This window comes from Anomaloglossus baeobatrachus, chromosome 2 (genome assembly GCF_048569485.1).
Source record: "Anomaloglossus baeobatrachus isolate aAnoBae1 chromosome 2, aAnoBae1.hap1, whole genome shotgun sequence".
In the NCBI taxonomy this organism is placed as follows: domain Eukaryota; kingdom Metazoa; phylum Chordata; class Amphibia; order Anura; family Aromobatidae; genus Anomaloglossus; species Anomaloglossus baeobatrachus.
The window spans coordinates 650,621,590-650,693,678 of NC_134354.1; the positions used below are offsets into that span (position 1 = coordinate 650,621,590).

The 72,089-nt window shown below is 45.4% G+C and overlaps 1 protein-coding gene across 1 annotated transcript; it reads left to right on the plus strand.

Annotated features, from left to right (window-relative positions):
• The first annotated feature begins 9,207 nt into the window (after positions 1 to 9,207).
• LOC142290478 (transmembrane protein 198) lies at positions 9,208 to 53,475 on the plus strand. The gene is made up of 5 exons (XM_075334435.1): positions 9,208 to 9,475; positions 44,014 to 44,253; positions 46,907 to 47,482; positions 50,802 to 50,950; positions 51,711 to 53,475. Exons 2-5 carry the CDS (start codon positions 44,064 to 44,066, stop codon positions 51,858 to 51,860), a joined length of 1,065 nt encoding a protein of 354 aa, XP_075190550.1. The 5' UTR covers positions 9,208 to 9,475; positions 44,014 to 44,063; the 3' UTR covers positions 51,861 to 53,475.
• The last annotated feature ends 18,614 nt before the right edge of the window (positions 53,476 to 72,089 follow it).

A 72,089-nucleotide genomic window follows, 5' to 3' on the forward strand; every position in this document is an offset into this window, starting at 1 on the left:
TGGGCTGATTCAGACATTGACCATGGCCCAGATGATGATTTAACAATTGTGGCCAGTAATGGTCAGCCCTTACCTCAAATTGGGTATAAAGAAGTAACCATTAAAGTGGGGCGGGTGGAATTGCCATGTCAGGGGATGATAATTGTAGATATTGATCGCAAAGAATCTGACCCGCTGGTAACCATTGGTACAAATGTGATAGAAAATTGTATTGCCGAAGTGATAATTTTGTTGCAGCAGGCGTCTGAAACTGCCAGCTCCGGGCAGCAGCGTGCCCTACAGAGGGAGATCAGAGCCCTGATGAGGAGGCAGCAGGTGGAGCTGGCCGGAGGAGAAATTGGCAGTGTGAGGGTAAGTGACCCCCTACCCATTGCAATACCCCCAAGAAGTGAAATGTTGATATGGTGTCGGGCAGCAATAGGCCTCAAGGGTCAGGATTACCATGCCTTGGTAGAACCGGTGTATTCAGACAGTAGGCCTGGAGTCCTGATAGCCAGAGGGGTAGCAGACGTCCGCAAGGGGAGAGTGCCCATCCGTGTCCTGAATTGTGGGGAGGAGGAAGCCAAATTGCCCCGGTACGCCACTGTAGCAAAACTGTACACTGTCAGCAACAACACCATCAAAGCAGTGGAACCCTTGATCCCGTCCGACCAGGCGGAAGACAAGGGCTCCAAGGGGCAGCTGGAAGACTGGTGCCAAAACTTACATGTGGGCACCGACTCCACCCCCTCACACCAAAAGAATGGGGTTTACCGGGTGGTACAGGAGTACGAGCGGGTCTTCAGCAAACACCCCCTAGATTTTGGGCAGGTGAAAGGGGTTAAACATCAAATCCCCACGGGTGATCATCCTCCCGTTAAAGAGAGATACCGCCCTGTACCCCCCGCACAGTATCAGCGTGCCAAAGAAATGTTACGGGAAATGAAGGAGGCTGGGGTTATCAGAGATAGTTGTAGCCCCTGGGCAGCTCCACTAGTGCTCGTAAAGAAAAAGGATGGTACAATGAGAATGTGTGTAGATTACAGGCAAATTAACCGCATTACACATAAAGATGCTTATCCCCTACCCAGAATAGAGGAGTCACTAACAGCCTTAAAGTCAGCTAACTATTTCTCCACCTTGGATCTCACCAGTGGGTATTGGCAGGTTCCCGTGGCAGAGGCGGACAAGGAGAAGACTGCATTCACGACGCCGATGGGCCTCTGCGAGTTCAACTGCATGCCATTCGGGCTCTGCAACGCCCCAGGGACATTCCAACGGTTGATGGAGTGCTGCTTGGGCCACCACAACTTCGAAACCGTGCTGTTGTACCTGGATGACGTCATAGTCTACTCCAAGACTTATGAAGACCACCTGAAGCACTTAGCAGAAGTGTTCGAGTCTTTGTCAAAATATGGCCTGAAGATCAAGCCGTCCAAATGTCACCTCTTGAAGCCAAAGGTACAGTACCTGGGTCATGTGGTCAGCGCAGAAGGTGTGGCACCTGATCCGGAGAAAGTCACCGTAATCAAGGACTGGCCAAGACCCACCACGGTAAAGGAGGTGCGGCAGTTCCTTGGGCTGGTGGGCTACTACCGAAGGTTCATTGATGGTTTCACCAAGATAGCAGCGCCCCTTCAAGATCTCCTGGTGGGCCAGCCAAAGCAGGCTAAGAAGCAGAGCCCTCCATTTGAATGGAGCAGCCAACTAGAAACCTCCTTTGTCCAGCTGAAAGGGGCTCTCACGGGAGAAGAAATTCTGGCCTACCCTGACTACAGCCAGCCGTTTGTACTGTATACAGACGCCAGCAACGTGGGCCTGGGAGCCGTTTTGTCCCAGGTGCAGGGAGGCAGGGAGAAGGTGATAGCGTACGCCAGTAGGAAGCTTCGGCCCACAGAAAGGAATCCAGAAAATTACAGTTCCTTCAAGCTGGAGTTCCTCGCTATTGTTTGGGCAGTGACTGAACGCTTCAAACACTATCTGGCGTCGGCCAAGTTCACCATCTTCACGGACAACAATCCGTTGACACACCTGGCAACAGCCAAGTTAGGGGCGTTGGAACAGCGATGGATGGCCCGGCTGTCTAACTTTGACTTTACCATTAAGTACCGGGCTGGCAAGAAGAATAACAATGCTGATGCGCTGTCCAGAATGCCTCACTTACCCGAATATGGAGAAGACCTGGATGAACTCGAAGAGATAGAGTTACCGGCTTTCCATCATCAGGGCGTTTCCCAGTGTGAGCATGCTGTGGGAGTGAAGCGCTCGAGCCAACACGAGGTCCCGGTTAACCCATTACTCCACCATAATTGGGAAGAGACACAGAACGGTGACCCGGCGGTGCGATTGGTCAAAGAAAAGCTAGCACAAGCTGAGACTCATCTTGGTCCAGATGCTCCAGAAGAAGCCCAGCAGTTGTGGAAAGAGAGGGGACGACTGTTCACCTACCAAGGCAAGCTCTGCAAGAGACACGTCAACTGGCGAACAAATGAACTTGTCTGGCAGATCGTGGTTCCGCAGAGGGATGCTCCAATGGTCCTAGCAGCTTATCATGATAACGCAGGCCACTTTGGGTGGAAGAAGTTGGAGGCCCTACTCCGTGATCGGTTCTATTGGGTGCACATGAGAAAGGTGATCGAGAAGTGGTGCCGAGACTGTGGCCCGTGTAACCTGTGGCGGAAGGATGATGCCAGCCAAAGGTCTCCCCTACAGCCAATTGTTACGAAGCAGCCCCTGGAGTTGGTGGCCCTGGACCACGTGAAGTTAACACCAAGCCGGTCAGGCTATGTGTACGCCCTCACAATTGTGGACCATTACTCTCGTTTCCTGGTAGTAGTGCCTGTGAAGGACCAGACAGCCAGAACAGCAGCTAAAGCGTTCCAGGCATCCTTTTGCCGGCCTCACGGTTATCCGGAAAGGGTACTGACCGATCAAGGCCCTGCGTTCGAGGCGGAGGTGTTCCAAGAGTTTTGTAACATGTACGGTTGTAAGAAAATCAGAACAACACCGTACCACCCCCAAACCAATGGACTGTGCGAGAAAATGAACCATGTGGTTATTGATATGCTGAAGACTCTACCTCTGGAAGAAAGGAACCAATGGCCAGAGAAGCTGCCAGATCTGGTCGACCTGTACAACCATATCCCAGTAAATTCGACCAACTGCAGCCCCGCTTACCTGATGCGAGCCAGACCTGGCAGGTTGCCTGTAGACTTTGAGATGGGGACTGTGTCGCCTGAGGCGGTTCAAGAAATAGAGGATTGGGATACAGAACGGCAGCAGCAGTACCGTAAGGTCCAGGAATGCGTAGAGAGGAGCCTGTCTCAAGCCAGAACAAGACAAGAGCAGCAGTACAATCAAACGGCCCCAGCAACTCCCTTAGCACCTGGAGAACAAGTCCTCAAGAAGAAGCGGAGGACGCATAAATTGGATGATCAGTGGGAGAACGAGCCCTACACCATTATCCCCTCCAACTTTGACAACAGTAAGGTGTGCCTCATAAGCAAGGACGAAGGCAAGACTTGTCAAGCAATATCCAGAGACCGCCTGAAGACGTGCCCTGAGCGGTGCAAAGTTCAAAGGGAAGTGGAGGAAGTTTGAGAAGAAGGGGAAGAGATGATACAAACGATCCTCGGCAAATTCCCCAAGACTTGGACCCGCATAAATGGTGCCGTAGTGGTACCGGTCCTGACGTTCCCACAGTTGGTCGAGCCAGAAACAGAACAGGTTCCGGATCCACCCAAAGAACCGTCCGCCCCGACACGCGGTGACACGCCAGCAGTGGAACAGGAGGATCAACCCCCTGTCAGTGGTGAACCTGTCATACCCTTGGCGACTCCTAGACCACATAGGCAATCATCATGCATACCTATTGGGGTTAGGCCTACCGGTAGTGCTGAGATAGGAGACACACTAAGTAGTCAGGGACAAACACCAGAGCTACGCAGGTCTCAACGCAGCACTCGGGGACAACCCCCTCTAAGGTATAGGGAATCAACTATATAAAGAAAGAGTATTTATTAGAATGTAAATAGTTATGTGAAAAGTCTGTAATGTCGTGTACAAAATGTTTTTTTTTGTGATTGCGAAAATGGACAATTGGGCCACTGGACTATGGGTGGCCAACACCTAAATTGTTTATAGTTAGCACCAGTGTGCTCAACACCCCTGAAGAAAAACCCGTCCGGCGTGCATAGAGTGGGGTCATCAATGCTCTGACGCACGCCCAGAGCCTACGTTGGGGGTTTGATCGCGGCGGGTCCCCCATGGAGCAGTGTAATGGACACCCGGCAGGGAGCCACACTGGACTCTTATAGTACTGTCTGAAGTTGTAACGTTAAAAATAATGTGCCTCCCATATTGGGATGAAAAGTATGACATGTTATGTTTTGTTTCCACAGTCCGGGAGTACTGAATTTAACTAAGGGGGAGTGTGGCGCCCTAGGACCTGGTCGCCACAGCAGCATTGCCCTCCCAAAGGGTTAATGCTGAGCCTGGAGGTAATTGGGAGATCCATTGGCCAGCAGGTTTAACACCCAACACAGTTCTCCCTCCGGCCAGCAGGGGGAGCTCTGAACCTGGAATTCCAGGGAGCCTTCCTCTACCTGACCAGAGGGAGGAAGTGCAGCCAGTCTGTAGGGAGTAGTGGAAGTGAACAGACGCAGAGTGAGCTGTCCTGTGAATCTGGGGCCTAGAGCTGGAGCAGCTTGGCCCAGAGAAGCAGGAATAGCTGAGAGGCAGCAGAGAGACTCAGACATCGGAGTCTGTGGTTGCCAGGGTATAAAATCCGCCCCTGGTAGCCGAGTCCGAAGGGCAGGAGAGCTGCAAGCCCCTGGCCCAGAAACATCCAAGGTACAGCTGCAGCATCAGGGCCCGGTGTGGACTCCAGCGGAGAAGCACCAGAGAGAGGGTCTGCGCAGCCACCTACAGAAAGAAGGGACGTGCCATCGGTCCCAGCAGCAAAGAGGGCCATTGCTGGATTCAGAGAAGCAGGGTCCTATCATCACAAAGCAAAGTACAGGAGTAGGCCTCATACTCAGCTGGCCAGAAAGATCATCCCAAGTACTTCCAGGCCGACCGGATCCCCATCACCACCTGTAACGGTCTCCCAGGACTGGACTGTTCCCAGAGTAAAAGAGAAGGTAAAGAGACTGTTGTTTGTGCCTGGTTCTTTCCTCGCCTGTCGGCCCTGCACCGTGTTAGCCACACAACACCATAGACTTTCACGGGCACCAACTGTATCCCGGGGCATCGCTCCACCTGTGGGGAGCAGTAACATCATAGCTGCCATAACATCACCCCGGAGTTCTCCCATAGCAGCGGTGGCTTAATAGCCGCATACCACAGGTGGCGTCACGAACATTAACTTCAACTCATCAGCCACATATTCAACTGACACCCACCAGGGCCACGGAGCCGGGCCCAGCCACCACTGACTACCACCGGACTAGTCCGGCCCGGCACCGGGTGTCCCCTAGCCCTGGGGTGGGCGAGTCAGATGGCTCTGTGTGTGTATGGATGGCTCTGTGTGTGTACCGGCAAGCTCCCTGTGCCAACGGCTCTGCCTGTCAGCCAGTGGCTCTGTATGCGTGCCTACGACTCCATCTGTACACGGACGGCTCTGTCTGTGGACCAGCGGGTTTATATATGTGTCAGTGATTCTGTCTGTTTGCCAGCAGTCCTGGCTGTGTGCCAGCGGTTCTGGCTGTGGACCAGTGGTTCTGTCTATTTGCTAGTTGCTCTGCCTGTGTGCCGGTTATTCTGGTTGTGTGGCTCCGTCTGTGGACTGGCGGTTCTGGCTGTGTGCCAGCGGCTCTGCCTATACACATGCGGTTCTGGATGTGTGCAGGCGGATCTGGCTATGTGGCTCTGTTTTTGGACTAGCGGTTCTGGCTGTGTGCTGGTGTTTCTGTCTGTGCACCATCGGTTCTGATTGTGTGGTTCTGTCTGTGGACTGGCAATTCTGGCTGGGCTGTGTAACGGCAGCTCTATCTGTGAACCGTCAGTTCTGGCGGCTCTGCTTGTGGATGGGCAGTTCTGGCTGTGTGTCGGCGGCTATGTCTGAGTACAGGTGGTTTGGGCTGTGTGGCTCTGTCTGTGGTTGGGCGGTTCTGGCTGTGTGGCTGTCTGTGGACAAGCGGTTCTGTCTGTGGGGCTCTGCCTTTAGACCGGCGGCTCTGTCTGTGTGGCTCTGTGGAAGGGTGGTTCTGTGTGCCGGCGGCTGTCTGTGGGACTCTGTTTGTGGACGGGCGGCTCAGGCTGTGTGGCTCTGACTGTGGACAAGCGGTTCTGTGTGCCAGCAGCTCTGTCTGTGGAGCTCTGCCTATGGACCGTTAGCTCTGTCTGTGGTCGGGCGGTTCTGGCTGTGTGGCTGTCTGTGGACCGGTCACTTTGGCTGTGGACTGCAGGTTCTGGCGGCTGTCTGTGGACCGGTGATTCTGGCTGTGGGAGGGCGGCTCTGTCTGTGGACCGCCGGTAATGGCTGTGTGCTGGTGGTTCTGTCTGTGGACCATCGGTTCTGATTGTGTGGTTCTGTCTTTGGACTGGCAATTCTGGCTGGGCTGTGTAACGGCAGCTCTATCTGTGGACCGTCAGTTCTGGCTGTGTGCTGGCGGCTCTGCTTGTGCATGGGCAGTTCTGGCTGTGTGTCGGCGGCTCTGTCTGAGTACAGGCGGTTTGGGCTGTGTGGTTCTATCTGTGGACTGTCGGTTCGGACTGTGTGGTTCTATCTGTGGACTGTCGGTTCGGACTGTGTGGTTCTATCTGTGGACTGTCGGTTCGGGCTGTGTGGCTCTGTCTGTGGTTGGGCGGTTCTGGCTGTGTGGCTGTCTGTGGATGAGCGGGTCTGGCTCTGTGCCAGCGGCTTTGTCTGTGGACAAGCGGTTCTGTCTGTGGGGCTCTGCCTTTAGACCGGCGGCTCTGTCTGTGTGGCTCTGTGGAAGGGTGGTTCTGTGTGCCGGCGGCTGTCTGTGGGACTATGTCTGTGTTCGGGCGGCTCAGGCTGTGTGGCTCTGACTGTGGACAGGCGGTTCTGTGTGCCAGCAGCTCTGTCTGTGGAGCTCTGCCTACGGACCGTTAGCTCTGTCTGTGGTCGGGCGGTTCTGGCTGTGTGGCTTTGGCTGTGGATTGCAGGTTCTGGCGGCTGTCTGTGGACCGGTGATTCTGGCTGTGGGAGGTCGGCTCTGTCTGTGGACCGCCGGTAATGGCTGTGTGCTGGTGGTTCTGTCTGTGCACAGGTGGTTCTGGTTGTGTGGCTCAGGCTGTGTCCCGGCGGTTTTGTCTGTGTGCCGGCGGTTCTGTCTGTGTGGTTCTGTCTGTGTGCCGGCGGTTCTGTCTGTGTGGTTCTGTCTGTGTGCCGGCGGTTCTGTCTGTGTGGTTCTGTCTGTGTGCCGGCGGTTCTGTCTGTGTGGTTCTGTCTGTGTGCCGGCGGTTCTGTCTGTGTGGTTCTGTCTGTGTGCCGGCGGCTCTGTCTGTGTGGTTCTGTCTGTGTGCCGGCGGTTCTGTCTGTGTGCCGGCGGCTCTGTCTGTGTGCCGGCGGTTCTGTCTGTGTGCCGGCGGTTCTGTCTGTGTGGTTCTGTCTGTGTGCCGGCGCTTCTGTCTGTGTGCCGGCGGTTCTGTCTGTGTGCCGGCGGCTCTGTCTGTGTGCCGGCGGCTCTGTCTGTGTGCCGGCGGCTCTGTCTGTGTGCCGGCGGCTCTGTCTGTGTGGTTCTGTCTGTGTGCCGGCGGTTCTGTCTGTGTGCCGGCGGCTCTGTCTGTGTGCCGGCGCTTCTGTCTGTGTGCCGGCGGTTCTGTCTGTGTGGTTCTGTCTGTGTGCCGGCGCTTCTGTCTGTGTGCCGGCGGTTCTGTCTGTGTGGTTCTGTCTGTGTGCCGGCGCTTCTGTCTGTGTGCCGGCGGCTCTGTCTGTGTGGTTCTGTCTGTGTGCCGGCGCTTCTGTCTGTGTGCCGGCGGTTCTGTCTGTGTGCCGGCGGCTCTGTCTGTGTGGTTCTGTCTGTGTGCCGGCGCTTCTGTCTGTGTGCCGGCGGTTCTGTCTGTGTGGTTCTGTCTGTGTGCCGGCGGCTCTGTCTGTGTGCCGGCGCTTCTGTCTGTGTGCCGGCGGCTCTGTCTGTGTGGTTCTGTCTGTGTGCCGGCGCTTCTGTCTGTGTGCCGGCGGTTCTGTCTGTGTGCCGGCGGCTCTGTCTGTGTGCCGGCGGCTCTGTCTGTGTGCCGGCGGCTCTGTCTGTGTGCCGGCGGCTCTGTCTGTGTGCCGCCGGTAATGGCTGTGTGCTGGTGGTTCTGTCTGTGTGCCGCCGGTAATGGCTGTGTGCTGGTGGCTCTGTCTGTGTGCCGGCGGCTCTGTCTGTGTGGTTCTGTCTGTGTGCCGGCGCTTCTGTCTGTGTGCCGGCGGCTCTGTCTGTGTGGTTCTGTCTGTGTGCCGGCGCTTCTGTCTGTGTGCCGGCGGTTCTGTCTGTGTGCCGGCGGCTCTGTCTGTGTGCCGGCGCTTCTGTCTGTGTGCCGGCGGCTCTGTCTGTGTGGTTCTGTCTGTGTGGTTCTGTCTGTGTGCCGGCGCTTCTGTCTGTGTGCCGGCGGCTCTGTCTGTGTGGTTCTGTCTGTGTGCCGGCGCTTCTGTCTGTGTGCCGGCGGTTCTGTCTGTGTGCCGGCGGCTCTGTCTGTGTGCCGGCGGCTCTGTCTGTGTGCCGGCGGCTCTGTCTGTGTGCCGCCGGTAATGGCTGTGTGCTGGTGGTTCTGTCTGTGTGCCGCCGGTAATGGCTGTGTGCTGGTGGCTCTGTCTGTGTGCCGGCGGCTCTGTCTGTGTGGTTCTGTCTGTGTGCCGCCGGTAATGGCTGTGTGCTGGTGGCTCTGTCTGTGTGCCGCCGGTAATGGCTGTGTGCTGGTGGCTCTGTCTGTGTGCCGGCGGCTCTGTCTGTGTGCCGGCGGCTCTGTAGCTCCCGGATTGTCCGGCCACCCCCGCGCTCAGCGCCGCTCACATCCTCTGATCATGTCGCCTCATTCTCCCACCACGTTACATTCAACTAGAGACCCGTCCATTTAAATATTGGGGGGGGGTAATTTCACTACAAGAACTATATCTACAGACGACTCTAATCTGTTACCGTCATTCTTCTCTGTAATGGACTCACAGCTGGCATTTTCTACGTATTAAAAAGTCAGGCATTTGCTAATGTCCCTTCTTTCCCCCTCCGCACAGCAGTGGAATGGTGCGGTCCAGGTCGGTGACGTCACCTTTCAGCTGTTCTGAGGAGAAAGGCTTGCGGAGTTTGAATGTGGTCACAGAGTGGACATGGCTGCTGTGCGGGCGGCCGGGCTGGCGGGACACCGGACACCGGGCGCTGAGTGCTGAGCGCAGCGGACACATCCGGTAATGAAGGACCCGCAACAGTGAAAACTTGTGAGAAGTCTCCGCAGCATCTCCTCCCTCCATCCTGGACCGCCGGCTGCAACGGAGGAAGTGACAACTTCGTGCCTGCGGTGACCGGCACAGGGATCTCCCGTCTGTGCAGTGAGTGCTCGGGATTACGGCTCTCTGCCCGGGGGCAGCACTAGAGGGGTTAATGAGCTTGTTACCCTTAGTAACCAATTAAATTCCAGCTTTTAAATTGCTAAAGCATTTGTATACATAAAAGCTGCAACCTGATTGGTTGTTGCATTTGCTCCACTTTTCCTTAGTTTGGTTCCATCCTAAGCCTCCTGTTCTGCGTCCTTTGGCTGTGACTGGTGGGTGAGTGCGGAGTCCAGGATCTGAGGGGTTAATATGGGGTGACCTGCGGGGGTTATTGTACATGGAAGTGTCCTGATGTGTGAGCAATAGGGTCCCATCTGCATCAGAGGCTGCGGTCTATCTGCTGGGAATAGTAGTGCACCGCACCGTGCGGACCGTCCAGAGGGCAGAACCCAGTGGGCATCATTGGCATGGATCTGGCGTCTGTTACTTGGTATCTTTACAATGATGATTGCAGAAGCGCAGGTGTGAACTCGGCCTGAGTCTTGTGTACTTTAAAGTGAGTGGGAATTATACATTATTATTAATGGGGGTCTCCATGTGTCATATATTCCATATCGGTATGGTGGCACCTGACCCAAGACCGGGAGTGCTGGTCAGTACATTGCGGACCCTCTAGTGCTCTGCTCACAGGATTTCTGATGGCCGGTTACTTTTGGAAGAGGCCATCGTAAGTGATCTGAAGCATCAGTTATGACCATGGAAGCCGAAGCGCCCCCAATGATTATCATGGGGTCCTCTGGTGTCTGTTCAAACTTTAGAATGGTAAAAGTTCTGCATGTAATAGAAGTCAATGGGGACATTTTCCAAAAGATTTCCCAGAAAAAATGCACAAGTTCCCCATTGACTTCCATTATACTTTCAGTTCTCAAACAAACAAAAAACTGTATCCTTTAATCGATGATATTCTACTTCCATATCTAATGCAGTTTGATCAGTTATTACATTTTCTCTCCCGAAAATGGAACAAATAAGCTTTGTACACACATCTGTGCAGATATTCTTAGTGTATGGAAAATGGGGTACAGCAGGGAGTCCCTGTTTGGGGAACTCACAGTATGGAGTAACGCACCCACATGCACAATTCCATACAGTCTATAAAGTAGAACTCCAGACAAGTGAGTCATTGGTAGAATTTAACATGCTCAATGGCACGCTAACTGGCGTAAAAGGATTTTCCACTGCTAGACGGTGGTGTTAAGGGAAATCTGTCAGCAGGTTTTTGCTATGTAGTCTGACATCAGCCTGAGATGGGGACAGCGACTCCAATTCCAGTGATGTATCAGTGCACTGTGAGAAGCAGTTATGGTCACAGTTTTCTCTGCTGCAGATCTAGCAGAGCTCTGTTGCGGAGCTGTGCATAACCCATCCACACCACAGTTCCTGTGTACATTGTATAGCGACAGAGAGCTTCTCATGAGTGCTGGGGGCGAGGTTGGCCTAGGAGGCTTGTCCTGTAATGATGATCTCCTGTTGATGAACATTGTATTAAAACCTCAACCTAGCCTCGTAAGTGACACATCTCTGGAATTGTGGTCTCTGCTCCCATATTATACTATGTGCATAGCAAAAACCTGCTGACAAATTGTTTTTAATGGACCCATTGTGGCGAGTGTGAGTGTATTTGTGTATGTATATGTGTGATATATATATATATATATATATATATATATATATATATATATATATATATATATATATATATATATATATATATATATATATATATATATATATCTAATTTATTTATACACAAATGTAGATTCTGGCGCTCCTCTCCACGATTGTGTGCCATGTCATGGACTTTCCCGTGATTTTATTATTTTTTTTTTTTTCATTTGAACACTCCGGATTTGCATTGTCTGCCCAGTGAACTCATATCCAGAAGTGGAGCGCTGTCTTCATGGCCGGCCTGCTCTATGCAGATTTGCAAATGTTGATCCTCTTCTGAATATACTTTGCATGGACTGTCGCAGAGCAGTACTGACGTTTGTCTGTGATAGTAGAAGGGATACTTCGTGGGACTCATGTTTATTTGGCAGAAAAAGCTCCTCTTTCCTCTCTCCTCTCCTCTCCTCTCCTCTCCTCTCCTCTCCTCTAACTCTATACCTCCTTCTGCCGGTCTAGTGCTGCTATACACAGATCACAGGAGTTAGGCTACTTTCACACTTGCGATCCGTAGCATTGCGTTGTGCCACTATATGCAACGCATCCGTTGCATGCGTCACACAACGCAATGCTACGGATCCCGTCCAACGCAAGTGTGAAACAAGCCTTACAAGAACAGAGACATGTACCAAGAAGCTGTTTCACCTCTTGTACCCCTGTGGAATATCCCTATCATTATATTAATCTGCTCTAGTAGCAAGAGTCTTGAACTAATCGTACCCCGGCTTCACAAGTTAGAGCATACTGGGAGTTGTAGTCTTTACGACTGCATTAGGTTGTCCACTACTAAGACAAACCCTTCTCATTCCAGGTTGTTCCAGCTCAGAACTAAAGTCTGCAGTCTCTGTTGCTGCATACTGTCGGATCTTGAGTGTGCGGGTGGTAACGTGACCACATGTGTAAGGTTTTGCATATTTGCGGTCATGTGCGGCTAGTCTTATCCAGATTCTCTTGCATTGAGAGAAACAAATTGTGTTGTCAACATGTGACTACAAGTATCACATACATATGTGATATGTGATACCCATGCTCCCCTCATAGCTTCTCATAAGCCAGATCCGTTACCCACACTTTGCAGTGACGAGGGGCAATCACCCCGAAACACCGTGTCTGCAAATTGGGATTCTGATCTGGCATATATCCTAGGTCATATGAAAAGGCTTGTTAAAAGGCCAATTTTGACTTTTAGGATTGCTTCTTCCAATAGGTGGCGCTAGAGTTTGTCTCCTTTCCTGGAGAGACAATTCACATACATATGGTCACTAGAGCTGAGCGAGCACTACCATGCTCGGGTGCTCAGTACTCGTAACCAGCAGGTAATGCTCAGATGGGCGTGACTCAAGTACAGAGTATGATAGAAGTCAATGGGGGACTTGAGCATTTTTCCAGATTTTCTAGAAAAATGCTCTAGTTCCCCATTTGACTTCCATTTTACTCGGGAGTTTACTTGAGTCGCGCACATCCAACTGCTTGATACGAGTACTGAGCACCCGAGTATGGTAGTGGCCATTCATCAGTGATAGTCATGGGACAGACAATCCACTCACACCAAGAATTCATGGGAATCCTGACAGTATGTGAGCTACACGCTGTCATGATTGGGCTGTATGCAGTCATATAGAGTGACGGAAGACATGTTTGCTCAGAGCACGGACAACCCTTTAAAGGAAATCTGTCACCAGGTTTTTGCTCCCCTATCTGAGAGCAGCATAATGTAGAGACAGAGACCCTGGTTCCAGTGATGTCACTTACTGAGTTGTTTGTCATTTTGATATTTTCTCTGCTGCAGATCTAGCAGTTATACAGGCTTTTTAGGCTCAGTGTGCATGATCAGGAGTCCTGGCACTTCCAGCCATGCGCACTATGTAGCTGGGTGTATATATCCTGGCTTCAGAGGGGTCTAGTGCATGTGACCGAAAGGCTGGGACTTCTGATCATGCGCGGTGACAATGGACAGGTACTCGCGATATTTTGGGCTGCCAATCTGAGCCCTGGCTTTACTTCCTTATGGCTTTGTTTTGTACACTGCGGTTTAGCCATGATTTGGAAGAAAAAAAAAAAATGAATAAATGAAAAAAATAGTGCAACATGAACTTGGCACATAGAACGCTTGGGATTTCATCTGTCAGCTTTCTGCAAGTCCAGCACTGATGGTCTGGTGGATCCCACTGGTGTTGGCTTCCATATAGCTATGATGGGCTGCGGCTACAGAGGACCTTCGTGACCGGGGACATGGATGTGCGTGATGTTATCTCTGCAGGGAACTAAGCCAAGACTGCGGACCCCCGAAGTGTCAGCTCTGTGTACGTTTATGCATTTGTTTATATTTTTCTTTCATATATCACTTAGGTAAAGTTTACAGGTTACGAATTTGCAATGCCCTCTAATTTTTTCGACATGACTTTTTTATTTTTTTTATTTTTACTACTGTATCCCTTTACAAGGATTGTGTAGAATTGTGCAGTGTCTCTACTTGCAGCTTTTTTCTGGATTGGCTGCAAACAGCATCTTATAAGGGTGTAATGTACATTAGTGATTCCTTGTGGCGACAGTTTTGTCTGTACCTCCGTCACGATTACATAATTAATGGACATTTATAAAATGGACCAACAATGTCCATCAATGCATGGCTTGAACCATTTGAACATCCATATGATCCAACTGCTTAATATGAGATTTATGCAGTGATTTTTGTAAAGCAGTGAGAACTTCTTCCTTGGTTATGATGTGATGGTTTTTTTTTTTTTTTTTTTTTTTAATTTTATGTTGAAAGGCTACCAATGCCACTAAATCCGAAAATAAAGATGACAAATTCTGTATTACCAAGCAGATCCGCTTTATAGCAGCAAATTCACAGGATAATCGCACAAAACATTGGTGGTACCCTGTGTAAAAAAAACAAAGTGAGATCCACAACAGTCATTTAAAACAGAATATGTACAGAGCTCGCCAAAGTGTCTTCAGACATTAAAATCCATTTATTGAAGTATAAACTGCATGATGAGATATATCTTCCAAGAGACAAATGAGCAACAATGATTGTTTCACGTCCTATGATGTTTCTTCAAGGCATAATTCCGCTAAGTGTCCATCTTAGGCCTAAAACACACTTCCGCAAAAAAAACGTACGTGTCTTATGGTACGTTTTTTGGGTCCGTGTTCCGTTTTTTAGGGGCGTTTCTCCGGTACGTATGGCATCTGTGTGATGGCGTATGCGAGCAGTGTGTGTGTGTGTGTCATGTCCGTATTGACATAAAATACATATGTGTGCAGTCCGTGTGCCGTCCGTTTTTAAAGGCCCGCATTCTTGCCCAATAAACGATTTTAATCATTCATCATGAGATCCTGGTGTTGTTGTTTGCTTTCAATTGACCTGATAGATTGGAAACAAGTGTTGCAGATTTGGTGATGAAAAACTGACACGGACGATACGTGCTGAACACGGACATACTCCGTGTGCGGTCCGTGCCTGCGTGCTGCCGGCCAAAAACGGAAATGTCGTCCTTGTAGAAAAGCGCACACACGTACTTAGAACACGGACACACGTTCCGTGTGATTTTACGTGTGTGTGCCATCTATCAAAAAACGGATGTGTGTTGCGGGTCTTAGAAACGGATCTGTCCCCAGATTGAAAGTCAAGTGTTTCAAATTTTTGCCCTTATTCTTGCAGGTTCTTCGGAGTATTCATTTGTGTGTTAAATTCCACTATATGGGCTCTTTTTATTATTAAAGTGAACCTGTCATGTCCAATATGCACCCAGAACCTTGAGCAGTTCTGGCTGCATATTGCTAATCCCTGCCTAAGGCTATGTGCGCACGTTGCGTACAGTTACTGCAGAAATTTCTGCAGCGATCTGAAGATCACATGTGCGCTTTAAATCGCTGCAGAAATGTCCGTAGTGAGAAAAAAAAAAAGCCGATTCCATGCGCTCTGCCTACAGCTCTTGCCATAGACAGAGCAGGAGCTGCCGGCAAAGCGCACGGAAGAAGTGACATGTCACTTCTTTTTACGCAGCGCTTCGGCAGTAGCCGAAGCGCTGCGCTCTAAAACGCTACGTGCGCACGGCCCCTGCACAATCTCCATAGACTGTGCAGGGGACACAGGACGCATGCAGTTACGCTGCGCTACAAAGCGCAGCGTAACTGCATGTATTTACGCAACGTGCGCACATAGCCTAACTGTTACAGCATCTGGTAGCATAGATAAAGAGATCTTTAGAAAAAGTATTTCTAAAGATCTTTTATCGTATGCTAATGAGCGCGAGGACTAGTCCGAAGGGCGTTGCTTCTCTTGCTAGTCGGCCCCATTAGTACGGTATGTTAGTATGCCCCTGTGGGCCTGCATCATGCTAATGAATGCGCAGCGTCAGAGGATGATCTCACTCACGTCTCTGCTGCCATTGCCACCTGATGCTGGATTTCGGCTCTGTGTGCATGACCCCAGAGTTTGGGTCATGCGCACTATGCAGCCAGGTGAACGTGTCCTGGCTTCAAACTGAATTAGTATGCATAACCGACACTCCGGGATCAAGCGCTCTGAGCCAAAATCCAGCGTCGGGTGCCGATGGCAGTGGAGAGGTGAGATCATCCTCGGATGCTGCGCATTCATTAGCTTGATAGCATGCCCACAGGGGAGTACTAACATGCTAATAGGGCCGAGTAGCAAGGGAAGCAACGCCCACGGGACTCGTCCCCTTGCTTATTAGCATATGATAAAAGATCTTTAGAAATACTTTTTCTAAAGTTCCCTTTATCTATGCTAGTGTATACAGGGACGGTTAGGCAGGGATTGGCAGTATGTACCCAGAACTGCTCGTCATTCTGGGTGCATGTTGCATCTGACAGGTTCCCTTTAAGTTTGCCTAATGTACTAAATGTAACTCCTTACTAAGGCCGGTGCTTACAGGATAATAGAGTAGCCTAAAAACACGCCACCAGAAAATACTGTGAGCCACGCCCCTTTAGTAAAGAGAGAAAAAAAAGTACTTATCAGCCAATCCACCAAATAGTCCAAGTCCTAGTTGGAGGTATGGGATGCATGGAATGACGTCCAGCTGGTCACCGGAGAAAGCACAATCCATATAGAAAAAGGGAGTATCCTGCAATCTCATTACGATAAAACGTAGATGCTCTTATTTAACATTGTTTAAAAAATTATGATGGACAAACCATATTTAAAAAATGTAGAACTGATGACGCGTTTTGAATTACAGGATCCTTATAGATGAGTAAGGATCCTATTTGATCCGAAACGCGTCATCTGTGCTACGTTTTTCATATAATTTGTCCATAATTTTTTAAACAATGTGAAATAAAGCAGCAATGTCTTATCTTCCTGGGATTGCTGGACACTTCCTCTTTCCTTTGGTAAATACCATAGACTTAGCACTCAATAAAAAACATCCATAGCAGAGCGGAAAGTAAACAGTCTCTGCTTCACTATGGGATACTTGGTGTTGTGCCCCTGTAATACTATGCATTAACCTTTTAGAACTTCACTGGAGCATTAAATATGGACCGCCGGATGTTTATAGACTGTGGGTAGTCCAGAAGTAGTTATGATCGCCAATTTGTGTTCTGTGTGGGCACCAGGACATTTATTCTTCCTCTGATAAATAAAGACAGGGAAGGAGCGAGCAGTTATAATTTTAACACCATATTTTTTTGTTTTCAGGGGAAATACCCCACTGATGGAGCTTTCTGGAAGCTGCTTTCTCCTTTTTTCATGTTAAAGACACATGAATGCTCAGTCGAGGGCTCACGCATATGTGGGAGTCAGGAGGGATAGTGGTTTGCCTGATGATATGATGGCACTGTGTAACTGAGTAAAGTAAAGGTGTTTCATGGGGTCTTACAGTGGATCTGCCACAAGTACTGGTGAACCATATGACTTTAAAGGGAACCAATCACCAGGCTTTTCGTATATAACCTAAAGCCAGTGCTATACTGACACTATCAGGCTGATTCTATTTACTGGTCAGCTCGGATGTTTAGGTTTTGAAATCCAAAAAAGTAAAGTTTATAAAATTAGCTGCTTGTTGAGTGACAGCAGCAAAGGAGCAGATAATATAGTCATAGTTAGCCCCTCCTTCTGTTAGAATTAGCATAAGTATGATACAAATGACTCACTTTGTCTCTTGCAGGACCTGTGTGAGGTCATAGCCATGTGACCTGGTATCCAGCTTTGGTGGCTGACACAGGTCCTGCAACAAAGTGAACTGTTTGTATAATGCCTATGCTAATTCTAACAGGGGGAGGGGAGAACTATGAATATATTATCTGTTCCTCAGCTGCTGTCACTCAACAAGCAGCTAATTTTATAAACTTTACTTTTTTGGATTTCAAAACCTAAACATCCGAAGTGACCAGTAAATGTATGTATAGAATCAGCCTGATAGTACTAGTATAGCACCGGCTTTAGGTTATATAGGAAAATCCTGGTGATAGGTTCCCTTTTACGTGTTTCACTAGAACTTGCTGCAAAACAGTGGCATATCGCATGTATTTTTGTTGGCACTCCAGCACTGAAAATAAAAAAAAATGTTTTGCTGGTGTAGTGTTTTAACTGGAATCTGTCAGTAAGGCCCCCATCACATGTCTGTGTTTTCGGTACGTGTGGTATCCATTTTTACATGTATCGGAGACACGTTCACACGCGTGCTAATGAAAATCTCTGGGTACATTCACAACTGTGTTTTCACACTGTCCGTGTGAACCAAATGTGTGTCCTTGCCAACCACATGGAGACATATCTGTTTTTAATCGGCAGCATGGACACATGAACAAGTCAATGGGTTCGTGCTTGCAGCACATGTATGACATCCGTATGACATCCATGTGCCATCCATATGTTGGTACGTATTTAACATAACAAAATATAGTAGAAGCTTTGTAATTTCATTCTTCCTTTAACTATAACAGAATAACATGGATGACACACATGAGCACATGGATGGACAAAACGGACCATGCAACACTTGCATTTTTTAAATGAACTTGTGAAATGGGCCTCAGATCAACCCTCCTAAAATAATACCTTGTTATCTGTGATTAGATGTCTTATGTCAGAGAAATCCTCGTTTTTGTGAATATCTACATAAACTAGTAAGCTGTATGGGCCGGACACGAATCTTCCTGAGACTCTGCCTCCAGTGCATATTATAGGGTTACTCTCACACTAGCATATAAAACGGACGAGTGCAATGTGAGAAAAAAATCGCATTGCACTCAGACCAATGTGAGGCTGAGCTTCTCTGCAAAATAATCTCAAATGGGACTGATTAACAAATTGCAGCACGCTGTGATTGCACTCGTCTATCGGACACGATTTGTCAATGGGTGCGAGAAAGACTGACGTCACACAGGCAATCAGTAAGCCATCTGTGTTATACAGATCATTACCATTCTGTAGCATAGAATACTGTAAATGGTCCTGTTGAAGGGAACCTGTCATCAGAAATGTTGCACTAAACCTAAAAGATTCCCCCTCTGCAGCTCCTGGGCTGCATTCCAGCAATGTTCCTGTTGTTTATGTGCCCCCTTTCTGACCAAAATAAAGACTTTGTAAAGTGGTACCTTTTTGTATTCAGATCTTGATAGTGGTACATGGGGGCGGGCTCTCTGGTTGCCGTTAGTCTGCCTCCTGACGCTTTAGGCTGTCCCCCATCGCGCAATTTCAAAGAGGTGACGTGAGGTAAGCTGGCCAGCGCTTGCACAGAACGGTGGAGGCGGCGGTGGAAGCGCGACCACGAGATTATGGGCGGGTACTTGCTGATGAAAGTCACAGCGCCGCCCATAATCTCGCGCATGCGCAACACGTCACCAGCGGTCACACTGTGCACATTGCACAGTCCCGTGAGAGTGGCACGGAGCATATGCGAGATTATGGGCGGCGCTGTGAGTGTCATCAAGTGCCGCCCATAACCTCGTGACCGCACTTTCCCCTCTTCCTCCAGCGTTCTGCGCAAGCGCTTGCTGGCCAGATGACCTGACGTCACCTCTTTCTCATCTTGCCCTGCTGCAGGGTAAGATGGGAAGGAGGCGACGTTGGGTCATTTGGCCGGCGAGCGCTTGCGCAGAATGCTGGAGGCAGTGGGGGAAAGCGCGTCCACGAGATTATGGGCGGCGCTGTGATTGCATCGCAAGTACTCGCCCATAATCACAGCGCCGCCCATAATGTCATGTTTGTGACACGCCACCAGCTATCCTGGCGTGGGCGGCACCTCGGGCGCAGTGGGCGGCGTCCTGATGGATGAAATGAAGTGTGGGGGGACGGCGTCAATCTGCAGGAGGGACAGCAACGGTCACCAGAGAGCCCGCCCCCATGGACGATTTACAAAATTTACATAGCAAAAGGTACAAGTTTATAAAGTATTTAATTTGGTTTAAAAGGGGCCACAAAAAGTACAGGAACCTTACTAGAATGCAGCCCAGGAGCTGCAGAGGGGGAAACTTTTAGGTTTCAAGTTAAATTTCTGATGACAGGTTCCCTTTAAGCTTCCTGTGACCTGCAAGTTTATATAGACAGCCTAGGAAGGTTAATCCTACTGACAAATTCCATTTTAACCTTTTTGTTTGCTTAGAATTTCAAATCTTTGTAAAACATTGTGGAATAAGTACCATTCCTATCAAAGCGCTTCCAGTGAAATACACTGCTCACAAAACGTTAGGAATATTTGGCATTCTGGTGAAATTTATAGAAAAATATATAGTTCACAGTTCAGTTATATTTTATCATGAAGGTAGAGCATTTAAGTAGAAGCATGCAATGGGGATTTCCTTATCTCAATTTATTGAAATAAAAGCCAACAGTGGTCGGTATACCCCCTAAAAAATGTCAGCGTCTCAATAACTTATGTGGTCTTGAGCATCAATTACAGCGTGACAACAACGTCTCATGCTGTTCACAAGTGGCGTTATTGTCTGCTTAGACATGGCATCCCACTGTTCTTGAAGGATGGCCCTCATGACATTTAGTACAGAGTTACCAGTCTCTACACGGTGACTTAGGCCGGTTTCACACATCCGGCGTTTTGCCGGATCCGGCGCTCTCCCGTACAGTAAATACAGTACAATGACAGAGCAACAAGCGCCGGTCACATGCTGTCATGTGACCGGCGCATGTGACCCGGAAGTTACAGCGCTGTCATTGTACTGTATTATCTGTACGGGAGAGCGCCGGATCCGGTAAAACGGCAAAAAGCCGGATGTGTGAAACCGGCCTTAGCTGATCCCATAGGTTTTCAATGGGATTCTGGTCTGGAAAAAATGCAGGCCACTCCATTTGAGATATCCCAGTCTCCAACAGCCGTTCCCTAATGATGCGACCTCGATGAGCTGGAGCATTGTCGTCCATGAAGATGACCTTAGGCCTCTGTTGTTTCTGCAGAGGCACAAAGACTGGATTAATGATGTTATTCAAGTAGTAGAGTCTCGTCACTGTACCATTCACAAAGTGTACGGCAGTTCTGTATTGACAAGACACACCTGCCCACAATGTAACGCCACCACCACCAAAGGCTCGTCTGGTGACAATTGTAGCTGATAAATAGTGCTCTCCTTGACATCTCCAACATCGTTGGCGGCCATTATTTGTGCTCAACGTGAATAGACTTTCATCATTGAATAGCACTGAGGTCCACAGGTCCCTCATCCAGCCTAGATGATGCCTATTCCTGGTGATGTGGTCAGGTGCCTTTTACAGATTGTCTAGCAAGCAGACTGTGCTGACGTAAACTATTTCTAATGGTGTGACGTGAGACTTGGGTGCCTCTCCCTTACATGTGCCTGGAGTTGTGTGGCATTCATCATCCGATTCTGAAGAGCATTGTACGTAATAAAGTGGTAATCGGTGTGGGATGTGGCCAATGGATTCTACTTCTGTGAGTTCCTGTGACTCTTCCAGTCTCTCTGTATCTCCGTTGCAACCTGCTAATGACACTCTGTGACAAATTCAGCTCAGTGGCCACTTCCGTCTGAGAATATCCTGCTTAATGTAATGGCAAAGTACTGTTGATCATTTAGGTGTTGTTTTGGTCTCATGATGTCAGAATGTGGACACCATCATGGGGAGGACTGTTTAAATACCTATTCTAATTGAAACCTGAAATTTATTGGGCGATTTGTTGATCAAACGCCTGTTGTGAATTTTGCCATTCAGCTCCTTGTTAGAGAACAGCAAAAAGTACAGAAACATTGACCAGTTAGACATGTGCAGTCAAAAGTTTAGAGAAGGCCACACATAAGGTTCACCTGAAAAGGTTAGAGTGCATTTTAGGATCATCCTGAAATTTCACTTGAAAGCCAAATATCCCTAAGATTTTCTGAGTAGTGTATATGTAAGAGAGCATTCATTTGTGATGTGACTGTCTAAACCAGGGGTCTCAAACACGCGGGCCGCATGCGGCCCCTCAGGCTGCTTCGTGCGGCCCCCAGGCTTGGGCCCCTGCCACTATCGCGGCAGGGGCCGCAGCCACTGTCTGCACTTTGTTAGATGAATGTTTTGCCGGCGTTGATCTCTGAGTCAAGGACTCTGCGCTCTCGCGCTGGCAATACAATCATCTAACAGAAATCACTGACAGTGGCTGCGGCGCCTGCACCTGCCGCGATAGTAACAGGGGCCCGAGCCTGGGGGCCGCACGAAGCAGAGATGAGGCAGCCGAGGGAGCGCGGGACAGGTGAGAAGAATGGTGTGTGTGTGTGTGTGTGTGTGTGTGTGTATGAAGGACGGCACATTAACCCCTTAGCGATCTATGACGTACTGGGTATGTCATGGCTCCCTGGTACTTAAGGACCCATGACGTACGTACCCAGTACGTCATGGCGAGGTCGCAGCCCCGGTGGCTACGATCGCTTTGCAATGCAAATACCTTAGATTCGGGAGGAGGGGACCTCAGGAGGGGTGGTGTCTCCTCCCCGGACCTACGGAGGCTGTGATTGGCTGAGCGTCGTTCGTCAGCCAATCACAGCCACTAATGTTTCAGCCATTGAAAACGGCTGAAACAGTGAAATCCAGCCAAGATCAGTGCAGCTGTAGCCCTGATCATTGGCTGGCGCTGGGTGACCTGTGTTTCACCCGCCCCCAGCTCTGATTGAAGAGACCGGCCCTGTGACCGATCTCTCCAATCACTGTGGATCTGGGGCCAGAGACCGCCCCCTCAGCTTCACTCCAGCGTCTGTGAATTGTGGAAGCTGAGAGTGATCGGTAAGTTATAGCGCCCCTGCCCCCTTTCAGTCACCGCCGCTGCCATCGCTGCCCCCCTCCATTACTACAGGATGGGCACATGACTATAGGATGGGGACAAGGTGGGCACATGATTACAGGATGGGGACAAGGTGGGCACATGACTACAGGATGGGGACAAGGTGGGCACAGTACTAAAGGATGGGGACATTACAAGGATGGGCATAATACTATTGGATGGGGCACAGTACCACAGGATAGGGACATTACTACAAGGGAACAAGGATGGGAAACATTACTATAGGATAGGAATAAGGCTGGGGTATTACTATAGGATAGGGACATTACTGTAGGATGGGCACATTACTATAGATTGGGACAACTATATGATGAGGACAGTACTACAGGATAAGGAGATTGCTACAAGGGGACAAAGATCGGGAACATTACTATAAGATGGGGACGAGGCTGGACACATTACTACAGGATGGGCACATTACGATAAGATGGGGACAAGGATGAGCACATTACTGTAGAATGGGGACTAGGATGGGGCACAATACTACAAGGGGGCAAGCATGGGCACATTACAAGATGGGGAACATTACCAAAAGATGTTGGCCAAAATTTCTATATAGTGCTAATTGTAACACTATTAGTTACAAGAAAGGGATAACGTAAAAAAAAAAAAAAAAAAGGGCATGACATTTTTTTTTACCATCACATTTTTATTATATATATATATATATATATATATATATATATATATATATATATATATATATATATATATATATATATATATATATATATATATATATATATGTGCACATTTGTTATAATAAACAAGTCAAAAATGTTCAAAATCAGTGATCCGAAGGTGTGTAAAAAAAATATATATGGTACCAATAAAAATGTCACTTTGTCCTGCAAAGAATGCGGCCCCCCAAATTATTTTTTTCCTCTGTGCGGCCCATACACCCAGCCGAGTTTGAGACCCCTGGTCTAAACCGTCAGAGTTAATACTTTTAAGAATCCTTGCATTTATTGGAATTATGTAATCCCTGCAGCTCTGTAGTTATCATCGGGGTTAAGGCCTCTGGCATTCTTGTACCCGGGGATCCTGTCCCACCTGGCACACAAACGCCTTTCCCATGTCAGGCTGGTAATTTTTTGGCCATAGAATTGTTAAGTTGTGCCAGGCTTGGTTTTGGCTTGCTCTGCGCCCCATGTCGGCGTGGGAATGGCAGCAGCTGGTGAGGAGGCTCGGCTTGTCGTAGAGAAGACTCGCATTACTCTGTCCTATGTCAGTCCATTCTGTCCTGTCTGGACTCCACATTACTGTCAGGGTGACGCCGCTTCTGCATTGCTTTCATACTTGTTACTTATGTCTCCTAATCTACTATCACTTCTACACTTGAGCCGTCTGTCCGTGCGCTCGGCTAGGATGTGATTATATATCCTTGCTTGTCCTCATTGTCATGTCGGCTATGCCATTCATCCTCCCTGTTACCATTCTGTCAGTTTGCTGCACCCACTGTCCTATTTCTTTCCATCATATCAGTTTCCCTCAGAAATCTTATGGTACTGTATCGTATTTTGACCTCCCACACACAGTATTTTCCTTCTGAGCCCCTTGAAGCCTACGCTATAAGGAATTGAGGGAATAGATATCCGAACTATGGCTTCCAAGAATCCCAGCAATACATTGGTTGGCTATAGAAGGTGACCTCAAATGCTTTCTGCATACTCAATGATTGCCTTCAATGAAGCATTTGTTACTTTTGTGCTTGTTTACGATCAGGGTACATGAACATATACAAATTCTCCTCCGCTGATTTTTGCCAAGAATGCGCATCAAATCTGCAACAGTCCACATTTTACTTGCAGATTTGATGTAGATGTTGATGCATATTATGTGGCTTTGACTGAATAGAGGGAACTGCTGCAGATTAAAAAAAAAAAATTAAATAACATTCCCTTCCAATATTGGGGTGGAGTAAACCATGCGGAGTATAGATTCCAGTAATATCCAAATATGTAAAGCACTCGAAAACAGCACAATAAGGAAATGAGGACAGATGAGTCTGCTGCGCAGAGAGCGCGAATACGGCAAGGATCTGACATATCTGCTCAAGAAAATGGCTGTTTCCCATGAAGGAACGATTCTGGAGCTCCCTGTCTTACAATTCTATGTTGTCTTTTCTTTGTAATTTCTCCTGGAAATGTGTTTAATAAATTGACACCTGGGTGTTAAAGGGAACCTGTCACCAGATTTTTCCTTATGAAACTAAAAGAATCCCCTTCTACAGCTCCTGGGCTGCATTCTATGAAGGTGCACCTTGGCCCTGACTCCCCTTTTAGACCCCAAAAATAACTTTATAAAACATGGCCCTTAGGTATGCTAATTACCTTTTGTGGGCCACAGGGGCTGGCTCATTTTCTGCTCCGTTTCCCCCCCTCCTGCGTCTGATCACCGGCCTCCTTCCTTAATTGACGGGATAACTCCCTCTGTCATCCCCCTCGTCGCATTTTCAAATCTTGCACCTTAGGTCTGCTCATGCAGGTGCAGTTCACTCTGCCATATCTCGGGCAGAGCGCCGGTGAGCTAAATGTGCAGGCGCGAGATTATGGGCGGGTACTAGGATGACGCTGGTGAGGTGTTTGCTGTGCATGACCTCACCAGCGTCATCCTAGTACCCATCCATAATCGCACGCCTGCACATTTAGCTCACCGGCAGTCTGCCCGAGATATGGCAGAGTGAACTGCGCATGTGCGAGCAGACGTAACTGCACAGGCGCGAGATTTGAAAATGAGACGAAGAGGGTGACTGAGGGCGTCATCACGTCAATCATGAAGGAGGCCGGCGATCAGCGGTAGGAGGGGGGAAACGGAGCAAAAAATGAGCCAGCCCCTGTGGCCCACAAAGGTAATTAGCATACCTAAGGGCCAAGTTTTCTAAAGTTATTTTTGGTGTCTGGAAGGGGAGTCAGGGCCAAGCTGCACCTTCATAGAATGCAGCCCAAGAGCTGCAGAAGGGGATTCTTTTTGTTTCATAGGGAAAAATCTGGTGACAGGTTCCCTTTAATAATCCGCTTATGAGAGGAGCGTTTCCTTCGCAGTCGGGCAGTATCCAGTTCGCTGACCGTATTGCATGGTGTAGAGGCGCAACCTCCTTAATTGATCCATTGCTAAAATCGATAATAAAAGTTCCGATAGTGTTCCTGCTTTAGTGAAGGAAAAAAAAATTGAGAACAAAAACACATGTAACTAGCATGCGACGGATGTTTGTGTTTCTTCATTCTGCGTGTTGTTTGTTTTTCTTTGTGGTTTTGGTGTCAAAATGAGATATTCAAGCACAAGCTGCTCTAGGATTTTAATTAAAATAAATGATTAAAGTTTTCCCAGTTTTTTTTTTTTGTTGGAGTTTCATTAAACGTTTTTGGGGCAATTTTTCACATATTTACTTAAGAAATAGATAAATTGCAACAAACCAGTGACAGATCGCTCAAAAAGATGCCCAGGTTTCTTCCGAGTGCTTTCTTTTAGGCTTTCCATTGACTTGTGATTATTGAATATCGTTCTAGCAGAAAACCACTGAACAATGTACACAGTACTTCTTTTAAATGCTTGACATCTTTTGAAGCACTAGGCATTCAAGAGGCTTGTTTTTTTTCATACAAATGGTTCTTTTCAGGGTTTTTTTTTTTTTTTTTTTTTGCGTGGCCCCATGCAAAAACCACCAGAAAGAAACATGGTGTGAACAGATCCTTAGGCCTTATATAGATGTCTATTTTTCACATATGTTTTGTAAGGAGGTGGACTTTTGGTAGCATTTACTCCTGAAGACACCAATTGCATTGTTGTAATGTGAATTTTGTCTTGTGTCATTATGGAAGTAATGTGCAATGTCATTTGCAATGAAATGTATAAAGTGTAGCAGTGTTTTATGTGTTATGCTGATAGTGGGGTCAGAGGTAGTAAATACGAGGGACTAGCCCATACGGGACTGGCTAGAATGTAGGGTAAGGGATGGTTTCCTGTCGAACCTCAGATAGGGCTCAGCAAGTGACAAAAACAGACCTATGGTCTGAATAGTTACTGAGGCAACATGCAGTGGGTGACCTGCGTTAAGAAGGAAAAAGGACAAAGATGGTGTGACCCTGGCGGAAAAATTGCGGCACAAGGAGCATGGTAGAAGACCGCGTGAAGGACAGTGTCAGGTCCAAAAACTGACCATAGTATGGAGTTGGCTACTTGGAATGGTTTGGAGAAGGGACGCCAGGCAGTAAGGCCCCGAGTAGCTTACGACTTCTATAAGTAATAGGCCAAGACAGACTGGAACGTGAGGACCCCTGGCAGGGGTCCCACCCCCCCTCCCTCTCTCCCCGCCCCCAAGCGTCACAAGGCTTGAAGCTTGAGTCCGGTCATATTGTTGACACTCTCCTCTATGAGGAGAATCGGACCCGGAAGCATGGGAAGACATGAGTTTAACAAACTGTTTAGTGGTGCTAGGCTGGGTAGTTTTGAACCAGACCTGTGGGGACAAGAACAGCCAAGCTGGAAGTAAAAGCGTATCTGAAGTTATCTGTGTATGAAAAGTTGTGTGCCCACTATCTTGTGTACATAGTTATCAGCAAAGGACTTAAGTAAAACTACTATGCGGTTTTTAAATTTCTGGTGGTCTCTTCTTGAATGGGTTGACATGAGGTCCTGGCTAGCCCACGCCACCGGCATCATGCGGCCTGTACGAGCACACCACTCCCATAACATTAGTCCACACACCCAGCCAGGACCCCATCTTTCATCCACGACCACCCCGCATTACACTTTTTCTATCTGTGTTTTAATGGAGCAACCTATATTCTATGGAGCTGTTCAGAGCTGTCCATGTTTTATGTGCACCGTGTGCCTGCAAGAAGGTCAGACACCTGTCCGTTTTTCATCCAAGTCGTGACTTAAAATAGAAGTGTAATGTGTCCATTTTTTTTTTTGTTTACATACGAGAAAATCAATGCTTATAAAACCCGATACCGTACTAATAAACGGTCGGGGTTTTTTGGGGTGGGTGATCTTTCCATTAATATGGGGGGGAAAACAATGTCTGTATGAGGCCTTAGTTATTGTTTGCCAAGTAAATGAATTTCCCAGTTTTACCTGACGCTTCTGTAAGGCCCCGTGCACATGTAGAAGTGCCGTGTTTCTATTATACTTTTTCCTCTGATTGTTCCACTCCTGGTTTTGACTTGCAATTTCTTAGATGAAAAACTCACCAAATACTCAACGTGTGCACGTGGCCTAATACCACGCACGTGGCAGCAGAGTAGCTATACAAGTATTTGCCTTTTAATTAACAAGCTTTTTTGTTTTGCAGTTAGTTCGTCTTCATTTTTTTTTCCCTTCGTCTATTACACACTGATTAGCATGTCTATGTAAATGGCTGTTCAGTGTGACAGCAGGTCTGTGCGGGAAGATGAGACCGTTAAATGTACAAAACAATAGCAGATTGTGACCGGGGACGCTGGGGAGAACAGATGCTGCCGTTGGCTAACCACAGTTTAAAAGATGCGGGTGTTGGAGCCAGTCCTGCGCAGCTCTGAGCCTCCCATCACAGCAAAGCCTGACGGTTCTTCCCGAGAAGAAGGGGTTAACTTGTCATCCCTGCGCAGAGGTCTGCATGTGAATAGCTAATGGATCTGCTGTCTTTCACCATACAATCCTGACATTCAGCCAGGGCTAGCAGGTCAGCGCTGAGCACTTGTAGGCGGCCTGAAGAAAAGAGTTGGGGTCCTGGGTGGACGGCAGAGAAGGGGAGTAGGGGCGGCTGAGGGGCACACAATAGCCCTCTCTCTGTTCTGCTGGAATGCAAGGGGTGAGTATGACGCGCTCATGAATAATCATCAGTCTTTTCTCATCAGTCTTATTCATATTCTCCATCCTCCATTTTTCTTTTATATCACTGGTGAAATGAGATTCTCCTTCCAAGTTTCAAACTTTGAGACAGTTTTCCACCCACACCGCTTTCTAAACTCCTAAGGCTAAGTTCACACACGGCATCTTTGGTGCATCTTTGCGGCATTTTTGACATCACCAAGATGCATTAATTTCCTTCCTCCAGCAAAATCTGAGATTTCTATTTTTGCTGTCCACACTGGGCATCTTTTGTTGGCTGCTTCTTGGCTGCGTTTTTGAAGATGCACCCAAGATGCAGCATGTCAATTCTCTTGCGTTTTGGAGCCCTTCCAGTCAATAGATTTAACTATTGGGCAAAACGCGGTAAAAAACGTGGTAAAAATGTGTCAAACGCAGTACAAACACATTGCGTTTTTGATGCGTTTTTACCGCGGTGCATTTTTACCACGTTTTTGGTGCATTTCGGATGCACTCAAGATGCACTGGCAAAAAGATGCTACATGTGAATATACCTAGTAGTGCATGAAAACGCATAATGGCATAGCTAGGTAGGCTAGCAATTTATCACATTCGGCTATAGCCCGCTGTGTGAATTTTAGTGTTACAATGCTGATTCCCTCTTAAATTTACCTGATCAGTGTACTGTGATAGTGATCATTTTCATTCACTTTAACACACACACACACACACACACACACACACACACATTATCATAAAATATATATATATCTATATATATAATTGCCTTATTCTGTCTGTCTATCTGTCTGTCTGTCATGCTCCGAAATTGTGTCCTTACGGTGACACAAAGCTGATTGGCCGCTGGGCTCGCCATGGCCCCGCCCCCCCACACGGATTGGCCTCTCGCCCCGACTCTCTGCAGGCCCCGCCCCCCTCACGCAATCCACGCTCGCTCTTGCCCAACTGACACGGAGCCCCGATTCCCAGGTGAGTACACACACACACATCAGATCACACTCACTCTCACACACACCTCACACATCACAACATCCTGGGATATCGCTTGCTTCTACACCGGCTCCGTCAGGATCCCAGCAGCGCCAGACATAACCTTGCGATGCTGGGATCTTCACGGAGGCCGTGAAAGCTGGTAACCATTATACACATCGGGTAACTAAGGTCCCTTAGTTACCCGATGTGTATCATAGTTACCAGTGTACACCGGCTCACACTCACTCTCACACACACCTCACACACACATCACATCGCATCCACACATCAAGGTCCTGCAGCGGCGGAAAATACAGACACATAACAGCACACACACATAACAGCACACACATACACACACACAAATCAGATCACACTCACTCACACACACACATCACATCGCATCCACATACTCACAACATCCTGGGATATCGCTTGCTTCTCGGCCTCGATACTGTGCTGTTGTGATCTTCCAGGACCTGCGGGAGGATCACATGGCCAGAAGCATGTGATATCCCCGGATGTTGTGAGTATAAGCGCGTATGTGCGATATCGTCAGTGTCTGTGTGTGTGAGTGTATGCGATCGGGTGTGTGTGAGTGGATGCGATCGGGTGTGTGTGAGTGGATGCGATCGGGTGTGTGTGAGTGGATGCGATCGGGTGTGTGTGAGTGGATGCGATCGGGTGTGTGTGAGTGGATGCGATCGGGTGTGTGAGTGTCGGCAGAGGAGCACGGCGTGCTGGAGGAGGCTGGGAGCAGAGAGGCTGATCATGGGGAAGGCTGGGAGGAGAGAGGCTGATGGTGGGGGAGGCTGGGAGGGGGAGGCTGGGACGAGGGAGGCTGATGCTGGTGGAGGCTGATGCTTGGGGAGGCTGGGAGCGGAAGGCTGATGCTGAGGGAGGCTGGGAGAGGGAGGCTGGGAGGAAGGAGGCTGGGAGGAGAGAGGCTGATCCTGGGGAAGGCTGGGAAGGGGAGGCTGATGCTGGGGGAGGCTGGAAGGAGAGAGGCTGGAAGGAGAGAGGCTGATGCATGGGGAGGCTGATGCTGGGGGAGGCTGGAAGGAGAGAGGCTAATGCTGGTGGAGGCTGATGCTTGGGGAGGCTGATGCTGGGGGAGACTGGGAGGGGAAGGCTGATGCTGAGGGAGGCTGGGAGGAAGGAGGCTGGGAGGAGAGAGGCTGATCCTGGGGAAGACTGGGAACGGGAGGCTGATGCTGAGGGAGGCTGGAAGGAGAGAGGCTGATGCTGGGGGAGGCTGGAAGGAGAGAGGCTGATGCTGGTGGAGGCTGATGCTTGGGGAGGCTGATGCTGGGGGAGACTGGGAGCGGAAGGCTGATGCTGAGGGAGGCTGGGAGAGGGAGGCTGGGAGGAAGGAGGCTGGGAGGAGAGAGGCTGATCCTGGGGAAGGCTGGGAACGGGAGGCTGATGCTGGGGGAGGCTGGAAGGAGAGAGGCTGATGCTGGTGGAGGCTGATGCATGGGGAGGCTGATGCTGGGGGAGACTGGGAGCAGAAGGCTGATGCTGAGAGAGGCTGGGAGGAAGGAGGCTGGGAAGAGAGAGGCTGATCCTGGGGAAGGCTGGGAAGAGGAGGCTGATGCTGAGGGAAGCTGGAAGGAGAGAGGCTGATGCTGGGGGAGGCTGGAAGGAGAGAGGCTGAGGCTGGGAGGAGAGAGGCTGATGCTGGGGAAGGCTGATGCTGAGGGAGGCTGGGAGGGGAAAGCTGATGCTGAGGAAGGCTGGGAGGACGGAGGCTGGGAGGAGAGAGGCTGATCCTGGGGAAGGCTGGGAGAGGGAGGCTGATGCTGGAGGAGGCTGGAAGGAGAGAGGCTGATGCTGGCGGAGGCTGATGCTGGGGAGGCTGGGAGAGGGAGGCTGATGCTGAGGGAGGCTGGGAGGAGGGAGGCTGGGAGAGGTAGGCTGAGAGAAGAGAGGCTGATGCACACACACACACACACACACACACACACACACACACACACACACGCGCGCGCACTGCACAACACACCACACACACACACACACACACACTGGGAACCACAAACAACTGCCCTACACAGACACCCACACACACAGACAACGCTGCACACACACAACACCCAACACACAAACACCGCGGCACACACAAATATACGCACATACCGCACAACACACACATTGCTCAAAACATACCTCCCCCCCAAAAACACACCACACACACACAAACCGCGCAACACACACACAACGCTACAGACACACAGCGCTCCACAAACAACGCAACACACGCAACACACATACAACACCGCTATCACCCCCCGTCACACCCAGACAACACCCAGAACATGTACAGCGCCTACACAAACACTTGGTAACTACAGACAACAACATCTATATATATATATATATATATATATATATATATATATATATATATATATATATATATATATATATATATATATATATATATATATATAACAAAAATCATACATGAACTACACAATACGTAAATTCTAGAATACCCGATGCGTAGAATCGGGCCACCTTCTAGTATATATATGTATATATATATATATATATATGTATATATATATATATATATATATATATATATATATATATATATATATATATATATATATATATATATATATATATATATATATATATATATATATATATATATATATATATATATATATTCACAATCCCAACCCCTAAGCCCTGGAGAGGAGGATCTTAGTCATACTCCATTTTCCAATTTCCCCCCCCACCCTCGTGCTCCGGTTCTGATGAGTCTACAACCAATCTATACTTCTGCTCTTGTAGGACTTCATGACATGGACTTGTGGCCGCTGCAGCTAATCACTGACTGTACTAGTTCACCTCTGCAGCCAATGATTTGGCTCAGTTTCTTCTCAGATATGGCCAGTCTCCATAGCTTATCGATGGCGCATGGATTCTCTCTTCACATCTAGATACAGATAATTTACTTTAGTATGAACAAAGTAAGAATTCCCGTAGTGGCAAACCTGCCCCCATTTCAGTAAAAGGATGACTCTTCTTGGGTAGCGGTCATATTCGCATATAGGTACAATGTATATTGTGGAGCGAGAAAGATCGAATGATGAACATCATGTTCACAAACAGTCCTGTGCTTTTAAGAGCCGATTCTCCCTTGTTTGACCCCTTTATTACTGGGTGTATTGTACCCCGGTATTCTCCTGTAAGCCTCTTTATGAACTGTCCTATTTCTTTGAAATGCTATAATGTAACTTCTCCTTGGGCGCAGGATTCTAGTCTGTATCGGAGCAGGTTAGGAACGTATAGAGGTGAGGTTTAGTGAACTGCTCCTAATCTTTCCTTTTACCAGCAATTTCAACTTTTGTTTGCAATCCAATGCCAGATACTTTGGAGAATACTTTCCATGCAGAGAGCCTGGATAGATTTGTCACTTTTTCCACCATCCAGATTTTTCTCTTCATTCTTCTAAGACTATTTAACTGCTGGAGTTTATTTTGATCTGCAACAAATTTAATTAGACTTTGTTTGTGTAATGAAATAGAGTATTAAAGGTAAGTTGTCACTTTTTTTTATTTTTGTATTAATAATTGTGATTATGAAATGAAGTATTTTTAATACAAAAATAAACTCACTGTTTATTTAGTTTTTATTTAATTCTAGTGTTCCTGAAGCACTGGGGGATGCCATCTTGGATTTGCTGTAAGTAACGACAGTTACCGTACTCACCTGCTTTATGGCAGCCCCCTGTGCATAGAAGACTGTTGTCGGGCTCTGACCATTATACTTAACACAGAAACAGCGCCTGCTGTCATCTGGAAGTGCCCCCTGGGCTGTCCCGATCACAGCAGAGGGAGGAGATCAGCGCCATGTTTGTGGAGCTCACAGCGTATGCTGTGTGCTCCACTTTACCTGTCTCCCACCGGGATGGATGGGGTAAGTACCGGTGCCGGCCAGCAGCACAGTATCAGTATATTGGGGGCGCGGGACACACTGGGGCATTGTGGAAACAGTCAGTGGGGCATTGGGATACAGTGTAGCACTATGCAGCTGGCCTTAGTGACACTTTAGACATTAGGATCACTTTGCGGTCACCATCAAAATGGCTCTCCACTGTGATCCTAAACTTTATTCTCTTATCCTTTTGGAGACACCCAGATGGGGAGGGGGGTGACATCACACACAGGAGAGCAGATTCTGCCCACTTTTACTGCAGTTGTAATGTAAGCTAGTTTTACAGTAGCTCTACAGTAGGATTTCAGCAGCTGCTCCCCCTAGTGTTTGAGTGGAAAATATCAAACTTTTTTTTTTTTTTTTTCTCAATTAAAAACAAATAATATTATTTAAAGATAACAATAATTCTTTATTTTTTCTGTTATTGAAAAAAAAAATAATAAAAATTGACACCTTCCCTTTAAAGGGTGTGGGGGGTCCATGTTCTTTTGTATCCCCAGAGGTGCACATAGGTACATGTTTATATGTCGAATAGGGTCAAGTTTTATCTTCTTGCATAAACGTTCAACATAACGTAAACTGCTTTTCTTCAGCCAAAGCATTCAATAACAAAAAAAACGTCCTTTTTCAGGGTAGGCACTGTAAAGTAGAACAGTCTGACCCACAGAGCAGTACAGGCAATGCTTTATCCGCAGGCACAGGCTGTTCACCATTATAGTGTTTTGGGTTTTTCTTTCGTTTCTCAAACACCACAGACAATTGTTACTCCGACACGGCTGAACCAGTCTCTGTTTGATCACACAAAACGGCTATCGGCCATAGCAACTCGTGATACTTGCAGTTTCATGTATGTGGATTGTGTTGTCTCTTCTCTGAGAGATCCTGGCTTGTCTCTCTCCAGCTCCAATATAGCCCACTCTGCTGCGCTTCCCCCAGTTGACACATTGTCTGGCCCCTCGTCATAGAGCTATCCAGGTGCACCTAATCGTGACCTGTAGTGCTATGACTTAACCATAGCTTACCTGGCTGCACTTCAAGGGATTATCCCATGAATCTTTTCCTAGCAAATGGCCATAAATTCTCTACCATGACATATTTCTAAATCATTTTTTATTTCTGCCTTGGTGTTGCTGTGCTGGTAGGGGTGGACTCTGGATAGAATGTCTTCTCCCTCTGGCAGCTGACATTATAGCCCCTTCTGTCTTGCCCTGGGAGCCTGTGTTGTTATTTTACTCAAAATGATCTACTCCTTCACTAAGCAGAGCTATGAAGAGGACGGATGATGGGGAGAGTGAATATGTGGGTGTCTGTCCACCAGCACTAATCTCATTAGCTGGACATGCACATTGCCAAACACTCTTGACACCAAGGAGCACCATACTTTATAGAGAAATGTTAGAACGTCTCCACTGTAACTTTTTTTTTTTTCTTTCCTCTCCAAAATAAATAAATTCCTATGATCCATACAATAAATACATTTAACACTGGATTTTACATATGCTACTGATGCCAAAAATAAATTACTGCTGTTTTGCATGTGAAACAGTTGTTTTCCTGCAGTGAGTAGTTGAAAAACAGCAGTGTCTCTCTGGACTGCTTGGTATCTGCTTTACACTGCAACATGGGGCTGGGATCACACATGGCGCTAGAGGAAATTGGGAATGCCATAGGTGAAAGTAATTATGGGTGTATTTACATAGGTCAGTAAATTGCCTGCAACAAGCACCAACCTTTGATTATCGGAAACCCCTCTGCCCTGGTTTAGTTTCAGTTACATGTAATGGTAATAGGAGGGGGAGTTTGTGTGAATCGTGGCTGTTTCCACCTCCAGGTACTCGCTTTACCTCATTCTCAGTAGGACACGCAGATTTACAATGTTTAACACCAGAAGTCCCAGAGAGGGGTCATTTAACATTTCTATCTTTTGGAACCCAGAGACAGGTCAAATGATCTGAAGGATTTTAGCTAACATCCTATAATCACCGTCTCTTGTTCTGTAAGTAAGGCCATTACTGTCGCACCACAGGAGGTTGATGTTTTCCATTGAGTTTAGCCATTTAGTTTCTACTTAGTTCTATTCAGTTTGGACTAAAGGTACCGTCAGACTAAGCAACATCGCTGCTGAGGCACAACTTCCTAGCGATGTTGCTGTGTGTGACATCCAGCAACAACCTGGCCCCTGCTGTGAGATCGTTGGTTGTTGCTGAATGTCCTGGACCATTTTTTAGTTGTTGCTCTCCCGCTGTGAGGCACACATCGCTGTGTATGACAGCGACAGAGCAACAACTAAGTGTGCAGTGAGCAGGGAGCCGGCTTCTGCGGACGCTGGTAACCAATGTAAATCTCGGGTAACCAAGGAGCCCTTTCTCAGCTGTCAGTGCCGGCTCACTGCACACGTAGCTAGAGTACACATCGGGTAATTAACCCGATGTGTACTGTGGCTAGGAGTGCAGGGAACAGGGAGCCGGCACTGGCAGCGTGAGAGCGGTGGACGCTGGTAACGAAGGTAAATATTGGGTAACCAAGGGAAGGGCTTCTTGGTTACCCGATGTTCACTGTGGTTACCAGCGTCTGCAGAAGCCGGCTCCCTGCTGCCTGCACACGTAGCAGAGTACATATCGGGTAATTAACCCGATGTGTACTCTGGCTAGGTGTGCAGGGAGCCAGCGCTCAGCGGTGTGCGCTGGTAACCAAGGTAAATATCAGGTTGGTTACCCGATATTTACCTTAGTTACCAAGCACAGCATGCTTCCACGTGTAGCGACGCTCCAGCGATCCCTGCCAGGTCAGGTTGCTAGTGGGATCGCTGAAGCGTTGCTTAGTGTGACATCTCACCAGCGACCTCCTAGCAACTTACCAGCGATCCCTATCAGGTTGTATCGTTGTTGGGATCGCTGGTAAGTTGTTTAGTGTGACTGGGCCTTAAGGGTCATTTGACCCTCTTTCGGGACTTCAGGGGGAGCTCGAAATTTCTGGGACTTCTAGTGTTAAGGCCGTGATCATACATTGCAGTCATTTTGTGCCTTTCAGCCTCAACAGCCCTGTACCATTGTGTTCTTCTTACTGTTTCCCTGCGCAATTACCGTACTTAACTCCTTCACTCCATAGACATTTTGCGTTTTAATTTTTTCCTCCCCTTCTTCCAGGAGCCATAGCTCTATTATTTTCCATCAATACACCTGTTTAAAGGCAACCAATCACCAGGATTTTTGTATATAACCTAAAGCCAGTGCTATACTGGCGCTATCAGGCTGATTCTATACATACCTGTAGTGGTCAGCTTGGATGTTTTTAGGTTTTGAAATACGAGAAAGTAAAGCTTATAAAATCGGCAGCTTTTTGAGTGACAGCAGCTGAGGAGCAGGTAATATCTGTGGAGTATTCATAGTTATCCCCTTCCCCTGTTAGAAGTAGCATAAGTATTATACAATCGATTTAACTTTTCACCAGCAGAACCTGTGTGAGGTCATACCTACATGTGACCAGAAGGGGCGGGGCCTCAGCAAACAGAAAAATGTTGCTTCCTGGTATCAGCTTTGTTGGTTGATACCCCGCCCCTTCTGGTCACCTCCGCACAGGTCCTGCTAGTAAAAAGTTAAATCAATTGTATAATACTTTTGCTAATTCTAACAGGGGGAGGGGATAACTATGAATACCCCCAGGTATTTGATCCTCTGCTGCTGTCACTCAAGAAGCTGATGATTTTATAAACTTTACTTTCTTGGATTTCAAAACCTAAGCATCCAAGCTTATCACTACAGCGAAAAATACCACGTGATCTCACCAACTTGTTGCCCTGACGGTCGTCTCTACTACGAGATAACTTGGGAAGAGATTGAAGCTTTTGATGACAGAGTAATCTCCAAGGGACTGTGGCCACCAAGATCACCTTATTTAACACTGCTGGACTTTTTCCTTTGGGGCCATTTGAAAGGTTGGATGTACAGTAACAGGCCACGAAGATTACAGGCTCTCAGAGATCATACAGCGAGATATGCAGGCTATGACCCCCAACGTCCTGCGGAATACATTCATACTACAGATCCGCAGGCTCTCCTTATGTGCCTTCCTGGTACTCTGTAATACGGCATATGATCCTTTTTGGTCAATTAGAAAATCTGGGGCACACAGACATAAACCCCTATTAGGCTATGTGGGTGCCATTCTGCTGCTACATACAGACTTACCCAACCTAATAGTAATTACTAATAATTTTATTTCTATAGCACCAACATATTCTGCAGCACTTTACAATTAAATGGAGATATGTAAGACCATAAAAACAGAACAAAGTATCCATTTAAAAAGTTACAGGATTGAGGGTCCTGATCGCAAGCTTACAATCTATAAGGATATGTAGGGAAACAATAGGTAGAATGTTTTTGTAATATATAGTCCAACCATCATTATAATAAACTAGAAGGTGGCCCGATTCTACGCATCGGGTATTCTAGAATTTACGTATTGTGTAGTTCATGTATGATTTTTGTTATATATATATATATATATATATATATATATATATATATATATATATATATATATATATATATATATATATATATATATATATATATATATATATATATATATATATATATATATATATATATATATATATATATATATATATATATATATATATATATATATATATATATATATAGATATATATATATATATATATATATAGATATAGATGTTGTTGTCTGTAGTTACCAAGTGTTTGTGTAGGCGCTGTACATGTTCTGGGTGTTGTCTGGGTGTGACGGGGGGTGATAGCGGTGTTGTATGTGTGTTGCGTGTGTTGCGTTGTTTGTGGAGCGCTGTGTGTCTGTAGCGTTGTGTGTGTGTTGCGCGGTTTGTGTGTGTGTGGTGTGTTTTGGGGGGAGGTATGTTTTGAGCAATGTGTGTGTTGTGCGGTATGTGCGTATATTTGTGTGTGCCGCGGTGTTTGTGTGTTGGGTGTTGTGTGTGTGCAGCGTTGTCTGTGTGTGTGGGTGTCTGTGTAGGGCAGTTGTTTGTGGTTCCCAGTGTGTGTGTGTGTGTGTGGTGTGTTGTGCAGTGCGCGCGCGTGTGTGTGTGTGTGTGTGTGTGTGTGTGTGTGTGTGTGCGCATCAGCCTCTCTTCTCTCAGCCTACCTCTCCCAGCCTCCCTCCTCCCAGCCTCCCTCAGCATCAGCCTCCCTCTCCCAGCCTCCCCAGCATCAGCCTCCGCCAGCATCAGCCTCTCTCCTTCCAGCCTCCTCCAGCATCAGCCTCCCTCTCCCAGCCTTCCCCAGGATCAGCCTCTCTCCTCCCAGCCTCCGTCCTCCCAGCCTTCCTCAGCATCAGCTTTCCCCTCCCAGCCTCCCTCAGCATCAGCCTTCCCCAGCATCAGCCTCTCTCCTCCCAGCCTCAGCCTCTCTCCTTCCAGCCTCCCCCAGCATCAGCCTCTCTCCTTCCAGCTTCCCTCAGCATCAGCCTCCTCTTCCCAGCCTTCCCCAGGATCAGCCTCTCTCCTCCCAGCCTCCTTCCTCCCAGCCTCCCTCAGCATCAGCCTTCCCCTCCCAGTCTCCCCCAGCATCAGCCTCCCCAAGCATCAGCCTCCACCAGCATTAGCCTCTCTCCTTCCAGCCTCCCCCAGCATCAGCCTCCCCATGCATCAGCCTCTCTCCTTCCAGCCTCTCTCCTTCCAGCCTCCCCCAGCATCAGCCTCCCCTTCCCAGCCTTCCCCAGGATCAGCCTCTCTCCTCCCAGCCTCCTTCCTCCCAGCCTCCCTCTCCCAGCCTCCCTCAGCATCAGCCTTCCGCTCCCAGCCTCCCCAAGCATCAGCCTCCACCAGCATCAGCCTCCCTCGTCCCAGCCTCCCCCTCCCAGCCTCCCCCACCATCAGCCTCTCTCCTCCCAGCCTTCCCCATGATCAGCCTCTCTGCTCCCAGCCTCCTCCAGCACGCCGTGCTCCTCTGCCGACACTCACACACCCGATCGCATCCACTCACACACACCCGATCGCATCCACTCACACACACCCGATCGCATCCACTCACACACACCCGATCGCATCCACTCACACACACCCGATCGCATCCACTCACACACACCCGATCGCATACACTCACACACACAGACACTGTCGATATCGCACATACGCGCTTATACTCACAACATCCGGGGATATCACATGCTTCTGGCCATGTGATCCTCCCGCAGGTCCTGGAAGATCACAACAGCACAGTATCGAGGCCGAGAAGCAAGCGATATCCCAGGATGTTGTGAGTATGTGGATGCGATGTGATGTGTGTGTGTGAGTGAGTGTGATCTGATTTGTGTGTGTGTATGTGTGTGCTGTTATGTGTGTGTGCTGTTATGTGTCTGTATTTTCCGCCGCTGCAGGACCTTGATGTGTGGATGCGATGTGATGTGTGTGTGAGGTGTGTGTGAGAGTGAGTGTGAGCCGGTGTACACTGGTAACTATGATACACATCGGGTAACTAAGGGACCTTAGTTACCCGATGTGTATAATGGTTACCAGCTTTCACGGCCTCCGTGAAGATCCCAGCATCGCAAGGTTATGTCTGGCGCTGCTGGGATCCTGACGGAGCCGGTGTAGAAGCAAGCGATATCCCAGGATGTTGTGATGTGTGAGGTGTGTGTGAGAGTGAGTGTGATCTGATGTGTGTGTGTGTACTCACCTGGGAATCGGGGCTCCGTGTCAGTTGGGCAAGAGCGAGCGTGGATTGCGTGAGGGGGGCGGGGCCTGCAGAGAGCCGGGGCGAGAGGCCAATCCGTGTGGGGGGGCGGGGCCATGGCGAGCCCAGCGGCCAATCAGCTTTGTGTCACCGTAAGGACACAATTTCGGAGCATGACAGACAGACAGATAGACAGACAGAATAAGGCAATTATATATATAGATAAGGATTTTCTTATAATGCTGCATGATCCAGTCATCAGCCAGTATCTATGTGCAGTTATTGGGTGCACGCAGGTTGTGGAGACAGAAATAGGAGGGAGCAGATTGTGATTAACATTTAGGAGGAGGTAAAAGGGGGACAGTTAGGGGTACTTTACACACTGCGACATCGCATCCGGAATATTGGCGGGTCACGTCGTTAGTGACACACATGCGGCGCCGGTAACAACATCGCAACGTGTAAATCCTAGATGCGCCAATAAACGATCGCAAAAGCGCTGAAAATCGGTGATCTGTGTAGCATCTGACATTTTCATAATGTCAGGTCGACCGCAGGTACGATGTTGTTTGTCCCTCCTGCGGTGTCACACATCGCTGTGTGTAAACCCGCAGGAGCAACAAACCTCTCCTTACCTGCGTCCCGACGGCAATGCGTAAGGGAGAAGGTGGGCGGGATGTTATGTCCCGCTTCTATTGGCCGGCTGATTAGTGACGCCGAACGCACCTCCCCCTTGAAGGAGGGATTGTTCGGCGGTCACAGTGATGTCACCAACCATGTATGTGCGCGTGAAGCTGCTGTAGCGATAATGTTCGCTACGGCAGCAATCCACACATATCGCAAGTGCGATGGGGGCGGGCACTATCGCGCTCGGCATCGCTAGCCGATGCTAGTGATGTCGCAACGTGCAAAGTACCCCTTAGATTAGTAAGGTGATGACGCCTGTCTAAAGAAGTGTTTTTTTTGTTTTTTTTTAAAGCACGCTTAAAACCATGGGGGTTAGTTGGGTATTAATCGGATTGTCTCTGGAAGTTCATACCAGAAGACTGATGCAGCATAAGAGAAGTCTTGGAGTCAGATGTGCGAGGTTCGGATTATGGAGGATTTAGTCTTGATCAGATGCGAAATGGAGGGAACGGGTAGGGTGATAGGCAGACAGAAGTGGGGATGAGCTATAATGTGGTGCAGAACTGGTAAATAGCCATGTGGGTGGGAATGATAACTTATTATTGCATTCTTTTTTAGATGGGCAACCAGTGTAATGACTGGCACAAGGTGGAGGCATGGGTGAAAAGGCTGGACAGAAATTCGACACTGGCTGCCGTGTTCAGGATGGATTGGAGAGGAGAACGTTTGGTTACGGGAAGACCGATCAGTAAAGAGTTGTAGTAGAGTTGTAGTAGTCCAGATGAGAATGAATGAGAGCAGCAGTAAATGGTTTTTGCCGTTTCAAAGATGAGAAAAGGTCGGATTCTGGAGATGTTCTTTTAAGATGCAGGTAACATGAGCGAGTGAGTGACTATAGGGAATAAACAAAAGTTCTGTCAAATTTGACCCTAACACACAGAGCATGCCACTTTAGTTATGAGTTGTGGTTTAACCACCAAATGTGAATGAAATTTTAGGCATAGGTTGGTTAGTAGAGGGAAGAAACGCAAGAAGTTCAGTTTTGGTGAGATTCAATTTCAGATGGAGGGCACACATGGTTTTGGAGGCAGTGGACAGACAATCTCTGGTGTTTTGTATTAAAGGGGTTGTTCGATCTAAAATAAGTCTGCAGAATATCGCACAATTGCGCCCATTCCCAGCTCAGAAACCAGCAAATCCTCTCAGCGCAGTGTGTTCGTCGGGAGGATTCATAAATCTGCAATCAGATAGTGACTGCAGACTTACCATTTCAGACTGGACAACCCCTTTTAAGGTGTAGATGATGTCAGGAGAAGTGTATAATTGGGTGTCATCAGCATAGAGATACTAAAAACCAAATCTGCTGATGGTTTGTCCAATAGGGGCACTATATAGAGCGAAAAGGAGGGGGCCTATGACTGAACCTTGAAGAACTCCGACAGCAGAGTTGCTATCAAGATACAGTGAAGGATGGTCAGGTAGGTTGGTGTATGAGGCCTCACCTCCTGAATGGAGTTGGTACCTGACCTGATCCATCTTTTCTAACAAGGTCTGAGAATAATCCCATACTATCACCCCAGGCTCTAGGGCTGAGCGGTCTCCTGTGGTCCAGTTAATGCTCCTACATCGTGACATCTGGAACATTGAGACTGTTAAAGCCAAGACTTGGTGAGAACATCCGATATCTAAGGCTACTTTCACACTTGCGTTGGACGGCTTCTGTAGCATTGCATTGTGTGACGGATGTGTTGCATATAGTAGCACAACGGATGCTACCGATCGTACAAAACGGAAAGCTTTTTTTTTTTTTTTTTTTTTTTTTCTTCTTTACAGTTTTACCGGCAGCAGACTATTGTGAACGATCAGCTGAGCGCTCTCACATGCCAGCGGCCGGTCGCTCAGCTGAGAGCTCTCACATACCGGCGGGCGGGCGCTCAGCTGAGAGCTCACATGCTGGCGGCTGGGCGCTCAGCTGAGAGCTCACATGCCGGCGGCCGGGCGCTCAGCTGAGAGCTCACATGCTGGCGGCTGGGCGCTCAGCTGAACGTTTGGCCACCGAGAGACAAAATAAAGTTTTGATTTAAAAAAAAAAGAGCATGCGCAGTGAAATCCTACGGATTGCGCTGCTCAAAAAAAAGTTACATGTTGTGTTTCTTCCGCCCGACGCAGCGTCAAAATAACGACGCTGCGTCGTCCAGCGGATGCAACGCTGACACTTGCGTTACAGTGCATTGTCCATACAAGTCTATGGAGAATAGCGCAGTGCGTTAACGGACTGCGCTATTCTCCATAGTGACTGACTCCGCTGAACGCAAGTGTGAAAGTACCCTAAGAAGGATATTGAACAACAAATCTGCCCCTTATTGTATGCTGACCAGGAACAAAGGAGATGTGGAGCTAATACTGTGCTGCTGAAGTAATGACATAAATCCAAAGATGATCAAATGAAGGTGGTTTTATGCAACGCATTTTGAAGTGTCTCCCCACTTCTTCATCAGGAAATCCCTTACTCTATGCCGGCTCTTTCCTGCTAGTGAGCTTCTGATAAGTTTTATATATGACCCTTTATTTTTGGTTGAAGCACTGCTATTACCTCTCATAGTTTTATATAATATATATATATATATATATATATTTTGAAATTTCTTTTTATTTTACATGGGAAATCAAAAACGCAGTTCCATGAGAACATTGTTGCTTTTATCTTAGGTTTTCACTTCCACTGTGGAGAAGCTGGGAGCGGTGGGAACACGTACGCCTGCCCGGGGTTGCTGAAGAGCTTCTCTTAGGCCATGTATAAAGTTTCATGTCTGTCTCGTGTTTCGGGCTGGGGGGAAGCCCACTAGTGCTGTGTGTTCACCAGATGTTGGGATAGGAAGGGCTGAGCGGCGCACACTCACAAATGGTTGGGATTCCCAGCTGTTACCTTGTTCTCCTGTTTCACATCTAGGATACAGACATGAACCTCGGATTGTCCACAGGGTGTGTTTCCTGCTCACGCAGATTCCTGCTGGGTGCCTTTTGTTGTGTGACCTACTAAGGGGAACATGCATTCACATTTAATGCTTTTATATGGAAAGTATGTGAGATTTTTGCGGATGTCCTCTTATTTCTTTTTTTTTTTTTTTTTCAAGCAGTGAAATGGTGGATTACTTGTCTCTATTCTCTTGAATTGTGTTCCAGTTTTGTCATATCCGTGCTATGTGAACTGGTTACATAGTCCTGTGTTCAGTCCCAGTAGAAACGCAAGGCTCATAAAGCCTAAATCAGGCTGTAAGGAAACACTGCTGTATGATGAAGGTCCATGTGTTGAGGCTACTCATACTGTCCCATTACTCAGCCAGTCAATGAATATGAAGTGGCACTCACCCGAGGAGCCTTAGTGTGACCTCACATTGTTGGGTTCAGTTTATAAGGAGCAGTGCGGTGGGCACAATTACAGGAAAGGCAACAGCCGCTCCACGCTAACTGCACTAAGAGTTGGTCTAAAGCCTAAATATGACTAAACGCCAAGTTCAGGCTTTCCTGCTTTTCATTTTAGAGAAGTAAAACTGTGATCTGTTTCTATCTTGCAGGCTGGTCCTTGATGGGCACCATCACCTAAACCTGTGCACCATATTCTGCAATGGCGTTTGATTCGTCACCTTTTGTTCTGCCTGGTGTTTCACAGCACTTCAACATTCAGACTGTTGACACTGGGCAAGGAGATCCCTTTGAGGACTTATGTAGCCTGGAAAATGGACGGCATTACGATGTGGTTCCAACTGTGGTGTGTTCCTTGTGCTGCCTCTTTGGACTTGTATATACATTTTTTGGTAAGTATTATGATTAGCATCTTAATTAAACTGGACAAGAAATACAATACATCAGCTTTATTTACCAAATTATCAAGTTACGATATATTGGTTGCATATGTACCGTGTGTGTGTGTGTGTGTGTGTGTGTGTGTGTGTGTATATATATATAATGTGTGTATGTATATGTGTATATATATATATATATATATATATATATATTAGTTAATTTATTTCTATATTGAAACAAAAATATTGCAGTTTTCACATTGACCACTAGGGCTATTCTAGACTTCTACTTTAATTTCTTGCAGAATATCTATATTGCACATTAAAGGGATTGTTGATAACAGTTTGTTGCTACCCCATCTGAGATAATAATGTAGAGGCAGATAACCTGATTCTAACGATGTATTACTTACTAGGTTGCTTTGTGTAGTTTTGGTAAAATTACTGTTTTATCAGCAGGAGGTTCACTAGAAAACTACTAAACCTGATCCCAGGTTGTCCTCCACAATCATTAGTTGTGCATAACTCTGCTCCCACCACAGATTGGCAGTTTTCTGTCTACACTGTGCATAGGCAGAAAGCTGACAATCAAAGATGTGGGCGGGGTTATACAGGGTTAAGAATTCAGAGAACTGGTCGATCAACAGCAGATAAAACAGGGATTTATCAAAACTGCAGCAAGTAGCCTAGCAAGTGATACATTGCTACCCCATCTGAGAGTAGAATGATGTAGGGGCTGATACCCCAATTCCAGCAAAGACCTCATGACAAATACATATAAATATATGCTTTGTTAATAATTGTATGTATTTGTTTTGCTTAGAAGCGGGCAATAAAACTTACACTATTGGCTAGACGTAGCTTACATTGCAGATTTTTTCCAATACAAAGAGAAATGTTTTCCTGGAAACTTTCTTCCCTATTGTATAAAATCAATTTATGACATACTTGTAATAGAGCAAAATGTGAAGATTTACATTCAGCAGTGGAAAATGTACAAAAATAGTCTGCCTGTAATATCCAGGTAAGAAGAAAGCGTCTCGTGCAGTGGCTCCCGAACTCCAGTCCTCACGACCCCCAACACGTCATGTTTTCAGGATAATAGCAAGCTTGTCTGTCCAATCAGGATTTTTAGACTAGCTTATGTGTATGGCGACCCCCTGACTGTGGATATTGGGGGGTGAAAGGATCCAGCGTGCCTTGTGGTAGCAATGAGAGAATGCGTGTTCATCTGATGCCTCTCCGGTGTGCACGGCCGGCTTTAGTGCAATTGTAATGCAGTTACTGTGCATAGATGGAGTTCACACACCTATGTGACAGTGAGGCAGGGGAACCTGTGGTGTCAGTCTCTACAATCTGTGAGCCCAACAGTGACGCGGTATGATTGACATGCCTGGCAGGACAATGATGGCGCTTGGATTGTTACGCAGTGTAACCCAAACTGTTAAACATTATTTTGCTGTTCAGGCTGGATTAGTACTTTAATAGCACAGAAAGGGAAACATTTTTATAACTTTTATATATTTTATAGTTTTAGTGTGGAAAATGCTCAGCGTTTTTCAGCACCTGCAAATTAAATGAGACTTCTGAAATCTCATGCACATAATGCTTATTTCTTCCTTGCAGATTCAAATCTGCATCATGTCAATTCTTGCAGCATATTTGACCCTTAGGCTATGTGCGCACGTTGCGTATTTGCATGCAGTTACGCTGCGATCTGCACCGCAGCGTAACTGCATGCGTCCTGCGTCCCCTGCATAATCTATGCATAATCATATGAATCTATGAAGATCATGCAGGAGACGTGCGCACATGGCGTATTAGAGCGCAGCGCTTCCCGAAGCGCCCGTTCTAAGAAGTGACATGTCACTTCTTCCGTGCGCTCTGCATGCAGTCCCCGCTCTGTCTATGGGAGGGGCTGCACTCAGAGCGCATGGAATCGGCTTTTTTTTTTTTTTTCCATTACGGACTTTCTGCAGGGACAGAATGCTACGTGCGCACATAGCCTTACAAACGAGTGGGGGAAAATGCAACATAATTGCTGTGGAAAAAAAAAACAACCTTATTTTATGCAGCATTCTTCCTGCCAACACATCAGGATTTGTAGCAGAATTTTCTGCTTTAAATCCTGAACGTGTGCTCCTAGCTGAAGGGATCAGAGTGTGGCCCACAATAGCCAGAACAGCACTGGTCTATCCATTAGCTTTTAGAAGCATGTATGTGGCTGCTCTGATCTGGTCAGGACCCTCGGCCATCCGGACATCATGGTCTGAACTCAGATTTAAAATAAGATATGTAAACAATTGACTGTAAACTCACAGAACAGGTGATACTAGGTGTATTCTAGAGGGCCCCACTAATACAAATGGCTTCCTGATGATGATCTGTGTGGGTACGGGCAGTGGGATCCCCTACAGTCATACAATTACTACCTATACTGTGCATAGGTGATGCTTGTTTCTTATGAGATAACCCTATAACAAGGAACAGATGACTTCTCTAATAACTGACATACATACAGAGACTAATGAAAGTTTGAATGTAATCCCTGTATGTTGAACAGATGGCATCCTATGACCAATAAAGGAAGCTTTATGCTGTAGGGTTGACATTGTAAGCCAATGTATTGTGTACTGTAACCAGTTTCTGCCGTCCTTCTCTGCAGGTTACAGGTGCTTCAAAGCCATCATGTTCCTGTCTGGTCTGCTGGCTGGTTCAGCAATCATTTTTTTACTTTGTTACAAAGAGCGAATCCTGGAAACTCAGCTGAGCCTGGAGCTAAGTGCGGGCATCGCCTTGGGCATTGGCCTGCTTTGTGGACTGGTCACTATGCTTGTGCACAGCGTGGGCCTGTTTATGACTGGCCTGATTCTTGGACTTTTGCTGGCCATGGCGTGCCTTGTGGGCTTGGAGCAGTTCTTCCATCCTCCCACCGCCTGGATCCCTATCGGAGTCATGATGGGCTCTGCTATGCTCTTTGCTGTATTGACTCTGCAGTGGCAAAAGCTTTTCACTGTGATTTCCACCGCCACCTTTGGAGCTGCTATATTGACTGTGTGCACAGATTATTTCATCGAATTGATGCTGCTGGTGCAGTATGTCTACAACTGTCTCCGCCTTGAGGTGTCGTTTCCCCTCTGCTGGTTCAGTTGGGTCGTTCTTGGCATCTGGCCAGTGTTGAGCATTCTGGGAATTGTAGTCCAGTGGAAGCTGACAGCTGAAGGTTTCTCGCATACTGACGGTGAGTACAGTCGTGTTTTGGGAGTAAGTGTTGGAGTGTGCTCAAATAACGATTTTACCTAACTGAGGCTAAGATTAGCAGAGCTTTCATTTAGTCATAGACATTTTTACACCTGGGGGTTATCCCCCTCCTTGTCTAAGGGGTGCACAACTTAACAGCCTGACTATCAACACTGATTGGACTTTGTCAGGCTGTGTAAGGACACCCCCATCTGGTAATACCCTTATCGGTTTGTAACAGGAGTAACGGAGGAACGGCACAACAGACATCTAAGAGATTGCGCTCCAGAATTGTTGTTTTGCGTCATGGGTACCAGTATAGAGGTCGGCCACTGTCTCCTGTTAGTGCAGCTTTCCTCACACACATTTCTGTCCACACAATGGCGGCTTGTGGAGGGTCATGTGACCACACCGGTCTGTCAGCACCTCCAATAGTAAAACGCCTCACATGAGAAAGCTGCTTTTCTATTGGAGGAGCTGAGGGACCAGTCTGGTCACGTGACCCTCCGCCAGCCGCCTTTGTGTGGACAGAAGTTCTGGTCTGTTTGTGAGGAAAGTTGCACTATTAAGAGAAATTAGCCGACCACTTTATTGTTACTAGAAAGGTTATTGTTCTGCATTGTGATTGCACACCGGGTTAATACAACATTTGCATCTGGTTTGGACTGACCTGTAATATAGGACCCATTTGTGTGCATCTAAACAGGAGAAAAAAAAGAATATATGGACTTAAATATCTCACTTTAGTTTATGACCAGTAATAAATGATCAACAGAATTTTTACATGGTGGCTGACATATTCCAAGGCGAAATCCACATCAAATCAGCATCCTATGGAAGTGAAGGGGATTTGTAATAAGCTCATTTACAGGATTCAGAAATGCAATGGTTTAAAATCATCAGGAACAAGTTTCATGCTACTTCTTGCTGCATGAGAAAGCTGTTGGTTTAGGTCAAGGCGATTGAGGGTCTTCACAATGTGGATTGTGGCATTACACAAGGCAAATTATGGCAGAAATCCAAGGGTCCGTCTTAGATTTCTGTTGCCGAATAACGCAAGGTGGGTTTTAATCAATCATATCAGCCTAGACTTGGTTTAAGAATATCTTTAACACTAGAAGTCCCAGAGAGGGGTCATTTAACATTTCTACCTTTTGGAACCCAGAGACGGGTCGAAGGACCTGAAGGATTTTAGCTAACATCCTATAATCACCATCTTTTGTTCTGTAATTAAGGCCATTACTGTCGCACCACAGGAGGTTGTTTTCCATTGAGTTTAGCCATTTAGTTTCTAGTTAGACTAAGGGTCATTTGACCCTCTTTTGGGACTTAAGGAGGGAGTTCGAAATTTCTGGCACTTCTAGTGTTAATGTCTGTGTAAATATCTAGAGGAACCATTTCATAAGGAATTGTGTAGGCCACACACTGTAATCGTTTACAAGTCATTGAACTCATGGACTTGACCGCTACCATCTGTGTGATGCTCTGCAGTGTGTATGGAGGTTAACCAGGGTTAAAGGTTAATGTGAAAGGTCGATCATATATTGTGACTTCCGGCTCTAAGGTTACTGTGGGCTGAAGACCTCACAAGATCTGGGTCTGCAGCAATCTCTGCCCAGCTAAATGCAATGTTACTGGGAGATCTGCTCTGGGATTGTAATGTCTGTATGAAAAGGTGAAGGTGGCGACCACATCCAGACTGCACAAAATGTATTTTATTAGTGCATCACAAATACATTGTCTGTGTTACTGCGTAACTTATTGTGAGGCGTTTTGTTTTTCTTCCTTTTTGTTTGATTAGTCTAAAGAGCTAAACCTAAGCCTTGTTCAGCATGCAACACGTGCACGTGTCTTTTTAGTAACCACATTAGAGATACAGGCACCACTATAATTTGGGGGACCATATAACCTAGTTAGGGATGCCCCCACCTTGTTGGCAGTAACTGACTTGGAATAATGGAAAAAGCTATGAAACTATTTTGTACTTGAGTAGTAATGACAGAATGGATAGTACAGTAATTAGAAAATCATCTGCATAACAGGGGATTGAAGAATGTCCACGGGCAGCACGAATCTGAGCCTGGCTACACTATTAGACAGATATGTGTCTCCTATTTCAGAGAAAGCATAGTCCTGGGATAGCTATTCAAGCTATAAGGAGAGACCTGGCTATTTTGGTGCTGCTTCTGGTGTAATTCTCCTTGCCCAGGGTAATATGGAGAGACAACGTACCTGCCTGCAATCATGCATCCAGCCTCTGATTCATGTTGCCTGTGGTTCAGGCAGCATGAATCCAATGACTGGTTCCCTCTAATGCTTTCTTTACAATGTTATCATAGGTTGCCCAAAAGTCCATACAGTGCACAATTTCTCAAGGCATGCCTGATCACCATCATAACTGCCCAAACCGCTGCCATGCAAAATGCTGTACCTTGATTGTTTAAATAACAGCACCCTATGCATCAACTGGGAAGTAAATGTTGGGTGTAGCACACAAGCTCTAGGTCACAGGCAGCGGTGCCCTCTTTATTAGTGACAAACAAGTTATAGACTCTCTCTGCCCCCCATCCCACCCAAAATTTCAATTTATGGCACGAGTTTAAAGGGAACCTGTCATCAGAAATTTGGCTTTCAACCTAAATGTTTCCCCCTCTGCAGCTCCTGGGCTGCATTCTAGTAAGGTTTATATACTTTTTGTGCCCCCTTTTAAACCAAAATAAATACTTTATAAAGTTATACCTTTTGGTATGAAAATCTTGTAAATTCTCCATGGGGCAGTGGGCGGCGTCCTGGGATACGAAATGGAGCAATGGGGGACGGTGTCAATCTGCAGGAGGGACAGCAACTGACACCAGAGAGCCCGCCCCCATGGAGAATTTACAAGATTTTCATACCAAAATGTATAACTTTATAAAGTATATTTATTTTGGTTTAAAAGGGGGCACAAAAAGTATAAGAACCTTACTAGAGCGCAGCCCAGGAGCTGCAGAGGGGGAAACATTTAGGTTGAAAGCCAAATTTCTGATGACCGGTTCCCTTTAAAGGGGAAGCCTCCTTTTTCATTTTAATCTCCTAAATTAATAGTACACCTAGAAATAAGAAACTTTGTAAGATATCATATCAGAGAATTCTACTTCCTTCTCCTCCTACACTGATCAATAATTCTCAAGAAGTCTCAATTCAGGATTACAATCTTATTCCAAACCAGTTTGGTATTGTTCGCGTGGTAATGCATCTTGTTGGAGATGTTATTTCTGTACCTTTCTATATTTTACCTTCCAAAAACTCAGTCTGGGTACGGTTATTTCTTAATTTGACAGTGATTATAAGCAGACGCCAGAAGCGCCTCCAGCTTCTCAGAATCCGCCAGAAAGAGGCCAAAAAACGTCAGAGTGTAACTTCTCAAGAAGGGACTTATCGTCGAAAGGCTAACCCTATCAAGAGATACACTGGGGACATCCTTGCACCGGTGAGTCTGTTACAAAGACTAATCCCTCAAGTCATGGGAAGCTAATCTACATTATTCTGTTCTTGCCTTTTAGATTTCACGTGCACATTGGTAATAAAATGTGGTTTGGATACTGTTAACTTGTAGGATCAGGAGTGTCTAATGCATCTGCTGTTTCTTAAAGGGTTGTCCACTACTAGCACAACCTTCTCATTCCACGTGTTTCCCCCTATTAAAATAATGCCTATGCGACCCTCTGGTGGTGGCATGGTTCCAGGGGTGTCGGCGCTCTCGTTCCCTGGGGCTCACGTATGGTTGTAAGGTCACATGATCAATCACCGCCCGCTTTTCTCCTCTTCTTTCGATGCTGACAGCCACAATGCTTACTGTTGACTAAATTGTCCGAAGGCGGGGAGAGAGAAGCCAGTGATTGGTCGCGGGGCTCACGTGAGCCCCAACACCCTTGAAACCGCACCACCACTGGATGGGAGGATAGGCTTTCTTATTTTAATAGGGTGAAACATGGAATGAGAAAGGTTTGTGTTAGTAGTGGAAACCCCCTTTCAATATATTGTATGTTGTCTCAAGTCAAAAGAATATGGCCACTGTTTGTATAAGGAGTATTCACCATGGCTGGCAACTAAGATGGTACTTCACTTCCAAACAGTGCACTTTAATGACCGATTCCATAGTCTGTGCAAGGCATGGAGAGCAAGAAAAGCTGACGTTGCAATCACTTCTCAGTATTTTTCTCCTATTGACTTTTTTCTTTCTCTTGCAGAGTTACTTACAGAGCTTGAGAGAGCGGCAGACCGGAACGGGCACATCCATGAGCAGCCTAAACACCAACATGCAGACTATTGTTGACATGGACTATGAATGTGGCTCTACTGTGCCCCTTACAGCCACCACTCCTGTCATTCGTGTATGAGGTGTTCTCAGGGTATATACTTACATTTGATACAAGATAATAGGCCAAATGGTTGTGCCTTATCGAATGGCTCCTGGCTCATCTCACCCCCTCATTAGCCAGAGGCAATGCTCTCCTCCTACTTTATTATGTGGACTTAAAAAAAAGAAAAAAAAAGTTGAAGTCAAATTGGACAGTCTCACCTAATCCTGGTAGACACATTGGATGAATGTATTTTTATTAGATAACTTTAAATGTAATTCTGCCCAATGGATGGGCGAACATCAGTCTTCAGGCAACCAGACCCACTACCTAGCTGTAAAGTATGTAAGACAAGAGCACTAAGCCTCCTTAAAGCATCTGCACATGACACAACTCGTCCAGCTGAAGTAGCCGTTAGTGCTGAATTTGTGCCTTTTTTTATGTGCATAATATACCAGAAGCTTTTATTTTGTAAATATAATATTGGCTCTATTTGTTGGCAAGGTACATGCTGTAACAGTATATATCCACTAGGTGCCCATATAAAAACTAGTGCAAACGAAAACTGGTGCATTTAGCTGTGGTCGTAAATCACGTTGTTTTTTCACATTTTCGAATGTGCGTTACGCTGAATTTGCACAACTGTGGTCTCTGTCCATGTGTTCTCGAAGTCTACTACAGCCTGTATGTAGAAAATATTGCACCACGCACCATCAGATTCTTTCCTGGGGAGCGTCGGATGGCGTAAATGGCTGGCGCCACTGGTGCTTTGCTGGCAGGTGATCGGACCTACATGTGAACTAGAAAAATATCCTTCATCTCTGCGCAGATTATTAATCCTTCACATGGTCATGCAAATTATTCAGCCCTAAATAAATAAATAAATAAATAAAAAATAATAATTTGTTGCACTGGTTTACAGGGATTTTCCACTTTATCCCCTCCCCAATCCAGCACTGCCTCTCTGCCGCTGCTCTGGTCTCCGCACTAGCTGCAGCGGGAGGGCACGACTACAGTGAACATCACCGCTGCAGCTAATCATTGAGCTCAGCGGCTGTGCGGACATACACTGCCCAAGAGTGCTGAGTGATTGCAGCAGGAGTGATGTGTGCTGTAGTCGTGACCTCCCCGCTGCAACCAGCACACGAGACCAGGGAAAATCTGATTATAATTTAGCAAATAGGCAGAAAACCTTCTAACTGCTTCCATTTTCCTTTGCACTTCTTTGGCATATACAGGTGACTAGAAACCTTTCAAGATCTGAAAAAACCCTCTTCTGTGTGATTTCAGCAGCCCATTTTATAAGCTTTGATAGATTTGCTACTTTGACTTTTGCTCCTTTTAATCACATCTGTCATACTTTTCCGGGGTGAGATTTACTCCTACGATAACAAATGTGATCTAGGGTAATTCAGATTTTTTTCTGTGAAATTTAGATATGTAACGCTTAACATATACATTTTTAAAAGGGCAAAACAATTGAACCACTGCAAATTACACTGTTCTATAGCACTTTAATATAAAGATGTATGTACTGTCTGTAACACATTGGGACAACATAGTCAGCCATACTATGTATTTTCTGTGATCTGACCTCTATCCGCCATATCATGTAAGCATTAATAAAAAGAACAAAGATTTTTACATATAGAAAGCACTTCAGCCTTGATTGTAACGGTGCTATAAGTAAATGATCGCAGCGTATTATCATAATAAACCAAGTAACAGTAAAGCACCAATTTGCGTTCTCCACTACTATAAGGGCCTGTGCACATGTGGTAGATTTGTTGCTTTTTCTTTTCTGCGTAGATTTGTCACAATTTCCCTATACCAGCAAAGTCAGAATCCTGAAGTCTTAAGGGTACTTCTCACATAGCGAGATCGCTGCTTAGTCACGTTTTTTGTGACGCAGCAGTGACCTCATTTGCGATCTCGCTGTGTGTGACACTAAGCAGCGATCTGGCCCCTGCTGTGAGATCACTGCTCGTTACACACCGTGCTGGTTCATTTTTTGGACGTTGCTCTCCCGCTGTGAAGCACACATCGCTGTGTTTGACAGCGAGAGAGCAACGATCTGAATGTGCAGGGAGACTGCTTCTGGCAGCCTGCGGTAAGCTGTAACCAAGGTAAATATCGGGTAACCAAGCGAAGCCCTTTGCTTGGTTACGCGATCTTTACCTTGGTTACTAGCGTCTGCCGCTCTCAGGCTGCCAGTGCCGGCTTCCTGCACACGTAGCTGGAGTACAAATCGGGTAAATAAGCAAACCGGTTTGCATTTTAACCCGATGTGTAATCTGGCTAGGAGTGCAGGGAGCCACCGCTAAGCAGTGTGCACTGGTAACCAAGGTAAATATCGGGTAACCAAGCGAAGTGCTTTGCTTGGTTACTTGATATTTACCTTAGTTACCAAGCGCAGCATCGCTTCCACTGCTGGCTGGGGGCTGGTCACTGGTCGCTGGTGAGATCTGCCTGATTGACAGCTCATCAGCGACCATGTAGCAACGCAGCAGCGATCCTGACCAGGTCAGCTCGCTGGTGAGATCGCTGGAGCATCGCTAAAGTGTGACGGTACCCTTATGTACACATTGATTATTTTTCCTTGCAGATTTGGTGAAGATAAGTCTGCAGCATGTCAATTCTCTAAGACCTTTTGCACACGTTGCATTTTTTGTAGCGGTTTTCCTTTTTTTTATCAATAAAAGCAAGGAAAAAGCATCCCAGCAATGTCTATGAGAATCCTGAGTTGCTCTGCTCACACTGTATCTTTTTTTTTTTTTTCTTGCAGATTTTGTTGCTGAAAAAAGAAGCAGCATGTCAATTGTTTCTATAATCCCCTGCAATGCTTTCACTACAGTAGATTATATAGCAGCACTTTGCCTCACACACCATGCATGCAGCATGGTGTGTGAGGCTCTCCTTAGCTCAGTAACTCGGGGTCATCATGGTGCACTTAAAGGCTTGCCCCTGCCATGATGCACTGATATTCTTTTATTTTACATAGTTTTACCATTTGTTATTGTTAGTCTAATATGACTTGTATAGATTTTTATTTTCTTGAAATTGGTGCATGTGAAGTAAAATATAAATTTCAGCTTTTCAGGACACGTTATAGAGGTGACTATTTGCACAATGTGGGTTTTATTCTTGATGAATTTGACCTTTTTAATTTGGTCAGGATAAAATGTAATGGATTTCAGTTAAAGGAAACTTTCCCAATGGCTGTATCACGGTCTCATTTATAAGGCTTAGAATTTAAAGAATATTATATAGAATGACACGGCACTTCTATTTTAAGGAATGGGTGCTCTGGTAGGGTCCAAATCCGTATCCAAACAGAAGATAGACCAGGCACTCCAAAATGGATGCAAAAAGGAAAACTTTATTCAAAATATAGAACAGTTCAAATATTGCAAGACGTTTGGGTCAACGAAGTGACCTTCATCAGTGGCACTGAAAGGAATAAGTATATACAAACAAGAATACAGAAGTTAAATCAAAATAATACAAATGCAGTCCGTCATTACAGTAATATCAAACTTTCAGAACTGCTGAATATAAATTAAATCAAATATGGCATATTATGAATGAAAAAAGGGGGGGGTTCAATACAGTGTAAAAATAATAGTAAGAAATCCCACATAGAATCATATAGATTAACAGAAAACCTTATAAATTTTCTAACCAGAATTATTAGTGGAGAATGATGTAAAAATATTCAGATGTGTGATGACACATGTGGAATACAGAATCTATCAATTAGTGTTAAAGAAAACGCTGCATGGTTTTCATAAGGTTTTCTGTTAATCTATATGATTCTATGTGGGATTTCTTACTATTATTTTTTTACACACTAGAATTCTCTTTTTCTCCTTTGCACGGATCATCTATTTTTCCACATATAGCCAGGTAAGCATTTCATTTCACCTTTTGATTTCATTCTTTCCTTTTCATCTTTTTCTTCATTATTTTCGTATTTCCTATTTATCCCTCCTTCCCTTACCATCCTCCTACCCCTTTAGTCTCTCAGAACTAGCTTTTGTGATAATTTCACTGTATTGAACACCCCTTTTTTTTCATTGATAAGATGCCATAATTGATTTAATTTATATTCAGCAGTTCTGAAAGTTTGATATTACTGTAATGACGGACTGCATTTGCATTATTTTGATTTAACTTCTGTATTCTTGTTTGTATATACTTATTCCTTTCAGTTCCACTGATGAAGGTCCCCTCGTTGACTGAAACGTCTTGCAATATTTGAACTGTTCTATATTTTGATTAAAGTTTCCCTTTTTCCATCCATTTTGGAGTGCCTGGCCTATCTTATTTTTAGTATTTAAAGAAGACATATCCGCTCTAACAAAAGATTCAATTACAAGAGTTTTCTGAAATGCGTATCATTAATAAATCAGATGATTTCCCTCTATTACTGGGTCTCCAGATCTACTGAGGATTTCTTCTCTGGATTGGGAAGATGCTGACTCTTGCTTGTGCCCCTATCGGGCAGGATTCAGTGTAAACTCTTCAAAAAGGCAAAAACCGTTGGATTGATGAATCACAGTACAATAGGAAAACCGATTTTGCCTATTTCTTGCATAAATCATATTCACAAATTTGGTGCCTTTATTAAACTAATGCATTCCAATGAGCAGCAAATTGGTGAAATGAGAATTAAGATAATAAAGAAAATGTCCTCATTCACACAGGAGCCTAAATTCTTCATATTGGATATTGCTATTAGCCATGTGATAAATTCCCCTGTGCTTTCTGCACCCTCGGTAAAGAGAAGATGACACCGCTGTTTCTGATGCTACCTATGGTGACCTTCACATATCCGTGTTTTCACACAGGCCGTGTCTCTGTGAACCACAGGGAGACATGTCAGTTTTCTCCGGCAGCCCAGATTAGAAGTCTATGGGTCCATGTAAACACATACCGCACACGGATGCTGTCCATGTGTGTCCATATGCTGTATGTGTTTAACATTGAAAGTATAGGCGTACCTTACCTGACCATATAAACAGTTTGGGGATGTCGATCATGTTTATCAACCTTATTTAAAAGACCTTTCCTAACAAGAGGACAGAGCTGCTTGTAAAAGGTTGCTTTATACTTTACAGTGTCAGCAGCAGCCAAGTCACAGAGGAAAGGCTTTTGGATTCTGCGTCTGCTGCTCCATAATAGACATGAATCTCTCTTGTGTTGCTACAATACAATACCATTCAATATAAAGATAACTGCAGAGATCTCCTCTATGTTCACATGCTGTACACTGTTTTCCTCAGAATCAGGAAGTGACACAGAACTATCAAAATAGTGAGACGGTGGAGAGCCCCGCTTTAGCAGGCTTTAGGCTCCCTCTCTTGAAGAGCTAAAGGTTTAACCGGTAAATTAGGAAATGTTTTTGTATTTTTAAAAAGTTAATTTTTTTTTTCTTACTTCATAGTTTTGATGACATGATAGGCCTCCATATACATGAGGCTAGGTTTAGTGGAATCTGCCAGTTTTGGGTGGCCTCTCCACTTTCCTGACAATGTTAATTGAGATAAGGATTGGGTAGTTAGAATATAAACGCCCTATTGTATTTTCTATGGACTTCTAAAGCTGGGTTCACACATAGCGACAACGACATCGCTGTTACGTCACCATTTTCTGTGACGTAACAGCGACCTTGTAAGTCGCTGTTATGATCGCTGCTTAGCTGTCAAACACAGCGACGCAGCAGCGATCATAACGTCGCTACATGTGCAGAGAGCAGGGAGCCGCGCACACTGCTTAGCGCTGGCTCCTTGCTCTCTTAGCTACAGTACACATCAGGTTAATTAACCCGATGCATACTGCAGCTACATGTGCACAGAGCAGGAGCCGGCACTGGCAGCTAGAGCGGCGGATGCTGGTAACGAAGGTAAATATCGGGTAACCAGGGAAAGGTCTTCCCTTGGTTACCCGATGTTTACAGTGGTTACAGCTTACCGCAGCTGCCAGACGCCGGCTCCTGCTCCCTGCTCGCTTCATTTCGTCGCTCTCTCGCTGTCACACACAGCGATGTGTGCTTCACAGCGGGAGAGCGACGACCAACAAATGAAGCAGGACATTCAGCAACGAGCAACGACCTCACAGCAGGGGCCAGCTCGTTGCTGGATGTCACACACAGCGACGGGACGTCGCTGCAACGTCACAGAAAATGGTGACGTAGCAGCGACGTCGCTGTGTGTGACACCACCTTATGGCTATGTGTCCACGGGAGAATGTAGCTGCGGATTTTTCTGCATCAAAATCCGCAGCTTTCACGCAAAATCCGCACCTTTTCAAAGGTGCGGATTTGCCGCGGATTTGATGCGGATTTTGGTGCGGATTTTTTTTTTTCTTTTTTTCCCCAATTTAAAGCCAAAATCCGGATGAAAATCCGCAACAATAATTGACATGTTGCAGATTTTTCCGGATCAAAAGCCGCACGAAATCCGCTGCGGACAAATCCGCAGCATGGGCACAGCATTTCCAAAATGCCATAGAAATGGCTGGGAAGTGCCTGAGCTACAGATTTTCGGGAAATCCGCGGCTTTTCCGCGAGAAATCCGCGGCAAAATCCACGCATTTTCCGCAGCGTGGGCACATAGCCTAAGAGGCTACCAGCTATCTACCTTCTCCCCATTAAAACTAAGAGTATTCGGCGGAGCCTAGCGTACATGTGTATAGGTATTTTAAGAGGTGGCATTGGTCAGTGAATATACACTCCAACATTAAAAACTTATGAAACTATGGATTTCACAACATTGATAAACAAAACATGTTAATGATATGCAAATTATGAAATGTGTTAAAACCTCTTCATTTTTTCAGTATTTAGTATGTGAAATACCCATGCAGTTTACAAACTTGCAATTCTATCAATGAGCTAATTAATAGTTGTCTGAGGAATGCTCTACCACGCTAGCTACACATGACCATCTCCGTGCCGAATTTCCGCTGCTGGCAGCTCCCTTTGCAGTTGCCAAACAATGACGTTCCACAGCTGACGTTTTTTAATTAAACACAATGCTAGGCCGCATGTTGCTCGTGCTTCTGTCAGCAGGCTCCTTGGATTAAACTTGCTATGATGGCCTGCAGACTGTCTCCGGACTTGTCTTGCATTGAGCACATCCAGGATATTTGTCGGCAATTGTAAAGGAAGCGTCCACCAGCGGATCTTTTATTTTGATGAAGTGCATCCAGCACGGCAGAACAATCCTCTGACAACCAAGGCATGGCGCTTGATGATATAGATTTTAATTTCTTTATCATTTTCTTATCATTAACATTTCTATTGATCCCGTGAGTTCCAAAATTCCAGGACTTTTCCTTCTGGCTTTTGTGATTTCAATTCTGAGGAATGTATCTATGCTTTATTAGAAGTTGGAAGACTGTGCTGTAATCTGTTCATGTTTATTAGGTCTATATCTAGTTCTTAGCCTCCTCATAGCTATTTATGTTAGCACAAGGGTAAAGTCACGTAGGCGCACTAGAATACTCTCCTGACTTCAGTGACAGATGGAAGTAGACACAAGATACTAACTACTTCACTGTCAAATGCTTGGAATTCAGCTCTTTGCTTGTTTTCACCAGACCAGGTGAAGGTGATAATTCATTGATTGCTGGGGGTCTATCTATTGGGACCCGCACCAAAGTAGGAGAACGGAACATTTTTTATTTATCCCTGTTAGCGTGAAGCTGCAGCGCACCTACTCATCGTCTTCTCCATTCATTGCCAATGGGGCTGCTGAGCTCTGTATTTGTTTTTCCCCAGAAGCCCCATAGAGAATCAAGGAGGCAGTAGTTGGGGATCCAGCCTTCTAATCCACTTTGTAACTCAAATAAAAGTGCCCGACTCTGCCGATCTATGCTGGTCCCAACTATTACATCCCCACCGATCAATGAGTTATCACCTCTCCTGCGGATACCTAATGAATTGTTTTCACTGGATGACCTCTTTAATTTGTTATATGCATTGTCCATTTGCAAAGAGGCTACATCTTCCAATCTTTTTAATGTCTCCATGTGATATTTTAGCATCCTGTTAAATCATTAAGATACTGCAGGGCGAAAAACTGTCCCTGCTAGTGAGTGCTGATAGCCGCTGGCTAATATGGCAGCTGTGTTATCTTTCTGGCGGTAGGAACAGACATGGTAGTGACTTTTATTATTAAAATACATCAATAGTCATGTTTATTGATTGTGAAAACCAGGTGGCAAGAATATGCTTTCTGAGTAAATATTATTTTTATTTTTGACTAGTTATGACAAACACTTGTGTACCACCCTCATATTATATACCCTATGTGTGTCCTCAAATACCACAAAATCCCGTATTCGTATATAAAACTATAAACCTGCAAAGGATACTGAGACTAAAGGCCCCGTCACACACAACGAGATCGCTAACAAGATCGTTGCTGAGGCACAGTTTCTGTGACGCGTTAGCGATCTCGTTATGTGTGACATCTACCAGCGATCAGGCCCCTGCTGTGAGATCGCTAGTCGTTGCCGAAGGGTCCGGACCATTTTCTTCAAAGGCTATGTCCTGCTGGGCAGGACGCATCGCTGTGTTTGACACCTACCAACGACCTCCTAACACGGTCCCAACGCCCGCCGAGATCGTTATATAGGTCGCTGATCATTACTGCGTCGTTGGTAAGGTCTGACTGTGTAACATCTCACCATCGACCTCCCAGTGACTTACCAGCGATCCTTATCAGGTCATATCGTTTTTGGGATCGCTGGTAAGTCGTTGTGTGTGACTGGGCCTTAAAATTGACTAAAAATTCTAAATTTGTATTCATAAACAGATTATTTTGCATCACAATTGAATACATTCATTACATATATAACATCCCCCTTCATGGGGAATAGAGAATCCAGAACACAGACAATACGTTGTGATAGCATCACTAAATAAATAAAATGGCCATAGGTGATATAATAATTAGTAATATTGCACATAGTCCAGATTCAGAATAAAGATATTAGATTGATATGGCTCAATAAATGTGCATAATATCCAAATAGAACATAACCCACTTATATCATGTCGGTGGCCACAGAATATATGATGTAATCTTAGTAGCTCTCATCTCTAAATAGAGTGGCTGTCTTTACTATAATACCCAATAACATTAATAGCAGACTCCACATGTGTGCATGATATTTATATAGAACATAATAAACTCATAGAAAGTATATAGTGTGCTCATGGAAGCGCTCACATGATTACTATATCACCTATGGCCATTTTATTTAGTGATGCTATCACAACGTATTGCCTGTGTGTTCTGAATTCCCTATTCCCCATGAAGGGGTATGTTATATATGTAATGAATGTATTCAATTTTGATGTAAAAAAACCAAACCCTGTTTATTAATAAAAATTGACAATTTTTAGTAAATTTTAGTCACCGTAGCCTTTGTAGACTTTTACACCCTCATATTATGTTTATTTCGTGCACAGGATTTCGGCTACTTGGTTTATTACAATTGGGTGCACGGGTAATTTTTTTTCTTGGATCACAGCAGAATCAATCCCTTAAAGCCTAATTTTTAAATGAAACCTATAATAAGAATATCTACTATAGTTTTAAATCCAGGTTTTTGTGTTTCATGTATTAAAAAATTGCACAAGCTCATTCGACACTACAGGACAAAAAAAAAAAAATTGGGTCGGATTTTGAGTATTGTGGCTATATACTGTACATGTGTTGTTTCTTAAAACAGGACGTTTGAGCCTAAAATTGGTCAGTGTGAAAACTGCAAGATTTCTATTTTATTATTTAACACCTTCACAACCTGACAAACCCAGTGCTTCATCGATCAGGAACTCCTATCTGACCATGATGTACTGGGTATGTCATGGCGATTGCAGGGGCACAGGTGCTGTACCGCCGCGATCGCCACCAGGACTTCAACATTCCTAACAGCTGAGACTTAGCTCTCACAGAAGCGGTGCCCACATCACACCCAGTGTTTAACCCCAAAATGCTGCGATCACAGCATTTAGGGGCTGGAAAAGGGAGTGCGCTCCCTTTCCCATGCAATCGGGACCCCCGCAATGTGATCACAGGGTCATGATCATTGCCATAGTAAGCCAAGATAGGCACTCCAATATGGCTCTCCTTCCCGAACCCTGTTCTGCGCCCAAACAATGTATTTTTTTCAATTTAACGACTCAACGTTCTAAACTTCTGTGAAGCATCTGGGGGTCAAGGTGCTCATCACACATCTACGTAAGTTCCTTGAGGGTCTAGTTTCCAAAATAGGGTAACATGGGTTGTTTACTCTGTCTTGGCACATTAGGTGCTCTCCAAATCCGACATGGTGTCCGTTAACGATTACAGCTAATTTTGAGTTCAAAAAGTCAAATGGCGCTCCTTCCGTTCTGAAAATTTGGGGCTAAAGTGACATTTTTGTGGGAAAAAGAAACATTTTCATTTTTTTCCTTCCACATTGCTTTAGTTGCTGTGAAGCACCTGAAGGATTAATAAACTTGTTAGATGTGGTTTTTAGCAGTATAAAGGGTGTAGTTTTTAGAATTGTCACTTTTATGTATTTTTTTTTGTCACCTAGGCCTCTCAAAGTGACTTCAAATGTGATGTGGTCCCTTAAAAAAAAAAGCATTTTTTTTGAAAAAATTAGAAAAATTGCTGCTGATTTAATTTTTTTTGAACGTTAGAAGGGTTAAACGACCGTTTCAAAAACTGGTGCTGATGTAAAGTAGACGTGGGAAATGTTATTTATTAACTATTTTGTGACAACTCATTTTAAGGGCATAAAAATTCTACATTTGAAAATTGAAAACATTTTAAACAAATTTCCAATATTTTGACAAACGCAATAAAAATCACCCTAAATTTACCATTATCATGCAGTTTAATATGTCATGAAAAAAAAAACAATCTCAGAATCACCCCATTGAAGCGTTCTAGAGTTATAACTTCATATACTGACACTGGTCGGAATTGAAAAAAAAAAATGGACCGGTCAGGAAGGTGAAAACAGGCTAGGGGGTGAAGGGGTTAAAGGGAACCTTTCAGGTGCAATATGCACCCAGAACCACGAGCATTTCTGTGTGCATATTGCTAATCCTTGCCTAAGTGTTCCTGTATACACTAGCATAGATACTTTTTCTAAAGATCTTTTTATCTCTAAAGATCCTTTATTATATGCTAATGAGGCCAGCGACTAGGCCCAATAGCGTTAGTTCCTGTGCTCATTCTGCCCTCTTAGCCCTGTGGGCATGCTAACATGCTATTCAATGCCATTTTCCAGCATTATCGCTACCTGTGTCCGCTGCCACCACTTCAGAACGCTGGGCTTAGCGTCAGTGCGCATGATCAGAAGTCCTCGGCACTTCTAGTCATGTGCACTAGGCCTCTCTGAAGCCAGGACGCGTACACCCAGCTACATAGTGCGCATGACTGGAATTGCCAGGCATTCTGATCAGCGATGACAGTGGACTCCGGTATGTGCATCACCCCTGATGACGCGAGGCAATGGACATTGAATAGCATGTTAGCACGCTTACAGGGGCGTGCTAACATGCTAACGACCTTGTGTCTAGTCCCTGCACTCATTAGCATATCATAAAAGAGCTTTAGAAATACTTTTTCTATAGATCTTTTTTATCTATGCTAGTGTATACAGGGACGGTTAGGCAGGGATTAGCAATATGCACCCAGAACTGCTCATTTCTCTGGGTGTATATTTCACCTGATAGGTTCCCTTTAAAAAGGTTTTTCATGCATATTGTGGTATGTAAAAAAAACTATTTGCCATATATGAAAAGGGCCTGAGATATCGGTGGACTAATTGGGAAGAACAATATGCAACAGAGTACTCTAGAAGGAAAGGACCGATATTAAGTCATATGTTTCAGATAAATATATTATTTATTGATTACAAGTAAAATGGTGTAGTAGATTAAACAGCACGAGGAGGGCAAAACAGAACGCATATAGACAAATCCAAAAGATATAGATAAGATAATTAGAAAAGTAAAATTATAGGACAAAATGGTGTATACAAATAGGTAATGTAAAACGGTGGATGTCAATAGAACCTAAAAGTAACACCGGATGAAGAAAATGGCCTCAAGTGATATAACCTGATTAAGCACGTCTGACCCAATAAGATGCAGACAGCGTAGCTATCAATTGTATAGATCAGAAGGTGACGTGCATGTAATGTAATCAGAAACCGTAATAGGTAGACAGCCTGCAGTGTAGTGCAAAAATACAAGGGCTGAAAAAATAGTAAGGTACTATGTGCATAGATAAACTATATGAAAAAAAATAGATAAAATAAATAGAAAAGTAAAAATACAGAACAAAAAGGTGTATATACAAGTAGGGATTGTAAACAAACTGTATGTCAATAGAGCCTGTATATAACAACTGATGAGAAAGGCCTCACAAGGGATAATTATGCACCTCTGACCTGATAAAATGCAGACACCGTATAGATTGTGTAGATCAGAAAGTGACATGTGCATGTAATGTAAGAAACCATAATAGGTAATAAAGCCTGTGGTGTATTGCAAAAATACAGGGGTTAGAAAGATAATAAGGTGCTATATGCATAAACAATGCAGTGCGCTCAGTCAGGAGTGTTACAAAGGGAGGGGCTAAGTCAGTCAGTGCTGAGTAAGGGGGAGGGGCTAAGTCAGTTGGGGCTGATACATGGTGGGGGGGCCCAGTCAGTCAGGAGTGTTACAGGGGGAGAGGGCTTAGTCCAGGGTGATACAAGGGCAAGGGGCTCGGTCAGTGAGAAGTGTTACAAAGGCAGGGGGGGTCCATCTGGGGTGATACAAGAGGGAGGGGTGGAGTCAGGAGTGTTACAGGAAGGCTAAGGCTATGTGCGCACGCTTCATTTTGCCGCTGTTTTCGGGTGCGTTTTTGGTCAGAAAACTGCATGATTTTGCTTCCCCAGCAAAGTCTATGAGTTTTCATTTTTGCTGTCCACACAGTGCTTTTTTTATTAGCTGCATTTTTGAGGTAAAAAAAAAGCAACATGTCCATTATTTTGTGTTTTTCCACCCAGGCAATCCATTGGAACAATGCCGTGAACAAAAACGCAGCAGTAAAAACGCATGCTTTTTTACTGCAAGTGTGTTTTTGTGCGTCTTTTGCAGCCAAAAACGCTGCATCTTTGTGGTCAGAAAAGATGCAGCGTGCGCACATACCCTTAGTCAGGGCTAATAAAGGGGGAGGGGCTCAGTTAGGATGATAAAGAGGGAAAGGCTCAGTCAGGGGGTGAAACAAGAAATAAAGTGACTGATCCCTCTCACCCTTTATCACCAATATGTAAACCCCCCCACCCCCCCATTGACACTTGGTGTGGTCTCAGTAATGGGTGATAATCCTGGTTACCTATTTTTCTGGCGTGTGATGTGATGTAGCAAGGCACCATCTATACCCCTGTGCTCTTTAGGCTAGGGTCACATAACTATTTTTTTGGTCAGAGTTCGATCCAACAAAACATTGGACCTCACTTGGACCAATGTTATTGTGACACACCCTGGACTAACCAGGTCGTACCAGGTAGTCACACACAACACCACCCCCCCTCTCGCCTCTCGATTAGGTAACACCCGTCACCACCCTCCAGGTTTGATGTCCACACAAGGGGGGTGGAGCCAGGCGGTTGGCTCCGCCCACCGAGGAGTTCACAGGCCTGGAGGCAGGAAAACAGTTAGTCTAAGTCTAAGGGCTGCTTCTCACTTGCGAGTTTCTCGCAGTAGAGCAATGCGAGAAAAACTCGCATTGGAATCGGACACATGTTAGTGAATGATTCAGCTCGCATTTGCGATTTTTTTCTCAGTCCAAATCGGACTGAGAAAAAAAGCGCAGCATGCTGCTTTTTTGCGAGTTTCTCGAACCATTTTTCTCAATAATTCCCTATGGAAGCGCATTAAAAGTAGGATCACACACGCGCACCAGCGTTCACATTTGCGAGTGTGGCAGGAACTATGCTCATTAAATATTCAACAGATGAATGTGACATCACATTCCCAAAGGGAAATTAACTGACACATGTGTAGTCACTTTTATCTAGTTAAGATGTTGCAGGAAACTAGCATCGCAAATGCGACACACACACGTCGCACACGCGAGCCAAATGATTAATTTATTCAGAAATAGCATCGCACTTGCGTTGCACTCGCACCTAACGTGAACTAAAATCAGCCGAGTTTTTTTCAGCCCAGTCGGACCGATTTTACTCGTATAGATGTGTTTCCAGCCTTAGTCGGAGTCAAGTTAAGAGTCGGAGTGGAGAGCAGTCAAGGTCACGGGCAGTCCTGTGTCCGTGCCCTGATAAAAGACTACCCAGTGGCTGGGTCGGAGCCCAGTCACCATTGGCAAGGAGGCAGACAGTGGTGGCCGCCTGCAGGAGACCGGGAATACGACCGGTGCAACCGTAAGGGACCGGGACAGGGTAATGGCCCGCTGGAACCGAACCGGGGAGCCAACTGGATACCGGAGCACCAGGCAGGGTACTCAGACCCCGTACAAAGCCCTGAACCGACAGGGCCAAGTCGAATCAACTGATTGCGGGCTGGACTCAAGGACCTACCCCACACAAGTCCCTTTAGAAGACAACAGCCCAACCATACAGGGTAATGCCACCAAGGCCTAGAGACCCAAAGGGCCAGCGTCTGCGGGCAAACGGGCTTCTCCAGCACAAACCAGTCAGGGAGCGGACTACCGGTGCCTAGGCACAGGATTCGAAACATTTACACAGAGGTGCAGGAGAAAGGTGGAGACCACCAACCTAGTCTGGAAGAAGCTGCAGCCGGCTGCGGGCCCCGTTCATCACTCCGTTTGGTTTACCAGAGACTCCCGTGTCTTGTGTCAGAGTGAGTACACCAGTGCCATCAGGCACTGCACCGCAACACTTCAGCCTGCACCCTGGCCCTCGCCTACCGGGCCCCGGGACCAACACCCCCTACCCACGGAGGGGTCAACACCTAGCTGCGCCATTACACCGCTCCCGGGATCCCTGTACCTTCACCGCAGCGGTGGTGTCCATAATCACCACAACCCGTGGGTGGCGTCACGAACTGTCATTCCAAACCAAACACCCAAATCCCCGCGTGTAGCCCCAACTCCCTTGCAGAGCGACGTGACCCCTGGGTCCGTGAGAGTCTCGAGCCACCACCCGCAGTACAAGCACGGATCCGAGCGGCTCGGCGGTCGCAGCCGAGCCCGCGGGGCGGTACATTATTCTATGGGGCTGTGTACATGTCTGATATGTTCTTGAATAGAATAGGTCCAAGGAAAAAGTCGCAGCATGCAGGACTTGCATCTGTAATTCCGATTGCACTAGGCCATACAGGTCTATGGTTCTGTGGAAAACTTCAGACCACACTCTGATGACAACTGAGAGCTGTCCGATTTCCAAGGACTGCAGTATAGAAAAGAGATTTGTTTCCATCTTCTCCACATCTGAGAAAATCGGATCACACAGATCGGTGTAATTAGCATCATTAGACTAATATTCTTGGATGAGAGAAAATACGTTTGTGTGCCCCTAGCCTTACTGTAAGCCTGAAACAACGCGGGCGAGGGTAAAAGGGTTGCCAACCATCCAGAAATTTCAGGACGGTACATAAAAATATTGCACTTTTTTGTCCGGTCTCTAAAACAAAATGGAGGCATCTGTTTTTTTTTTTGTTTTTTTTTTTTAAGGCTGAAGAAACTTATACAGATTATTTTGACAATAGTTATCATTTTATAGGCCACAATAAATGCAGCTCATGTCTTCATGTAAGGGGGGCTAGGGCTCTACCACCCCTTCAGAGGTATAGTACTGTGTTTGTTTATTAAAAGAGTGTGCTATGTGTTGTATGGCCACTAGATGGCAATGTTGCACAGATTGCTTCCCTAGCAACCTCTGGGTAGGAAAAGGGTTAATTGCAGGGAGGAGTGTAGTTGATAGAAACGAGCAAGTAATAGGAAGAGAACCAGAGAGTCCCTAGTGAGGAGAAAGTATAGAGTAGCTGTGGCTGCAGTAGACCTTATTGTTCAGACCATCGGAGTCACTAGACATGCAGGGTCTTGTGCGAGGAAGGACTGCGTGTAACTGAGTCCCCAGAAGACGGTTTAGTCCGTGCGGTCTGAGTGGCGTCTGTCTTCCTGGAAGAAATACCCAAAAAACCCCCTCAAGAGACGTGGCCCATAATCATGTGCTGACCTTGTATTAAGGTCTTGGTCCACCAAAAACCCGATATGCAATGTACAGGGCATAGTATAGATGAAGAGATGGATGTTTGAAAACCGCGCCAAGGACCACTAGTGCAGGAGATGGATTTAACGTGACTTTATTCCATATTCAGGTCTACGCGTTTCAGGAGCGTCCGCTCCCTTCCTCAGGACAATACAGGCACAAGCAACATCAAAATCAGCAATCAAAGAATGAACCGAAAACTTTATACCTTCCGGTGTGACATCATTGATACGCCCACTTCAACCAGAAAAGAAAAAAATCGGCGGGAATTACATACATTCATTGAATAAAACAGTGACATGATTTCAATGCAAAAACCGCTTTTCCTTGTCATAAACATGTCTATTAAAATTGTCATAAAAACTCCAGATAAAATAAAAAAAGAGAAAAGAAAAATGGAGTCCCGTGTATTTGTGACAGTGAAAAAATTATATATATATATATACAAAGAAAAAATTGTGTGTGGAGAATAGACCAAGCAATGAATCAGAATAGAACCTGCAGGACATCGGATTCATATGTGTAAGGAATGTGACGGGGGATTAGACCATTAAACCATACCGAACAGGTAGCGGTATATATGAGAACCCGCTCCTGCAACGCCAAACGTCAAATGTGAGTGCTATATACATCCTTTATAAAGCACAAAAAACTGAGAACTACACTTCCCAGAGCAGGTAAGGTCGTGAAAGTTCAGACCGTGGGAAAAAACTTATACGCATGCGGGAAAAAGGTAAGAAGCAAGATAGAATTGTAAGGTCAAGAAAGTTCAAAACGTGAGAAAAAACACAACTGCGCATGCGGAAAAAAGTGAAAGGATTTACCCGTGATAAATATACATGGGAGATGTTACTAAATAAGAAAATATGTGTAGAATAATGAAGAAAACAGTAGAAGTATATCAGAAACCAAAAATTCACATAAAATTACAGAGAATAGAAAAAACAATAAATATAAAAAAATATATAATATTAATATCTATTAAATAATTTTTGTGATCATTAAAATTACACAATCTGCATAAAAAATACCAGAACAATAATACTAAAAGCAATAATCAATTAATACAATATTAAAATATGAGGTAAGACCTGAATATGAGCTATAAAAATACAAGCAAACAGTGTTTAAAACCGACAATTAACCTGCACGTTAATCAATTTTCATAATACCCTAGGGTATAAGCCTAACAAATAACGGAATAAAATTATTTATACGTATATGGAAATCTATGTATATATAATGTGTAGCACAATTTAAAAAGGATATAAACATATATATACATAGATATATATATAAACACATATATATGTGTAAAATTTAAAAATTCATTTTTATATAATCAAACAGGCAAAAACCCCTAATGAAAAAGATCAGTTACCTCATTCAACCCCGACGGTTTGAGGGTATTTAACTTATAGATCCAATACGTTTCCTTTTTATTTAGTAATTCATTCCGATTAGGGGTATGTAGGGGTATCTGCTCAATAGGAGTGACTTTAAGACAAAATTTTTTATCATGAACCATGGTCATATGCCTGGATAGACCATGGAGCATAAACCCAATTTTTACATTGTGCCTATGTGAATTCATTCGATTATGCAGGGCTTGCGTGGTCCTGCCCACATAACGCATATCACAGTCACACTCAATAAGGTAAACAACAAATTCAGATTGGCAAGTGAGATGACTCTTAATAGTAAACTCAGTACCTCCTGGAGACAAACCAAAAACCTCCCTTCTATGCTGTATGGATCTGCAACAAAGGCAGTTTTTTATACCACATCTAAAAACTCCAACAGGTTTATCAATTAAAGGTGTAGGTGAAAAGGTCCTCAATCTGCTGGGGGCTAACTGGTTTTTTAGACTAGAAGCCCTCCTAAAAGTGATCCCAGGTTTTTTTGGGAGAACCTCCTTCAAAAAAGGATCATTAAGAAGAATATTCCAGTGCCCTTGAATTACATTTTTTATGGCACCACTATCCCTACTGTAAGTAGTCAAGAAATTTAAAGAAAAATTTGACTCATTCTTAATACTATTTTTTATCATAGACTCGTTCTTTTTGCCTTTAATTAGTTCCACCTGTTGGGATTTTAAGTTCTCTTTATATGCTCTTTTAATCACAGAATGTGGATATTTTTTATTTAAAAATCTGTCCTTTAGGACCCCTGCCTGTTCAATAAAATCTTTATTAAGGGTACAATTCCTACGTATCCTCTGATATTGATTTCTGGGCACATTTAGCAGCCACTTACTATAATGATCACTAGTGAAATCAATATATCCATTGCTATCCACCTTTTTGAAGAACGTTTTGGTCACAATAGTACCCTCCTCATGCTTAATAGTGAGGTCCAGAAAATCTATAGTTTTTTCGTCCACTGTAGGTGAAAACGTGAGACCCCAATTATTGTTCTTTATATTGGGGTCTCACGTTTTCACCTACAGTGGACGAAAAAACTATAGATTTTCTGGACCTCACTATTAAGCATGAGGAGGGTACTATTGTGACCAAAACGTTCTTCAAAAAGGTGGATAGCAATGGATATATTGATTTCACTAGTGATCATTATAGTAAGTGGCTGCTAAATGTGCCCAGAAATCAATATCAGAGGATACGTAGGAATTGTACCCTTAATAAAGATTTTATTGAACAGGCAGGGGTCCTAAAGGACAGATTTTTAAATAAAAAATATCCACATTCTGTGATTAAAAGAGCATATAAAGAGAACTTAAAATCCCAACAGGTGGAACTAATTAAAGGCAAAAAGAACGAGTCTATGATAAAAAATAGTATTAAGAATGAGTCAAATTTTTCTTTAAATTTCTTGACTACTTACAGTAGGGATAGTGGTGCCATAAAAAATGTAATTCAAGGGCACTGGAATATTCTTCTTAATGATCCTTTTTTGAAGGAGGTTCTCCCAAAAAAACCTGGGATCACTTTTAGGAGGGCTTCTAGTCTAAAAAACCAGTTAGCCCCCAGCAGATTGAGGACCTTTTCACCTACACCTTTAATTGATAAACCTGTTGGAGTTTTTAGATGTGGTATAAAAAACTGCCTTTGTTGCAGATCCATACAGCATAGAAGGGAGGTTTTTGGTTTGTCTCCAGGAGGTACTGAGTTTACTATTAAGAGTCATCTCACTTGCCAATCTGAATTTGTTGTTTACCTTATTGAGTGTGACTGTGATATGCGTTATGTGGGCAGGACCACGCAAGCCCTGCATAATCGAATGAATTCACATAGGCACAATGTAAAAATTGGGTTTATGCTCCATGGTCTATCCAGGCATATGACCATGGTTCATGATAAAAAATTTTGTCTTAAAGTCACTCCTATTGAGCAGATACCCCTACATACCCCTAATCGGAATGAATTACTAAATAAAAAGGAAACGTATTGGATCTATAAGTTAAATACCCTCAAACCGTCGGGGTTGAATGAGGTAACTGATCTTTTTCATTAGGGGTTTTTGCCTGTTTGATTATATAAAAATGAATTTTTAAATTTTACACATATATATGTGTTTATATATATATCTATGTATATATATGTTTATATCCTTTTTAAATTGTGCTACACATTATATATACATAGATTTCCATATACGTATAAATAATTTTATTCCGTTATTTTTAGGCTTATACCCTAGGGTATTATGAAAATTGATTAACGTGCAGGTTAATTGTCGGTTTTAAACACTGTTTGCTTGTATTTTTATAGCTCATATTCAGGTCTTACCTCATATTTTAATATTGTATTAATTGATTATTGCTTTTAGTATTATTGTTCTGGTATTTTTTATGCAGATTGTGTAATTTTAATGATCACAAAAATTATTTAATAGATATTAATATTATATATTTTTTTATATTTATTGTTTTTTCTATTCTCTGTAATTTTATGTGAATTTTTGGTTTCTGATATACCTCTACTGTTTTCTTCATTATTCTACACATATTTTCTTATTTAGTAACATCTCCCATGTATATTTATCACGGGTAAATCCTTT

Bases quoted from the DNA above. Each gene is read 5' to 3' on its own strand.
- LOC142290478 (XM_075334435.1), top strand. From the start codon at position 44,064: ATGGCGTTTGATTCGTCACCTTTTGTTCTGCCTGGTGTTTCACAGCAC. The intron at 44,254-46,906 runs GTAAGTATTATG...CCTTCTCTGCAG, and splicing joins ACTTGTATATACATTTTTTG to GTTACAGGTGCTTCAAAGCC. The intron at 50,951-51,710 runs GTGAGTCTGTTA...TTTCTCTTGCAG, and splicing joins CTGGGGACATCCTTGCACCG to AGTTACTTACAGAGCTTGAG.